This window comes from Balaenoptera ricei, chromosome 15, assembly GCF_028023285.1.
Source record: "Balaenoptera ricei isolate mBalRic1 chromosome 15, mBalRic1.hap2, whole genome shotgun sequence".
NCBI lineage: Eukaryota > Metazoa > Chordata > Mammalia > Artiodactyla > Balaenopteridae > Balaenoptera > Balaenoptera ricei.
The window spans coordinates 36,147,299-36,209,494 of record NC_082653.1 but is presented as its reverse complement, the minus strand read 5'-3'; the positions used below and the strand labels follow the sequence as shown (position 1 = coordinate 36,209,494).

Genomic DNA, 62,196 nt, shown 5'->3' with positions numbered 1-62,196 from the left:
TAACCCATAGAATAAAAGAAATATGCATGCATTCATGGTGATAGGACAAATAGCTGAACAAATAAATTAGTGGGAGAAAATGGAAAGCTCTACCTAGAGAAGGATTCTACTTAATAAATGTAGAAAGAATGAGGAAATAGAAGATCGTGACAAGGCAAACACCAGAGAAACAATTGTTGCAGGCAAGATCCACTAATAAATGCTGAAAGAAGTGGGCAGAGTTTGAGAAGCAAGATTTGTGCATAGTCTGAAAATGTTTTCACTTTGAGGTATTAATTAAGTATAAAAAGGAAAAATGGTAACTTTATGGAGCAGAAATCTGGCAGACACCACCTTAACCAAGAGAACAGGGGTAAGTCATTGATAGTAAGACACATTTTCATCTCAACTCCCTGATAGGATGCCCTGAGAAGGGTACAGCATCACTTGTGTGGTGTTCTTGCTACAGATGCAGAACCTCAAGTTAATCCTGAGAAAATATCATATCAACCCAAATCAAGGAGTATTCTGCCAGCCAAGGTCATGAAAAACAAGGAAAGACAAAAAATTCCAACTTCAGCAAAGCAAAAACAAACAAACAGGGAAAGACTGTGGAATGATTACAGACTGGAGGAGAACAAGCAAACTTGGCAGCTAAATATGATGTAGGATTTTGAATTAGATCTTGGAACAGAAAAATGAACATTAGTGGGAAAAGTGGTGAACTTCAAATAAGGAAGCTTAGCTAATAATATTGTACCAATGTTCATATCCTGGTTTTGATAACTGTAAGATGTTAACATCAGGGAAATCTGGGTGAGGGGTGAATGGGAACTGTATTCTTTTTATAATTTTTCTGTAAATCTAAAAATCATTTCAAAATTAAAAGATATATTTTGATGTACTATACATATGTATGTGTCTGTATTAAACATTAGTTTTCTCTTTCTTGGAGTCACATTCTGTGCTTGTGTCAGCTCATATTATTTTTACTTAACAAAGAAGAAAAGGCTCCTTGGTTTTCCATGTACCTTACGCTGAACTCCACATTTGTACCTTAAAAAGAACAACAGCAGTAAAACACTGAGACTTTCTAAATATCTTATATATTATCCATAAATGTGCAGCATGTTTTCTTGCCCACACCAGAGAACTAAGAGAAGAGGGAGGTTAGAGTTTAGAATTTTTATGGCTGCCTTGATGTTTTATTTCTCAGAAACTGATAAGGAAAGAAATGATAAACATCACCCGTCTCTCCCTAAGCGGGGCAAACTGCATCCTTTTCCCAGGGTGATTTATTCTGTGATGGTGGTACTTTTGTGTTGGTGGCTATGTTGGGAGAGGGTGTGACTAAGAAAGTGAAACTAGAGCTGCAGAGAGGACAGAACCCTCCAGGGAGGTGGGAAAGTCTTCCCCTAATCACCCTATTCGGTGGCTCCATTTGGTTGCTCCAAAGGCCCCTGTGCTATCAGGCATCCTGGTATCTACTGCTGCACTTAGAATAACTCCCTTGCTCCCCAGTAGTGAAGCATCTCTCCTTAGCATCTCTCAAAGGCAATAGTCCAATTAGGTGACAATTAGACCACTATTTTGAATCCTATTTATCTTTATTATAAATGAGTTAAGATGTAAACACCTGTATATACAGCAGGGGTTCTCAACCAGGGGCAATTTTCACCCCCAGGGAACATTTGGCAAATTTGGAAATATTGATGATTGTCAGAACTGGGGAGGTGGTACCAGCATCTAGTGGGTAGAGGCCAGGGGTGCTGATAAACGTCCTACAATGCACCAGACAACCCCCCACAAAAAGAACTATCTGGTCCAAAATGTCTATACTGTTGTATATACTAATAACACCATTTTTCTAGGAACTACTTTAGGTATCGAATCAGAGTTCTCTAGTCCTAAAACCAGCTAGAATCATACATATAAAAAAAAAAAAAAAACACACTGCTAACTTCCTTCTTAACATGTTTGTACTAATGATGCAAGCTGATGCACTACTCAGCCTGATTGTATCATAACAATAATAATAACAATAAATAATATTTATACAGAACTTTAAACTATCTCAAGATTTTCTCACATGTTACACCATACGAACCTTGGCTTAGGGATGTTATCATATGAGGTCATTCCAGGGTAGAGTTCCTTAATCTTTGCTGGTAATATCCAAATTCATGCGTCTAGGGGTCTTAGCAACAATCCATGTTCCCAGAGAAGGCACAGGGGCATCTAAGTAAGTTAATTCTCAGAACTAGCTTTCCAAAGCCCATGGTTCCCTAGAATAAATAGACAAATTATTAATGATCATGGATTATGTATCTAATTAAATTTTTGGCAGTAACTAAAAGAAAATCAAATTAGGTTGTTGCTATGAAGTAGCACAACAACGTTAACTCTTTGACTTTTTCCATTTTGAGAACAGTCAAGAAAAGAATTATCTCCACCATTAAGAAGGAAGCTATTTTCTGTTAGGTTTTTTTCCAGTATAATGTAATCATATTTATTAGACTGGAAGAGGAGCTTAAATTTTCCTAAAATTGTCTCAAGTTTTAATTATCATTATGCTATTTTTTTCAGCTACCACTAAATGCTAATGATTTTCAAATATTGATTTCGCCACTGTCTGGAATCAAATTACCAGTACCCTGTAACCATCTCAAATTTAACATAATCAAAACCCAAGAAACAATTTCCTCTCATTCTCATAATCCCATCCCCCTTCTTCCTACATGCTCAGTTTTGATAGCATGAATAGCCTCACAGCCCATGAAATCTTAGGGTGCCCACCAATTCCTTCCCTTTGTTCACTTCCTAAAAACCAATTTTAAAAACTCAGTAGTATTAGCACTTTTTTATATTTATTTTTTAAATTATGATAAAATATATATAACAAAATTTCCCATTTTAATCATTTTAAAGTGTACAATTCTATGCCTTTTATTACACCCACGATGTTGTATAACCATTACCATTATCTATTTCCAAAACTTTTTCATCATCCCAAACAGAAGCTTTATCCATTAAACAGTAACTCCCATTCCTCCCTCCTCAGCTCCTGGTAACTTCTCATCTAGTTTCTGTCCTTACGAATTTGCCTATTGCAGGTATTTCATAAAAGTGAAATCCTATAATATTTGTCCTTTTGTGTCTGGCTTATTTCACTTAGGTTATTGCTCTTAAGTTTCATCTATTTTGTACTATGTATCAGAACTTCATTCCTTTTACAGCTGAATAATATTCCATTGTATGTATATATCACTTTTTGCTTATCCATTCATCTGTTGATGGACAGTTGGGTTGTTTCCATCTTTTGACTATTTGAATAATGTTTTGTGAGCATTTGCATAAATATCTATTTTAGTCCCTGTGAGTCATCTTATAATTTTATATTTAACTTAATGAGGAACCTCCAAACTGTTTCCAACAGCAGCTGCATGATTTTACATTCCCACCAGCAATGTACAAGCATTCCAATTTCTTAGAAATTGCATTCATCTTTATTTCTTATTTTTATTTAAATTGTGATAAAATATATATGACATAAACTTTATCATCGTAATCATTTTTGTGTGCAGTTCAGTGGCATTAAGTACAGAACTCTTTTCATCTTGCAAAACTGAAGCTATGTACCCTTAAACTATAAACTTCCTTTTCCTTCTCCCCCTAGTACGGGCAATCATCATTCTACTTTCTGTCTCTATGAATTTTTCAGCTCTAGGTACCTCGTATAAGTGGAATCATACTGTATTTGCCTTTTTGTGACGAGTTTATTTCACTTAGCATAATGTCCTCAAGCTTTATCCATGTTGCAGCGTGTGTCAGAATTTCCTTCCTATTTAAGGTTGAATAATATTGCATTATACACCATATTACACTTATCTATTTATCCAGTTGATGGACACTTGGGCTGTTGCCACCTCTTGGCTATTGTGAATAATGCTGCTATGAACATGGGTGTGAAAATATTTTTCAAGACCCTGCTTTCAATTATTTTGGATATAGAACCAGAAGTGGAATTGCTGGATCATATGGTAATTCTATTTTTAATCTTTTGAGGGACTGTCATACTTTTTTCCACAGTGGCTCCATTTACATTCCCACAAATAATGCATAAGGGTTCCCATTTTTCCACCTCTTTGCCAACACTTGTTATTTTCTGTTTTTTTGATAGTAGCTCATCCTATAGGTACGAGGTGGTATCTCCTTGTGGTTTTGATTTGTATTTCCCTGATGATAAATGATGTTAAGCATCTTTTCTGTGCTTATTGGTTATTTGTATATCTTCAATGCACAAATGTCTATTAAAGTCCATTTTGCAATTGGGTTGTTTTTGTTGTTAAGCTATAGGGATTATTTATATATATTTTTATATTAACCCCTTACCAGATATATGGTTGGTAAATATTTTTCTCCCATCCCATGGGTTATCTTTTCATTCTGTTGATTGCACCCTTTGTGCACAGTTTTAAATTTTGATGTAGCCCAATTTATCTATTTTTTCTTTTGTTGACTATGCTTTTGGTGTCACGTTCAAGAAACCATTTTTCCTGTGTTCTTTTAAGACTTTAATAGTTTTAGCTCTACGTTTAGGTTTTTGATTCACTTTGAATTAATTTTTGTAAATGGTGTAAGGTAAGGGTCCAACTTCATTCTTCTGCATATAGATATCCAATTTTCCCAGTATCATTTGTTGAAAAGATTGTCTTTTCCCTATTGAATGGGCTTGGCCTTAGTATTGCATTCAAACTTTTTTTCAAAAATCATTTCCTTTTCATCTTTTCTCACTGTTCTTGTGCTGATTTAGTCTTGAAATATAGCTAGCTTGTTTGGACTATCTCATATGTTTAGAAAGAAATGCTATGTGTATTCTATGTTATATATATATATATATAGAGAGAGAGAGAGAGAGAGAGAGAGAGAGAGAGGGATTGAATTTTTCAACATTCTAGATCCTTGGCCAGTGCTGATCCCTGGACAGAACATAGCAGGATGTCTGGGGAGAAGCATCAGCTATCTTGTGCTAGCCCAAGAAATTCCCCCCGGCCCTCCCCTCAGAGATAATTAAGTTAATGGATAGACAAAAATTTGAAAGAATTACATCAAAGGCTTATAGAAAAATTTGAAAGAGATTTTCATTTTCATTATTAATTTGATCACTTACTTTTATAGAACACAGCTATGATGGGAAAATGTATAGATATTGAGCATAATTATGATGGTAAAACTGTAGGGTTTTTAAATACAATCACATAATATTTCTCACACAAAACATGGAATTCCATGTCTTACCTGATTTGATGTGACGGAATTGAGACTAGATATCTCCAATAAAAATAATCTGTGATAAAAAAATATGTAGCTCATATGATTGTGACTCTATTCATTCAAAGATCTTGATGGCCCCGTTACAAGGAAGTAGTGGAAAGTCAAGCTCAGAGTCACAATATATTTATAAAGTAGCTGAAATCTGATGGATTGTTTACCAAGATTTGTTGGGTGTCTACCAAAGTACCAGGCACTATTACAGGAACTTTACATACATTAACTAGTTTAGTGTTTGTTAGGTCATCTTACAGATCAGGGAACTGCTCTACCGTGAAGCCGGACAATTGTACCAGGGTCTCCTAGTTCATAAGAGGCAGTGTTGGTTGGGGTTTGAAGCTGGAAGTCTGGCCACAAAGTGCATAATCTTGACCCGTACACTCATAAAGATCATTTCACTATAGTGCTCACTGAGGAAAGATAGATAGTGCACTCCCAACAAGAGTGCATGTTAAGGAAACTCCTTTGCTAGTGATTTCTGGGATGGACCATGAAAAATTTAGACAGAGTTGGTCCAGGAATCCTTCTACTTTAATTCTATATTCATTCTCATTGACCAAATATTCTGATGCATTCCTCCAGGGCTTGGTTGAGTCTAGTTTTTAACTTCTAAATTGTTCTTTGATGATGCCTTAAGGTATTTACCATATAGGAGTATTTTAATTTTAATTTGAGAACCTCAAAACCAAAACCTCTTTAAGACCAAAGAAAAGAGTACCTAATGCTAGAATTTTAGGCATTACAATAGGTTAAAACACCTTGTTTAACATCCCTAAATTGTATAAGTCATTGCTTTTTTTGTGGAGGAACAAAAACAGTCCTACTGTCAGCACAGTATTGGGGTGATCATGAGTGAGGCTCATCTCCAGGAACCTCAGTCACCTTCCACGTCTTACCAGCTCTACTCTGGCTCATGCCTACCTCCTGGGGCTGACAGTCACTTGTTGCGTGAATGCTGGAACCTTCCTCATGGCCACCCCAAAGCAGCCAGGCAGGCCATCCAGAGTTCTGACTCCTCCAGACACTTGAGGATTTCAATAAAACATTACACCTCAGGGCTTGGGTTACAGCATCCCAAGAGGCAGCTGAAAGGGCCAAATGATGCCACTTGGCAGTGCAGGGCATTGAATCCCATTTTATGAGAACTTTGGCCAGTGGGAAAGAGGGGATGCATGAAGCCTAGCCAATAGATTCCTTCTTTTTCCTCCCTCTGATGGACTGGTCTGGCGCATGGATTCTCTTTTCTGTTATCCAGGATATCCTGTGCCAGGTGGATATATCTGCTGATGACCATGGCTCTGTACCTCCTGGTGTCTCACTTTCCTTCTTTCCCTCACTATTACTGCTCCAGACTTTTACACACCCCACACATTAAGCATCATTGCTGTCAACCTGGCCTCAGGCTCTGTTTTCCAGAGAATCTGGGCTGAAACAGTTGGCACTGACATCCCCATTTTACAGATAGGAAGAATATTAGTGAAACTCAGAGAAGTTGAGTGATTTTGAAGTCACATAAATAACAAGTGGCAGGCCAAATCGAGCCCAACTTCTAGGTCTGTAACATATTACCTCTGCTCCTAAGACAAAAAAGTTGTCTTGCTAAGGCAATAAACTGACAAGGACAGGGCTAGTATAATGTCCTGAAGCCTAGCCATTACTTCAGAAAGCATAATAAAATACAATGGTCAAACCTAAAAATGGAAATGCTATTAATTCATTCAGAAATCCCATAAAATCCACTAATATATTTCAGGAAGAAAAAAATAGGCTGTTATTAGGCAAAGCTCCAAAACCAAACACAAGGATCTGTACTGTTCTTAGCCAAAGGACTTTAATCTTGTTACACTCTCTTCCTCACTCTCAGTTTTCTCTGTGCCAAATATTCCATTACCAAAATTAAATTGGCAATATTTAGCTATAGCATAGAAGCATATAGCATTTTTCCATGAATGTGCACAAAATAAGGATTCAGAAATATCATGTTCTACTGGTTATAAACTGCATGTTTCTAATTTACTAATTTTGCTATTTGTATTTATATAATCATTTTAATAGGTAATACATTCACATGGACAAAAAAGATATGCAGTTTAAAATCTCTATCTTACCCCATTCCCAGCTATCCAACTTCCCTAAGACACTGTAGTGTATCCTTCTGGGAGGAAGGAGTTAAATCAGCTGGCTGAGACCTACTTGTTCCTTTACAGAGAATATGCCCCCAAGGGAAAGGCATCTGGACCTCTAGGTAAATAGACTTACTGATGTCTGTTAGGAGGCAGAGACACTGTTTCTAAAAGGTCCCTGGGGGGCGGTCCTGGCTAAGGGTAACCTATAGTAAATAGAACCCAGTATCACTGAGGTGGGCATCCTGGGAGAATGGTCAGGTAGGCTATACCTGGGTATAAAATGAAGATGCTTCCTAATTAAATGCTCCCACTGTGGCAGGTTATCCTGTAGACCTCACATAGAGAGTGCAGCTCTAGCTGATGTGGGGTGGAAGGGGAGGAGCTCCATAACTTCACAGACCTCTCTGTGCTTCATCTGAGCATTTTGGTTGTGTAGGCCCTTGCCACATTTAATAAAGCTCAGGACTGGGAAATATCTCTCTGATTCATGGGAATCTATGTGTTATTTCAACTTGTAAAGAACTTCTCTGCACATACATAAATACATACTTCTATTCTTTTTCTAACACTTTTTACACCCCTAGTAGTATATTATACATACTGTTCTGTAGCGTGATTTTTTTCTGTTAATTTGAAAATCTAAAAAAAAAATCAAAGCCAGAAAAAGGAGCGGGGGAGAGGGGATCACTTTTAATACCATCCAAAATATTTGTTTGTTGTATAGTTTTTACATTTTCTGCATTAAGCAAGTTTGCGGGGAGTGGAAATGGAGTAGATACAAATTGCATTGACACAGAAGTACTTTCATACATTGTGGGATGTGGAAACAGGTACTTTCATACATTGCTTATAGGAGCATAAAACTGAGATAATCTCTTTGAAGGACCATTGGGCCATGGCTGTCAAAGGTACAAATGCATGTTTCCTTAAGTCAGCAATTCTACTTCTAGGAAACTCTTCTATATATAGACTTGCACTTAGGCAATTCATTGTGTGTAAAAGATTATTCGTTGCAACACTGTTTAGGAGGGTAAAGCTTAGAAATAAACTAAATGTCATCAACAGAAAATGGATTAAATTATACATAAATACTGAAGCTGTAAAAAAATGAGGAAGCTCTTTATATACCTACATAGCATTATCTATAACTAGACTAGTTATAGCTACACACTACAACACTTTTTCATTCGCCCCTGGGAAATTGTTGGTGTATATATTTCAAGATTTTTGTGTGCATGAACATACTTGTGAATTTTTCCAATATGATATTATACTACTTGTGCTATTTTATAACCTACCTAATTTATTGATTTTTCCAATATGATCAACATTATCTTATGTTAAACAAACTGCAAGAATATGAAATTTTCCAATACTTTAGGTAAAGTAACACATACATGTAGAAAAGCACACAAAACACAAATGTATAGTTCAATGAATTATCATAAAATGAATAAACCCACTTCACAACACCATGGCAATCTCTACATCCTCTCTCCTGACTTGTTTATGAATTCATAATCAGTCCTTTATGGAATAAAATCCCATTTTAACAAATGGAAGTGTTTATATATATTACAAATTTTGTATTTTAAATATTGCAAAATAGTTTTCATCTGCAATATAGGGCCAATGATAACTTCACTTTCTGATAACAAGTTAACTGAAACTTATTTCACAGTGTCCTTCTTACTAAAACAGCAACTGCTCATTTACGAATCTGAGCTTGTGAAGGGTCTATAATGTGATGATACGGGTGACGTGAAACTATTCATATAAACTCACTTGGCTAAACACGATGAAGGTTTCTAATGAATTAAGACCACAAATCATTTCGGAGTCTCTTTTCTGTGGTTGACACTAGGCTACATGCCACACCTACCAATTTTAGTATCTAGTACACTTTCGACAAGGACTTATGTAAGTCACCTTAAAGATGGTGATTTGAAAAAAAATGATTAAGAAAGACATTTAAATACTAAATGATGCTTTAAAAAACCAGTAAATTTTGTGAAAATTGTGTTTCTTGCACACCTAGTATTCCATAGAAAACTGATAGATGTACCATTGGAAGAAAAGAAACAAAACATAGGAAAATTTTTTCTTAGAAAATCTTACAAATATAAGTGAAAATTACCACATATGTACATATAATTGTTCTTATTAGTACGTGGCTTTTACAAATGGCGGGGTCTCTCAATGTGTATCAGGAAGCCCCCAGACCCCACAGTTTATCAGTGACTTTCCAGTTTTCTCCTTTTTTGCTGTTGTGAAGTTGGCCTTGTCTCCTCCAGTCTCACTATCTCTCATCCTTGAGTGAATCTGTAAATTTAGGGGCCCCTGTTGAAGGAAGAGAGGAACAGGAGGCCAAGATATAAGAAAGCTCTCCCTCAGAATGAAAGGTTGCTTTAATATAAGAATGTCAGTTAATATAATACAACACATGAATCTTCTGAAGGAAGAAAACTCTATGATATTTTTGAAAATTGCACAAAATGTATTTGATAAAATTCAACCTCTATTCTTTAAAAAATGTCTTAGCAAACTAGGGATCAACAGGAGTTATTTAAGCTGATAGTGTCTACAAGTTTGTGTGACAAATTACCAAAACATAATGGCTTAAAAAACACATATTTATTATCTCATTGTTTCTGTGGGCCACGAGCCCAGGTAGACATACTAGAGCTCTCTGGTCACAGTCTCCCATGTCTGAAATCAACATGTTGACCCCAGTGTTCTCATCAGGAGAGCAGGGCCCTTTTCCAAGCTCATTCAGGTAATTGATAGAATTCAGTTTCTTATAGTTGTGGAACTGAGGCTCTCAGCTTCTCGAGGCCAGGCCTCTCCGCAGCCAGCTCACCATATGGGGGCCTCCTTCTCCAAGGCCAGAGGGAGAGTGTCCTTCCTTAGGAAGGGCTAAGACTTTTAAGCCCTTAGCCCTTAGTAGCTTAAAGCCCTTAGTAAGGGCTTTAAGAGCTTTCGAATGATTGGAGAATTTAATGACATCTGCAGAATCCCTTCACCTATGCCATATAGCTTGACCTAATCGTGGGGTGATATCTCATTATATTTACAGGATCTGCCCACACGCAAGAGGAGAGGCTTATACAGGGTATGTACACCAGAGGCCACCTTAAATTTTTTTCTGCCACAAAACTTCAGACAATTTTTTTCCAGAACTGAGTTTAACAATTAAGTGTATACTAAATCTATATTTAAAATCGTTTGCAGCCATATGTCCCAGAAACAAGTCTTAGAGAGGGAAAAATAAGAGAGACCAATTAAAACAGCACTTTAAAATAGAGTAATTAGGGACTTTCCTGGTGGCCCAGTGGTTAGGATTCCTGGCTTCCACTGCAGGGGGCACAGGTTCAATCCTTGCTGGGGGAAATAAGATCCCGCCTGCCACGCGGTGCCGCCAAAAAAAAAAAAAAAAAAAGTAATTAGTAGTATACATGACAAAAAACTGTGTTATCTCTATGGAGAAAATCATAAAACTTTAGCCAAAAACATTAAATAAGATGTATTTAATGCTATACCTTACTGATAGATTAGAAAATTCCATATTGTTAAAATGTTAGTTCTTGTAAATTGATTTATATATCCAGTAAAATCACAATTTAAAAAATCTCAGCAGTTTTAGTTCGTTTGTTTTTAGGATTGGCCCAAATCAAATGATTCTAAAATATATATGGAAAAATAGAGAAATAAGACTATCCAAGGAAATTATGAAAGGCATACAATTTTCTCTACCAGATATCAAGGTGTGTTATAAGATACACTAATCAAAACAGTATGGGATTAATGCAGCAACATGGATGGACCTAGAGATTATCATACTAAGTGAAGTCAGACAGAGAAAGACAAATATCATATGATAGCACGTATATATGGAATCTTAAAAAGATGATACAGATGAACTCATTTACAAAACAGAAATAGATTCACAGGCATATAAAACAAACTTACAGTTACCAAATGGGAAAGGGTGGGGGAGGGATAAATTGGGAATTTGGGTTTAACAGATACACACTATTATATACAAAATAGATAAACAAGGACCTACTGTATAGCACAGGTAACTATATTCAATATCTTGTAATAACCAATAATGTAAAAAAATCTGAAAAAGAATACATATATCTATGTATGTATAACTGAATCACTTTGCTGTACACCTGAAACATTGTAAATCAACTATACTTCAAAGAAAACATTCAATGATGTGTGTGTGTGTGTGTGGGGGTGCATTCGCAGCAACAGATGCAAACAGTAACTCAACACCAGGTACATCTTTATGTGAGGACTCACTTGAAAACATACGTGTTCTTTGGTTATGTTTAAAAAAATTTTTTTTAAAGAAATTTAGTAAGTGCCCAAAAGCATGGAATTGAACCAAGGGTAGTATTTTAAGTTCATAAATTTGCAAAACACATACACACAGTTATATCCATATATTTTTAAAGTATTTTAAAGTTTTTAAACCCCTATCTTTAGTATTTAGAACAATAAAGGGTAAGCAATTGTATTGAGTGGTAGTAGAGTATTATCAGTGTTTGCAGTGGGACGCTGGAGTCATCTTGCACCAGCTTGTAAGAGCCAACTGGCAAATTTTCAGAAATGCTTCTAGCTGGTGAACATCAAGTTGGTAGTTTGAAATCAGTCACGTGGGAGTACTTAGCACACAAAAATTGGCAAACTCAACAAATCTGGGCTTCTCAGCCTCAGGGATGTGGGTTGTTGATCATTTACCAGCAAGTCACTGGCAGTTGGGCAAAATGGTGTTACACAGAATCTATCCTACTATGTTTATAATCTTTAAGTGTTATGTTTATGCTTTAATAGTAAATTGTACTACTGATTTATGTGAAATATGGACTTTTGTTTTAGTTACATTTTAGTCATATTTTCTCTTGTAAGACAAGCAAAATTGTTTTCTCAGCTTCTATCAGGAACGTATAAGTTACTGCCTAGTGATTATCACAAAGTATTTTATTAGGTAAAATGAGAAATGTTCAATTCTTGGCCTGTACTATCTAATATTTTAATGCCTGTGTCTAATTTTGGATTTCAAATATGATGACAAAGTGAGAGGAACTTGAAATATGGACAAAAATTATAGTTAGGAATATAAACTTAAATTTATTAAATGGCAAACTGTTGTTCTTTACCTTCACTGAAATGTAAATAAGACAAAAGGAAAAATTTTTTAATGCATGATTTAAGTACCTTGGGAAATATTTGGTTCAAATATCAAGAAATATTTACTAAAATGAGATTTGTAAAATGAATTCTTGTATAAATAACAAGAACTGATGATTTAGTTAACATGTTGTATTGCCTTGGAGCAGAGCAATAAACTCAATGGACATCTTTGTTCCTTCCCAGTTTCTTCTCTACGATAAAAGTAAATCTTGACTAACTGTGTTAAGTACATGAATACAGTTAGCCTGATTTCCCAACCTTCAAATGCCAAGACAACAGATATTTGTTCATAATAAACATGGTTTAGATTTTTTTTTAAGGTTGAGAGTTAAATTTGGGGGTTCTTATGCTTTCTTGTTATCAGGGCATCTTCTCCATCTGGAGTTTTCTCTGCTTCTTTTCTTTGTCTGTTCTATTCCTATCAGAGTAGCTCTAAAGCTCAATATCTTCTGTGGCATATTCTCAACCTTCCTATTCTGAAATGCTCTAGACCATTGAATGCTTAGTGTTTTCTGAACATCATTTAACTTTTATTATGCCTCCTCATTAAGAATGGAGACTCATGCCTCTCTTGATCTCACAGAATCTAGCATAAGGCCTGCACATAATATATGCTCCATAAAATTTGCTGAATGAAATGAAGAAACCGCCTGGTATACTCCAATATCCAGGGCCTGGTGATTATTAGAGATTACCAAACATTACACATAATATTTATACTTGGATTCCTTGACGGTTTTGTTTTTCCCCTTCATGTACAATTTGCCAGACTTGTAGTACACAATTGCTTTGAATAAAATTTGTGCCTCTCTCTTTTCCAGTTCCCATTTAATCCTACTTTAAAATTGACACTTACTTGCCAGGTTCCCAAATATCATGTAATCAGACAATATAATCAGAAAGTGAGGGGGCAAGTAGTTACAGAAAGGGAGCTATTGTAATTAGAGTCCAATGAAGACTTTATAATATTGGGGTGGCTGGTCCTAATCGCAGTTGACTGGACTCCAAGGGGAGTCCAAGGGGAATCACAGGGAATTATCAAATAAACTGTATTTGCAACAGTAAAATGTCCTGTTTCTGATCTGCAGTACGCAGGCACAGCTTTTCATATTCATCTGGCATTTGGATTTCTTCTTCTGTGGGTATTTATTTTCTTTTCTATTTTCCTTATTGGGCGGTATATCTTTTTCTTAATTATTTGTAGAACTTCTTGAATTTAAACCTTTATGTGTTGTGTGTATTTCAGGTCATTCTGCTCAGTTTGGCTTTACTTAAAAATTGTTTTTATTGCGTGGCAAATTTACCAGAATCCTTTTATGGCTTCACTGTTCCTTGTGTTACTCAGGAAGGCTTTGCCCATCAGATGATTATAAAAGTATTCCCCCAAAAACTTTCCAAGAACATTTGTTATAGTATACTTTTTCACTAGTGGATCTGAAAATTATTTTGATATATAGATTGAGGTAGAGAGATTTTTTTCTCAATGAGGAGGAAATTGCCCTAACACTACTATGCATCAGTCCAATTGCTCCCACCTATTTGAAATGCCATTTTTGGACATTATTAGTATGCATCAATATTCATTTCCCATGGATGACCACCCTTCCTATAAGTGATGCAGTCTTATGATTAGTTCTGGCCAGTGGACCATGAGCTGAATTGGGATGTGCTACTTCTGGCCTAAGGAAGCCAAAAGCTCCTTGCGGCCTTTTACTTTTCCCTTTCCCTGCTATGATCATGGGGAAGGTCTCGTGTTGAGGTGGCAGAGCCATAAGACTGAAGCAGCATGTATTACATAGACCCTGCCTAGTGTTCAGCTTCCCCAGAGTCTCTTAGGCCGAAGAGGATTTTGCATGACAGAGAAAGGAACTTTATGAGTCAAGCCTCTGAAATTTGGGGGGTTATTTGTTACTGTAATCTAAGTCTACTTTATCCTGTCAACTACACCACCTTTAACATATATAAATATCCATATACATATAGTTTTGTTTCTTGAGTCTTTACTCTGATCCATTTTTCTATTTGCTTCTTCTTATACCAATACCTCCCTGTTTTATTTTACCTTTATAGCAGATTTAATACCTGAGAGAGCAAGACCTACATCATTGGTCTTTTTCAAAATGCTATTGGCTATACTTAAGCATTAACTTTTTAAGATAGATTTTTAGAATTCTAAATGAAAGAACTTGGTTGGATTTTGAATCCTATTGCATTAGATTTACAGATTAATTTGGAGAAATTGACATCTCCACAAAGTCCTCTAGCTTTTTTCATATGTCTTGCATGTTTCTTTCTTTCTTTGGGTAGTTTTTGTTGCTCTTGAATGTGATGTTTGTCTATATTTTAAAATTAATTCTTACTGGTATATAGGAAGAGGATTGATCTGTGTATATATCTCTTGTATGCAGCTTTTCCTGAGCTCACTTATTAGTTTTGAAAAAAAAATTAGTTGATTCTCTTTCCCCAGGAGGTGGTCCTGGGGTTGCTGTTTCTTAGAGGCTTATCACGGCTCCTTTTGGATTCATTTCTAGTCACTAGCCTGGAACAATTCAGTTTATTTCAATCATTTATGGTTTCTTCTACCATCTGTTCTAGGAAGTGTCCTATTTAATAATTCTCCCTCCACCTCTTGTTCCTGTAAGGCATTTAGCAAATCTGTTTGTGTAATTAAATTCCTGTACTATTATTACTTTATGGACTAATTTTACAGCATTGTGTAGCTTATTTAATGTTTCCATACCAGTTTCTCCATCCTCAATAGGAAAATCAGTGCATATTACTTCTATACCCTATTACTATGGAGTTTTTAATCTGAATACAGTCTCCTTATCCCTCATTGATTATCTTAGTAATATTAAGTCCCACATTGCCAATTTTATCAAGGTCTTTGCTTGTTACTATGTTTTTAAAGTTTCTACCATTGGAATATTCGTTGTTATCTTGCTTCCTTTTCCTACTAGGAACCATGTGTTTTTGTGTAACCATAGCTGCCCACAGTGCCACCATTGGAAACTGCTCTAGGGACAAAAGTTCTTTCTCCCAGTGCCAAGTACCAATCTTCTATAAACTGTGATTCCATGCTTTAAACATGAAAAGGATGGAGCCCTGACGTAATTATCTAGGCATTATATTTATCTCATTTAATCTTTGTAGTCACCTTATGCAGTAGGTTCTATTATTACCTGCATTTAAAAAGAAAATTTGGTGTTAACTGGTTTTAGCCCCAAGTCACATAGGTAGAAAGTGTCAGGCCAATGCCATAGCCTAGTCTGTGCCACCCCACCACACACTTGCCCACACATTCTTGCTATACTCCTTCCTAGTGACCCTAGTCTGAAGGCCAAGAAATGCAATCCTTGAACACTCATTTTGTGTTAGAAGTAAGGAAGAGCTTCAGCAATGATACTCTCCTAACTTTTCATTTTGCAAATTTTCCAGCCTACACAAAAGTAGAGAGAATAGCAAAAATGAACTTAGCTTCAGCGTTGATTGATGTTGTGCTACTTTTGTTTCATCCATTTTCCTTCCACCCCCCAAATTTTATTTTTGGAGTAAAGAGAATTCTAGACATCATATTATTTCACCCATAAATATTTCACTATCTGTAACCAATAAAGCCTTCTAAAATATAATCATAACACCATTATCACACCCAACAAAATTAACAGTAATTCCTTAATATCAGATCCTATTTTAAGGATTTTTTTTACCAATCATATATCATATACTGAAAAGAATGATAGAATTTCTGTGTATGTCATTTCTTTCTAAAAGCAAAATAAAATATTTCCCACTGAGTTTATAGGACTGATCTGTATAAAATAACTGACTTTTGGTAACATTTATTGCAAGGCCACTTTCCAAGTTTACAGTGTCATCTGTGCAGTCAAAATTCATCTTTCTCACCTGTAAGTACTGACTGGAGATTGATCTCATGTGCCCTGCAATACTCTTAGTTGCATAGCTGTCTTTGTTGATTTGATTTCTGCCCAGGACAGAAATCACACTTTTTCATGATATATTGACCACACTACCCAGTTTTATGCTTTGCACATCTAATGAATTCTTGTAAAGCAACACTTTGAAAAAGCACACCCGACCTCTGATTTTAATTCAGTCTTACATACTAAGGGTGTAGTGATCTCAAGGTACAGATGCATCGAATGGGTATCTGGAAAGAGATCTGGAAATCATTTAAGGCCATTCTCATTTTAGATCTGACAAAAGTGTAGCCAAGAGAAGCGAGAAGTCCATTTAATCGCAACTGGCACTATTCTTATTAACTGACTCATTTTATCTGTTAGTACCCATGTTGTAAACGTTTTTTTGTGAAATTAACATTTTTGTAAAAAATACAATTGCATGATCTAGTTTCATTATCTCCAATTAGGCAGTGCTACTTCATTATACACAGGCAAAGAGTGCTTAAAATTTCCTCTCCCATTCAGTGAGATGCCCAACACGTCCTTTTGTTTTTCCATTCAACAGTTTACTTGTAGTCCATTGCTGTTATTTTTGCTACCATTGAATAGGTGATGCATTTTTTTATTACTGGCGACGTTTCTCTTTAGAAAAAGCCACACGCACCAACCTGCCCCCCACCTTACTGGAGCCCAGGCACACACCGTACAGGTTCTAAGTTAAGCAACAACGGCTCATCTGTTTATTTTCAACACAGCGGTCAGGAGGGGGAGGGCGGCCGTTGCCAAGGCAACCGACGCCCCGGGCAACAGCGAGTCGAGGCGGGAGGGGGCGTGGCCTCCGCGGCTCGGGCCGATAAGAGGCGGCGACTGCCACCCCAGTCTCGAGCTGGGCTAGTCGGCGCGGCAGGGCGGCGGCGGGGCGACCCGGTCTTTCCTAGCACTACGTGGGAAGGCCCGGTCCGCAGGCCGGCCGTACCCTCTGCCCCAGCCCCTGCCGAGGAGCCTCGTTCCGCGTAGCGACATGGCGGGCGGGCGCCGCGGCCCGCTGCTCACGGCGCTCCTGGTCGCCTGGGTCGCGGCGGCGGCAGCTGCGGAGGCGGAGGCCGGCCCGGAGCAGGCCGCGCTGCCGCAGGAGCGGAGCCTGGTGCGGCCCATGACCGCCTCCAACTGGACGCTGGTGTTGGAGGGCGAGTGGATGCTGAAATTGTGAGTGTGCCCGCCCGCCCCGCTCGCCACACTATCCTCGCGGCTGCAGCCCTCCAGGAGCCGCGCCTCCCTCTCCCGCTACCGCAGTGCCTACTGGGCTAGACCTCGGGCCGGGACCCGCCCAGCCAGCTAGCTACCTGCAGAGCCGGGCCGGGCCCCCGACGCTGCGCATGCGCGCCCAGCCCTCCGCGGTGAGGGTTGCGGGTGTAGCGCATCCTCCCCTCCCTGGCTAGTTCCCTATTTTGGGAGGAAGTGTTTTAGGGATGTGGTGGATGGGCGGTTTACCAAGGGGAGGAAGGGGAACAGAGAAATCTGCAAGAAAATCTCGAGCTTTTGATAAAAGTGTATGTAGAGGGGAAAGGGCTGTCATCCAGAGACGCTTCTGTACAGAACAAATAACGTAGCACTGACTAGGCAAGATACTTGTTGAATGAATAATTGCAGCATGGTGAAGGGCAGACCAGTCCGTACAAAGTATCTCAGTCTTCATTTTGAAGACCCGGAGAAAAAAGATTTCAAATAAATGTTGATATTTGTTATAATTTTTAGAGGTAGAGATTTCTGGGTAGGTATCATAACTTAATTGTGCTAGTGTCATAAAGAAAAGGATATTAATAAATTGCCCCTTTTGAACAATAGAAGGTAAATATTGGATAGTGCCTTGGCTTGAGGAGAGGTGGGAAAATGCTGTTTTGAGTTAGGAGCAGGGAAGATTTATTCATTATAGTTTAAAATTTAGGAAGGAAGTAACCATTTGAAAGATGGCTTGAAATAGGCAGTGGGCAGATGTCTCAATAGGCTAGAGAGACCATCGTGGGGGGCTTGTAAGGAAAATGGAGAATGGCTGAAGAAATAATCACCGAGACCACATCTCCTTAGCCTGTGGTTTTCAGATGATACACATACTTGATTGCTAATATCTGTTAACTAATTTTGCGTTGAGGACACAGACTCTCACAGAATTGAAATTTTCCTTCATTTGTCTTAAGACTAAATTTTGATTCTTTGAATTTAGATTGTAAACAGATTATTCTATAGACTGAAAACCTCAGTTTGACTCAGGCCCAAAAGTTGTAAGTCACCTAGTAGATTACATTGTTCAAAGAACATAATGCACAGTACTGCTTCAAACAAGTATTTACCTTTTGGTCACAAAGCAGGGGATATTTTAGACCTCAAAGTACAATGCCTTTGGTATCATAATAAATCAATGAAATTATTAAAGAGATCTGTAGACATGAAGCACTGATTAAAATTAACTACTTTGAATAGAGATGAGGTCATTTTCTATTTAAGAGAGAAAATTTTAAAGTAAGCATGACAGGACTGTCATGTTTGTAATTGCAAGAGTTTTAGAGAGACTGTTTTATCAGCTAGTACTACAGAAAGTTGTTTTTTTAGTAGGTGCTTGTACAATGGAGGTTTTCTAGATGTCAGTTTTCTGATTAAAACTGAGTTTCTGTATGTGCATGACGAAGGTCAAAGCAGAAAAGACTTGTTATGTTTAATGGCCTCAACTCCTTTATATTCCTTTTTGGAGTAGCTATGTTCTTTTTTTTTACTTTTTTTAAGTAAAAACTAAGAACACTAAAGCTCCAGTAAGTGTAAGCCAAGTTAGGATTATAAACAAGCAACAGCCAACAACTCATGGCTATGTTGATGGTTCAAATTTTACTTCATAAATGTACAAGCTGAGGTGTAGTAATCAATTGTTGTAAGCTTGCTATGTGTCCATTGTATGGAGTTATGTTTGGGCTCTTGTTCAAGATGATACTTGTAACCAAAAGTAAGCTGTGTAGATACTTGAGATCTTAGAAGTTCTTTTCATTGAGTACACTTCAGAATAGGTTGATATGAAGTGCGGCTAGAAAGGAAAGAACCATTACCTCCAAATTCCAGAAGCTAAGTGCTCGTCCTGAAGAAAATTGTGGCTCTTTATTTGTGATATTCCTCCTCCCTTTGACAAAATCCAACACTTTAAAAAAATAAAATTTATATCTTCAGTACTACTATAAGCCTATAAATTTCTAGGAATTCTTTCAAACATCCAATAAGTTATCAGATTTTTTTTTTTTCTGGTGTCTATAACAGGAAAACAAAATGTCTTAATACTTTCTCCCATGTTAGTACTTTGTTCAGATGAACTGGTCATAATAAATGGAGATTGTTAGGGATCCACAGGTGATGATATATTTAACTTCTCAAAAGAAGCAAGTTAGGAGGCTTTCTGATAATATTAAAATTTTAACATTACTTTGAATGACAGTTCTTTTCTTGTTCATTTGTTTATATGCTACCTCTCCTCTGGGGACTTTTTCTTTTTGATCCCACTTCGTACAAAGTTCCTATAATACAATTCCTGGTTAGATTGGTATCAATAATTTATTTTGAAGGACATAGCAGTGTTTCTCTGCTCTGAGACATGAAAAGTCCTTAATGTAAAATTTAATTTGTTATGTTTTCTTTGTTTTTCAAACAATTTTTTGTATTCTTGCAATTGAATTTTCAATTTTTAAAAAAACACTTCTCTGTTAAGGAGAAATATCAGCTAAAACTATATTTGCAGTAATTCACCATTTTTATTCTGAAACCTTTTAAAACCTGAAAAATTCTCCCATTACTATTAACATTTTCTTTAATTCAGTGGATTTTTTGTACACTCAGTTTTTCTCTTCTTATTTGCTTTCATACATTCTTTTATACTTTTTACCCCTGTTTCTGCCATGTCTCTATAATTGGTTTGCTGTGCTTTCTTCCTCTTAACCTCTGTTGAAAAGTTTGTCCTTTCTTGGGTTAGGGAAGATTATCTAATCTTTAAAAGGCCTTCTGATGTTTTCTTTTCTCTCTTTCCATTGTTTCATGCTATTCTTCCTTCAGTTGCTTTGTAAACTTTTGCTGTTTTAAACATTTGCTTGGTTCCCATCATATCAGTGCTTGAGAATACTACTTTTGTTCTTTTGAAACACAAAAATATACAATATAATGCTGTTCTGGTGGCTTTTTTACCCCAAAGACATAAGTAGATATCTACAAAGCTTAATTTTGACCCACATACTTTAAACTGTTACCTAGAGGAAAAATATGTCTTTGGGTTAAAATAGTTTATCTCTAAGGCATAGAAATCTTTATAAAGCAATACTTTTTCTGACTTTGTTCTTGGGATGATCATGTTTCAAAATTGAAACTAGTCATCTGGTGATGGAGAAAGGCCTCATTTATTTCCCTAGGATCTCTTGGTTTTAGCGTTGTGTTTCTAGTATCCTTCTTATACTTGCAGAGAACATCATTGCCTTAACTTGCCCATATCAAATAGTTATAATTTCTTGCAGTTTCATCGATAGTGGTGATTTGTTGATTGAATGTATAAGAGATAGTCATTAAATGCTTGTTATGTGTCAGGTTCAGGGTTGGGGACTTGGGAAGATGAAGGTGAATAAATTACATTTCTTGATTTCAAGGGACTGGCAGTCTGCTGTGCTGTGAAGGAAATAAGTAGCATAGGTAGCATTTGTTTATTTAGCAAATGTTTGTTGAATGCTTCCTCTCTCTTGAGCATTCCTCAGTGGTTCTCACCAGGGTACTATTAGCATTTTGAGTTGGACAGTTCTTTGATATGTGGGGATGGCTCACACATTGCAGAACCTTTGGCATCCCTGGCCCCTGCCCATAACATTCTAGTAGTCATGTGACATCAAAAATATTTAAACCTCCATCCCCTATACACACTTCAAAATGCCTCTGATTGGAAACCACTGCCTTAGGTACTGTTATGGGTATTTAAAAGCATGCAAAAGAGGAGCTTATGGGCTAACATAGAAGTATTTGATTTCAGATTGTTTCCACAAAGGGTAATCATCCACATCTTCTCCATCGTCGTCATCATCACTTCAATCACAGTAAATCGTTACATTGCTTATGTCAGTGTAAGCAATTCAGAATGCCCTCTTTCAGAATTTGAGCATCCCAGAAATCTGGTGCAGAATTATTATTCTCATTCTCATTAACTAAAGGAGACGAAAACTTGGAAGGTTAAAGCTTTAAACCATATCCTTAGTAAGTGGTGGGCAAGACCAGAACTAGAATGCTGGCCTGAGCTTTGCAATCCCCAGTGCAAGCTGAGGAGAGTAGTTGTATAGTGGGGGAGCCTGGAGGAAGGCACAGAGCCTGGCTGACTCATGCTTACGCTCTCAGCTGGCCTGCACACTGACCCATATAAGGGGAAGCCTTTTCCCTATGGGATTCAGAGGTCCACCCATGACTTAGCATCTCTGTAATTTCTGCAAACGAAGAACATCGCTTTGAGTTCATTCCTGACACTCCTTACCATTCATACAGGTGCCCTGCCTTCTCTGTACCCCAACCACCCAGGAAAATTCTTTCTTGTTTGTATCTAGCATGGCCTTATCACAACTTATAATTATAAATTAATTTATATGTTTTTGTACTTGGTTTTTGTCTTACTCCTCCTCTAGATGATAAGCTTTTAAGTAGAGGAACAAAGTTTTTCCTCCTCCTGTTTAGCTACAGAACCTTAATAACTGTCAAGTTCTAGGTGTTCAATAAATGCTTTTTGACTCAGTGAATGAATGAATAATAGACTTTAATTGTTCTTTAATCAAGAGCTAGTATATCACTGAAGGAAACAGCTGTATATATTTTCTTAGGTACTAAGGATAATCACTATCACCTCCCCTTTGTTCATTGATGTAATAAATATTTACTGTGACCTAGAACGTTCCAGGCTCTCTTCTAGGTACAAGCAATGCACCAGTCACTGCCTTCATGGAGTGTTCATTCTAGTGAAATTTCTCTAGCAGGTGTCATAGTAGATTCTAAATGACTATCTTTTAGATACAAAAGAATACTAATAGTTTAAAAAGTTGCAACAACAATGGACCAATTCCCACTTCTGAAGACTCAGGGCTGTTTTATCTCCATCACCAAAAGAACACACTAGGTTAATGGATGACCTTGGTACATTCCAACACAATAAACTCTGATTAAATCTTAGAAATAATGGCATTAACAGTGCCACAGACCAGTGGGTAACAGCTACAAAGAAAATGGAGTATCTAAAATTATCTCAGTGGCATTTGTATATTTTAAGGGTCAATTTCACCAAATTCCCAATTTATATAATAGTCTGTCTAGAGATTAGGGACTAGGATTTTTTAAAATGATGAAATTTGCATGATTTAATCATTACTGATATAGCAAATGTGTTGTATGCAGAAACAGTTCTAGGGAAACAAAGCAAAGAGGATCTGAAGTTCATTAAACTGTACCTCAAAATTTCTTCCTTGTTTTTGGTAATGTATTTCTTATTCCTACTGTCTGTCTTTCTGTCTGTCTTTCTCTGTTGGATCTTATTTTCCTTGGACATTTTTATCACACAAATACCTCCATCTGTGTTCCTGCTCTGTGTGGTCTGAAGTGACGGTCAGCAAGTCTCTCTGAATCTGCCTTGTTGCCTTACAACAGTGAGGCCATAAGGTTCAGATGAGCTAATGCATCATAAAAATGTCTCTGAAACCAGGCGTATATTACAAATGTCATTTACATTAATGATTTTCTTAATATGTGCCTGCTTTACATGTGTCATCTAATCTCTCAATAACCTTCTAAGGTAACTGCTGTTATTATCGCATTTTACAGTTGAGAAAGCTGAGGCATGGAAGGATTATTAACTTGCTCAAAGACACATGGTTAATTTGTAATTGGTCTCTCTGATGCCTCCAGCAGAACTCTTATCCAATATATTGAAATGCCTATTGAAATGTACTTAATAATAAAATGTTCCTTTTTTCCCTAGAGTTTACCAACTGCTTGCCCCAGTCTCATCTGCCATTTGGATATTTAGAAAATATGTAGAAAATAACTATTTTCTCAGATGAAGAATATAATTTTCTTTCAAGTTTGTTCATTATGTATTCTGCAAACATTTATTGGGCACTTATTGTATACCAGGATGTACTTTGCCTTGGAAATGTAGGGATATGAGTGTTTATAGAAAAATCCACATTCAAAGATGTCATGTCAGCAGATTGTTCTCGGACCATGTTCTCTGGTCCATGTCTCCTGGACCTCAGGGATTGGACAGTGAGCTATAATGGGAAGATTAATGACCTTTTAGAATGATCTTGGAATTGGCTATACTAGTCTTTTTTAAAGATAGAGCTAGAGAGGGCCAGCCTTCCACCTCTTCTCTTTGCTTCCATCGTATTCTTCCCTGATCCATTATCCACAGAACTGCTGGGTGAGTTTTACAAAATGTGAATCTGATCATAATTCTCTTACCTCTTTAGGGCTAACCCTGGAGCTTCAAATAGAGTGCTAACTCTTTATACAACTTTATTTAAATGCTCAGTACTCTGCACCTTCACACATATAGTTCTCTCTGCTTAGATTAGAACATTCCTTGATCCCTCTCTGACTGTTTCTTCTCCTTTAGATCTTAGTACAGTTGCTCCTTTCTCTTTGGGCCCTTCTGAGATCACCCAGCGTCTGTGTCTCTATAGCATCTTTTCTATACTCACATTTGCCACCTGGTTTGTAATTACCTCTTTGGACTCTATACTCCCTAAGGAGAGGAGGCACATTTGTCTTGTTCACAGCTGTAGCCTCAGCTTCTTGGTTGGTGCTCAGTTCATGTTTATTGAATGAAAAAAATTAATGTAAAAAGCAGAGTTCTGATTGAAGACACAGGTTCTTCTAATTCTTAAGTGTCAAGTAGAGTTGGTTTAGCCTATAGCTTCTGCTTTCTTTCTCGAAATGTTTCAGAACTGCCACAGATCTTTGGAAATGACTCATTCTTGGGGACCCACTAGCAGATCTTGTGGTCTTTGCTCATCAGATTTGTAGCTTTGATGGATTTGAAACTGGTTTGGCTAGTTTAGGGGCACCCTTGTGAAAATTGTTCTCCTTTAGTAGCACTTTCAAAACAGTGTTCACCCTCAAATATCAAAAACTATCTGGAAGGTGATAAAATTTGGGTTGATTGTAGCAATAACATTGAAATAAAATACTTTTAAGTATTACAGTAATTTGTGAAAAATCTTAAACTTTGGCTAATTTTTTCCCAGGGAATTGATATTCATAATATTTATATTAAATTCTAGGAGGGAAATGTGCTTCTGTTTTTCTTTGTCTAATGACTTTGGGAAAACTTGCATTTGTGTCTCCCTTTAGTTAAGAATTTATTTTGTCAATTTAAATACTCTATTTCTCTATTTTGTTTTACAGATATTTTTCATGTATGTATATTGATTAGCTATTATTCTTTTATAGTTATGCCCCTTGGTGTCCATCCTGTCAGCAGACTGATTCAGAATGGGAGACTTTTGCAAAGAATGGTGAAATACTTCAGATCAGTGTGGGGAAGGTGGATGTCATTCAAGAACCAGGTACTGTAAATGTAGAACATTAAATGCAAAAGTTAGTTGCTTTTAATTTTAATTTTTTCAAGCATGCAGAAAAGTTGGAAGACTAGAATATTGATTACCCATGAACTAACCACCTAAAATCAAGATAATATTTTAGCATATCTGCATCTGTCTGTGTTTGTATTTACACATACATATGTGTATATATTTTTTTTTTTGCTAAGTCATTTGAAAATAAGTTGCAGACATCATGAGACTTCACTCTTCAATACTTCAGCATATGAAAATCTCCCTAATTATTTCCCACATGACTTTTTATAGTTTTTTAAACCAGGATCCAATCATGGTTCACCAATTACATTTGGTTGTTATGTGTTTTTCATCTCTGTCAATCTAGAATAGTCCTCCATTTTTTCTATGCCATTGTTATTCTGAAGAGAACAGGCCAAGGATTTGCCTAGATGTTTCCTTATGGTGACATTTAACTTGTTCTTACATTTTCTGTAAACTTGAACTTCAGTGTAAAGGCATGATTTGGATTAGACATTCATGGAAAGGTGATGCTGTGACTTTATATTGTATCCCATCATAAGACATGTACTGTCACTATTAGTAATGTTGAATTTGATCATTTGGTTAAGGTGATGACACTAAACATCTCAATTATAAAGAAAAGACCCCACTTTGTAGCTAGAAAGTAATCTGTGGGGTGATACTTTGGGCTTTTAAGATCTGTGATGATCTTACCTGAATCAAATATTTTATTAAGAGCTCCAGAATGGTAAATTTCTAATTCTGTCACCATCTACATTTATTAGTTGTTAATGATACAATTTTTCAAAAGAGGGAGATAAAGGAGACTTTAATTCTGAAAAGATACACACAATAAATTTGTATTTATAGTTTAAAAATAACTTTGTGTAACTTTGTGTATTATATATAAATTGAGAAAAGTTGGGCTTTTATGATTTAAATCTCAAATTTTACTATTTTGAAACTTTATAAGTAATTGTTTTCCTATCTACATTTAATTTCTACCTATTGCATCCTTTCACAAGGGGGTAAAAGATGGTAGGTGTGGAAATGTAGCTATTCCTTCTCTGTAATAACTGTGAGTTCAATAAACACAAAATAACGAATTACCAGTTACCGGGACAACAAAATGAATGGTGTCCGTTAAGATCTATGTGTTGACAAACCCATGGAGAGAGATTTCTATTACAAGCCATGAGTACTCAAGCCTCCACCTTTTTAAGCATTTAAAACAAAACCACTTCTGCCTATCTGCTATTTAGAGATGGACAATTATAGTTATTAGTTCATGATTTGGGCTATTATAATTAGTTTTCCTGCTTGGAGGTCAAATCATTGCAATGACATATCTGTGGTAAACTTGTTTTTGTGTTTTTAATAGTTTGAGTCCAATGAAATCAGGCACCAGACACATTTTATGATGAGTTTCTTAGAAATGCAGCTGGCCTATTCCCATTTCAGCTTTTTGGCATACCTGCCGTGAATTCACAGCATGATTTGAATTAAACGAATTAAACAGTTAGCTTTGTGATGGATTCACAGATCTAAAGTCTAACTGAATACTGTCTTTCCTCCTAAAATGTAGACTTATAAACTATTTTTCCATTGTGAATGGATGAAATGCTTTTTCGATAATGAAGTAGGAGAAATTGATTATGACAAAATATTTTAAAAGCAAATTTATCATTGACTCGTAGTATTTATATAAGTATAAAACCTAAGAAGAAGAAAAAAAGTCTTTGGTCTGATGTCCTATGAAAATAGTGAAGAAACAAAGTCCAAAAAACAAAATGTGGTTGTTTTGTGTCTCAGTTTTTTTAAAGTAGAGGCTCTAGAATTCTTTTAAATGATAACAACTGAAAACCTGTAACTGATAAGTAAAAATTAGGAGCCAAAATTCTATACACATGACTGAGTGGCCTAGAGAATATTTCACTTTAGATTATACTATTTTATGTTTATAATTTTACTTTAAATTACAAACGTAATGCTTTCAAATAATATTTTAATAGCATTTAGAAATAATATGTTTATGCAGCCAATTTTTGAGTTGATACCATGCACCAGACCCTGTTCTGGATAGCAGTGATACAGACGAATGATGCAGGTAAATAATGGTGCAGGTGAATAAGGAAGAAAAGACCTGGCTCCTCATTGAGCTTACATTCTAGTGAAGGGGATAAACAATCACAAAAGAAAAATGGGAAATAATGTCTGGTGGTAGTAAGGGCTATGATGAAAAAGAAAGCAGGGTAAAAATGTAGAAAATGGTGGGAGCCACTATTTTAATAGGATGTCCAGGGAAGGGCTGTTTGACTGTAGGTCTTGACAAATTAAGGAAATGAATTTCAACAAGGTGTAGGGGAGGAGCATTCCAGGCAGAGCAAACAGCATGTGCAGGTAGGAATACTTGGCTTATTTGAGAAACAATATGATAGCCAGTGGGGTCCTTGAGACAAATGGGGCTGGAGAACGAGCTAGGGACCAGACCATTTAGGCTGTTGTTGGCCATGGCAAGGAGTTTAGGTTTTATACCAAGTATGATAGAAAGGAAGCTACTGGAAGGTTTTGAGCACGGGAGTGACATGATTTGATTCATGTTTTAAAAGTATTCATTTGGCTGTGTGAAAAATTGTCTGTAGGAGGTTGGAAGTGTAAGCAAGAAGAGAAGTTCAGAGGTTAATGCAGTAGCCCAGAGTGGAGAGGATGGTGGCTTGGACTAGTTGCAGCAGTGGTAAGTGGCTGGATTGGAGATACGGCATTTGGGTGGAATATCCTAAAGGATTTCCCAGTAGATTGGTTGTAGCACTTGGTGAAAAGAAAGAAGATGGAGGAGACTGAAGGAGGATCAGGTTTGGGACAGGGTTTAAGTTCGAGATGTTTGATAGAAATCCAAATAGAGGTGAGCTAGAGATAGGCATTTAAGGATCATCAGTGTAGATGGTATTTGAAGCAAAGGGACAAATTGAGATTACCTAGGGAGTGTGTGCAGAGACGTGTTCTGAGGATTGAGAACTGGGGCATTCCAACATTTAGAAGAAAAGAAGTTCCAGCAGCAGAAAAGGAGAAGCCAGTAAAGCAGGAAGGAGATGGAGAAGTAGGGGGTCCTGAAAGCTGAATGAAGAGAACATGTCTTATGTGGCAAACCTCTGGGGCAGCTTGTCCCTATTCTTGGAAGCTATTTAAGTATTTACTTCATTTTTGCAAAATCTTACCTACTGAATGAGTGGGAAACCATCGAAATGATATTATTTTCCCCATGGCTGAGCTCTTTACTAGATATTTCTGTATACAGATTGATATTTGGATACAGATCTGCATTACTGTATCTTTCATCAGGGCTGCTGTGCACAGGAATGCTAGTAAGGGATAATTTCATTCCTTTTTTAAGAAGAAGGGAAAGCAAGAATTTTTGAGGTGTTCATGCATACTCTTTAGTTATGCCTGTAACTATTCCATTGGTATATCTAATAAGAGATTTTTTTAGGTATTTGAAATAGAAAATAAGATTTCAGGATTATAAAGACACTGCATTTTTACAGCTGAGATGTAGAAGTCAAGGAGAGCACAGACCTTAGATTAGATTGCATTATATTGCCTGTTTAATACTGCATAGGCCAGATGATGTTTCAGTTGAGTTGACTTTGGAAAATTAAATTTAATGAGTATATACTTGAACCTTCTGTTCCATGCGGATGAGCTTAGTTGTCCAAGACAGGAAAAGAGCAGCTGCTCAGAGAACACCCATGGCTGTTGCACTAGATGAGAGGTAAACCAGACCCCTACCATGGCCAAGAATAACTGTTGTCTTTAAAGCCACTAATTTATTATAGAAGACAATTTAGTTTACTGTACTTTAGTTAGTGTTGATATTTTAATTTTATAAGTGTAAAACTTAGTCTTTGTATTCTATTATACTGACAACTTTATTTCAATTTCAAAGGTAAGATTAGTTCTACTTTTTTTTTTTGATTGTTTTTCTTCTACTTCTCTCTTTGGTGATAATAACTAACATTGCAGAATATTACTCAGCCATAAAAAAGAATGAAATTGGGTCATTTGTAGAGACGTGGATGGACCTAGAGAGTGTTATACAGAGTTAAGTAAGTCAGAAAGAGAAAAGCAAGTATCGTATAGTAACTCATATATGTGGAATCCAGAAAAATGGTATAGATGATCTTATTTGCAAGGCAGAAATAGAGACACAGACGTAGAGAACAAATGTATGGATACCAAGGGGGAAAGGGGTGGGGAGAGAGGAATTGGGAGACTGGGATTGACACATATACGTTATTGATACTATGTATAAAACAGACAACTGCTGGGAACATACTGTAAAGCACAGGGAACTCTGCCTAATGCACGGTGGTAACCTAAATGGGAGGGAAGTATGAAAGGGAGGGGGTATCGGTATGTGTATGGCTGATTCATTTTTTCTGCAGTGTAGGCTAACACAACATTTTAAAGCAACCATACTCTAATAAAAATTAATTTAAAAAATAATAACTAACCTTTAGTAAGCATTTACTTCAGCCTGTAATTGTGTTAAGCACTTACATACATTTTAGCTTCATTACAATCCTAGGAAGAGCAAACTATTTATATATTATTACTCATAAAACTGAGGCTCAGAGAGGTTAAGTAACATTCCTAAAATAGCACAGCTAATAAGTGATAGAACAAAAGCTGGTAGCTGTCCCCATTTTCTTAATATTAAATTTAAATAATTTCTGTTGTGCTTTTGCATATGAAATTAGTTCCCTGCCATAAATTTTATTTCTCTAATCTTCAATTCTTCTTTTTCTTTTGCTATATGTGTTTAAGATAAGCTTGCTAATAAGAAATTAAAAGTTTTTCTGCATTTTGGATTAATGCCATTTTATGCTGCAGTGCAGTCTTCATTTTAAAGTGGATGTTACCCTTAAAGTATAAAAGGTACCATAGAAATTTTGGGAGACCTTGCAGTCAAACTTTGTCTCTTTAAGTATTTGAGGTGTGCTTGTTTCTTCCATACTTTCTGAAGTTTGTGTCAGTGAACCATTATGCAAACCTTGAAATGAGCTGCTGCCCTGTTATAATTCTTTAAGATCCATACTTGTTTTTAAATCGTAAAGCCACAACCTCACATGGTGCTTCTCTGTTCCAGGGTGGTCATGGTTTAACTTTTCAGATGATGAAAGTCTCCCTTAACATTTCATAGTATCAGTATTAAAAGTTAGAAGACATTCATATCAAAAACTAGAAATTTCTTATACCCTTTAATGTAGCCATTTGGGGAACAAGTGTGCTGTTGTACCGTCTAGCCTGAATGAGAAAGATGCAGAAATCTCAGAGACCATCCATCACTGTGTTTCTTTTTTATTTTCGCATTGATTTTCATGGGTACATTTATTTATAAAATTTTAAGTTATGTTATCCAAAATAAGGCACAATTTCCAAAGCACTTAAGACTAAATTAGTGTTTGTTACATCCTCTTATTTTATTCTAACTTTGAATCAGAGATTTAAATAAATTAATAGCATTTATTTAGTGCTTATATATCAGACCCTGTTTTCTATGTGCTACATAAATATAAAATCACTTAATACTACAATACTGCAAGATAGAAATTGTGATGCCCGTTTATAATAAGAAAACTAAAGCCCAGAGAGTTTAAATTAACTGTCTCATATTAAAAACTAATAAGAGACAGAAGTGGAGTTTAACCCCAGGTAAGCTGGCTCATGAATCTGGAAATTCATGTTGTATAATTTAATGTGTTTTATGAACTACTTTTTTTTTTTTTTATACAGCAGGTTTTTATTAGTTATCTATTTTATACGTATTAGTGTATATATGTCAATCCTGATCTCCCAATTCATCCCACCACCACCCCCGCCCCCCAGTTTCCCTCCTTGGTGTCCATACATTTGTTCTCTACATCTGTGTCTCTATTTCTGCCTTGCAAATGGTTCATCTGTACCATTTTTCTAGATTCCACATATATGCATTAATATACGATATTATTCTCTTTCTGACTTACTTCTCTCTGTATGACAGTCTCTAGGTCCATCCATGTCTCTACAAATGACCCAATTTCGTTCCTTTTTATGGCTGAGTAATATTCCATTGTATATATATACCACATCTTCTTTGTCCCTTCGTGTGTCGATGGGCATTTAGGTTGCTTCCATGAGCTGGCTATTGTAAATAGTGCTGCAGTGAACACTGGGGTACATGTGTCTTTTTGAATTATGGTTTTCTCTGGGTATATGCCCAGTAGTGGGATTGCTGGGTCATATGGTAATTCTATTTTTAGTTTTTTAAGGAACCTCCATACTGTTCTCCATAGTGGCTGTATCAATTTACATTCTTACCAACAGTGCAAGAGGGTTCCCTTCTCTCCACACTCTCTCCAGCATTTGTTGTTTGTAGATTTTCCGATGATTCCCATTCTAACTGGTGTGAGGTGATACCTCATTGTAGTTTTGGTTTGCATTTCTCTAATAATTAGTGATGTTGAGCAGCTTTTCATGTGCCTCTTGGTCATCTGTATGTCTTCTTCGGAGAAATGTCTATTTAGGTCTCCTGCCCATTTTTGGATTGGGTTGTTTGTTTTTTTAATATTGAGCTGCATGAGCTGCTTGTATATTTTGGAGATTAATCCTTTGTCCGTTGATTCGTTTGCAAATATTTTCTCCCATTCTGAGGGTTGTCTTTTCGTTTTATGAACTACTTTTAAGATTTTGTATAATTTAATGTTTTATGAACGACTTTTAAGATTTATTTATTTTTTATTTATTGCCATGGCCAATGATGACCAAGATCACATGAAGGATTTTGAAGAACAAGTTAAAAATACTGCTTTCAGTGATACCTAACATTTATTAGGAATCCTATTTATTCTGATAAAAATAAAATCTAAATAGAAACTTGAGGTAGTGATGGGATGCTATTTGTCTGTTCATTCTACTTTAAAAGGCCATATAAACAAAGCATAATTCCTTAATACTGTAACTCCTTAGATAAAATTTTTGAATGGTCACAAGAATCTCTAGCTAGGAGAGAAATGAGATGAAACTGTTTGCAATAATTATTTTAAGCTTAAAGCATATAATAGTTTAGGATTACCAATGCTTTTTCCCCTAGTAATTTAGCATTGGAAATTTATTAAAAAATACCCTTGGGGGGCTTCCCTGGTGGCGCAGTGGTTGAGAGTCTGCCTGCCAATGCAGAGCACACGGGTTCAAGCCCCGGTCCGGGAAGATCCCACATGCCGCGGAGCAACTGGGCCCGTGAGCCACAATTGCTGAGCCTGCGCGTCTGGAGCCTGTGCTCCGCAACAAGAGAGGCTGCCATAGTGAGAGGCCCGCGCGCTGTGATGAAGAGTGGCCCCCACTTGCCGCAACTGGAGAAAGCCCTCGCGCAGAAACGAAGACCCAACACAGCCATAAATAAATTAAATAAATAAATAAATAATAATTAAAAAAAAAATACCCTTGTTCCCCTGCTGGGCTGTATTTCCAAACAACGTTAGAGGTGAACATGCTTGTTAAACCCTCAGTGGACTTCTCAGGTCACATGTGTTTTTGTAACTGCCAGTACAACCTTTTTTTGTTTTTCCCCCGGATGTACAATGATAAGTGTATGTAGTAAATGTTTCTTTTTGTAAATTGATTTTTATTACCTTCAGAATACTATCTTTTCTTTTAAGTGCCATAGGGATGTTTTAGAGTCTACTTTGTTTGATATCAGAAAAAAATAGTAATTGTTTTTTGGGAAGACTCATCATTAATTAATAAATTATTATACTGAATATAGATTTAACTTATAGAATGGGTATAAGCAAATTTCCCGTGTTATTAAAAGTAAAGCGTCAGTGTTTCAAATTGCAAGCGAGACAGGAGAGATGTAAAATTTGAGCCACTTTATTTGAATAGCTATTTGATTTTGTCCAGATTGTTCTTCAATGGGAAAAGCAGAAGTGCTGAGAAAGGTGAAAATAATGTCTCATTTTTCCACGCTGGCCAGAGAGGGCCTTCAGCTTTGCTTCTCTTTGCCAGAACCAGGCTTACTCACTTTTGGTGCCCACATAAATGTTATTTATTTGTAAACATTTATAGAGCATTATGCTCATTACTCCTATATCATTCAGGTTTTTGTTGCATGCCCCTTTTCTTAATATCATCAATCTCTGTTTGTAGTCATGGTTGTGATTATTTTGATTAAGTTTTTCCCTCTGCCACTAGACTGTACGTGTTTTTGTTTATTTATATCTTGAATAGTTATCACAGTCCCTGGAACAAAGAAGGCGCTTAGTAAATATTTGCTGAGTGACTAAGGGTTTTCTTTATCTTTGTCTTCACGTGTACCTGGCATAACAATTGATATGTAGTTAGTGTTCAGTAAAGGTTTGCCAAGACAAATTGAAAAAAATCTATTTAATGTACATAGAATCCCTTGACAGTACTTGCAATTTTATAAATGTGCAAAGATTATACATAACTTATTATTTCGTATTCCTTATTATTTTTTAAATGTATGACTGATGTAATAATACCTATTATTATTTATTGAGTCCTTTACTATGTGCTACACACTTGATATAATGATCTAATATAACTTCAGAACAATTCAGTTAGGCTTTTATATCCCCATTTTACAGATGAGGTAACCAAGACTCAGAAAGGTTAAGTAATGTATCTAAGGACACAAAGCTAGTAAGTGGAGAATTTAGTTGTTTAACCCAGATTGCATGTCTCTAAAACCTATCCTTTCAGCCACCATATAATTCTAAGTATTACACAAGCCAGAAAACTCCAGTTTAAAACATCGAAGATAAGCAAGTTGTATGTCAGTTACTAGAAAGTATTAGGTAAATAAAAATGGGTAAAAATTTATTTTAAAAAAATATTAAATGTGATTCAGTAATGGGAAAGATTTTACTAATGTGGTTGTAAAAACAAGCTCAAGGCTGCTTGTTCTTGCACCTTAAGTTAGATGCTTGGTTTAGTCTGAGTTTGACTTGTAACTTTTTTGTCTATGCTTCTTGTAGGTTTGAGTGGCCGCTTCTTTGTCACTACCCTCCCAGCATTTTTTCAGTAAGTTCAAATAATTTTCTGGTTTTGCAAAGATTAGAAATAAGTAGATGTGTACCAGTATTCTAAGTTGTTTTCCATAACTGTCACTCATTCAGCTTAGCATTTGAAGGGAGAAAGACTGGTCTGCACTGAATGATAGTGATTAGAAGAGAGGGATGCTCGGGGTGCTGCAGAGAAAGGAACCTAATTTCAGGCAGCAGATAGGTGAGGAGGTCAAAGAAGATTTTTCTGATGATGTAAAAGATGGGATGATTTTTAATAGATAGGAAGGAATAGGTTAAGCAGGCAAGGTAGAGAAGGCCTTTCCAGATAGAGGATGTATCATGGAAAAGCCCAGTAGAAAAGGAGATACCTTCAGAGAACTGTAACTAGTTCTCTGTGGCTGGCCCGTGGGATACAGCTGGATCATCCTGGGTGATGGGGCTAGAGAGGCTTAGGTAGTGGGGGCGCGGGGGAAGGAGAAAGACAGGGATGGATTCCGGAGATACTTAGGAGATGGGATCATTGGAACTGGTGATTGATTAGCCATAAGGAAGAAGGTGCCTGTGATGACTTACCAACGGGCCATTCTTAACTAGTGAAAGCTTTTGAGGAGCCGTTAGAATAAGGTGAAGTTTGGAAGATAGAGGCCAGAATAGAGAAGATAATGTGAAGGGTTTATGCTAATTCCAAATGGGGAAGTTTAGGTGATAGTTTGATGTCAGGATCTAAAGCTCTTAAGAAAGATCTAGGCTAGAGATACATACTGGGGTTTAGATAACAGTAGAAATATAGACAATGAGAAATAGATACAATGGGAAGAGAAGCAGGTCAAGGATAGAACCTGAGTTGACCACCATTAGGACATCTGCAAAGGAAAACAGGGAGTGTGGAACTGAGAAGGGATGGACAGAGTAGTAAGAAGAAGTCCAGAGAGCTCATGTCATAAAAGCCAAGGGAAGGGAGGAAGGAAGGGGGGCTCAGTAGTGGACAGTGCCAATGACACACCCTGGAAAAATGGCAGAAAAGTGCTCCGTGGATATGGTGCTTAAGAGTCATTGGAGACCTCCAATATGAGCAGTTTCCATGGAGTCATGAAAGCAGGACCCCCGAGTGCAGGAGTATTGAATGAGTAATGTAAGAGGAGAAGATGGCAAGTGTAGACTCCTCCTCTAGGAAGCTTGACTGGCAAGAAAGGGAGAGGGAGGGAAGACCAAAGGCGTATGTGAGACTAAGAGACGTTTTGTTAATTTTCAGAGGAGGGACTTGGATGACATAGATTTGGAAATGTGGATACAATATTTTTAAAACTTGATAACAATTGCTGTTTTGCTGCTATTAGAGAAAAATCGGAATAATTGGTAGCAAAAATAATAAAAAGTAACTTGGCAGATTAGACGGTGCCAAGGACTTTGCTTATAGTCTTTGCAGTTTATTACTGCACAAATTGTGCAGTAATAAAATAGAATATTTAATACTCTCTGTTTTCGAATTCCTTATTTGTACTAGATAAGTATTTATGCATGCTTTCTGACTTGTGCCTAACTATAATGTTTCTTTTTCTTCATTTGAGCCAAGTTAAAATTCAGAGTGGAGTTCACATGTAAAACCAATAGTTATTTTGATTTTCATTGTCTGTAATACTTGATATTTTAATGGATTTATTTTCTATTTGTTTTTATAATTTATAGTGCAAAAGATGGGATATTCCGCCGTTACCGTGGCCCAGGAGTCTACGAAGACCTGCAGAACTATATCTTAGAGAAGAAGTGGCGATCAGTTGAGCCTCTGACTGGCTGGAAATCCCCGGCTTCTCTAACGTAACTTGTTTTTTAATGACAAGGTGTTATTAATAGAACAGAAGGTCTCGACAACAATTAACAACCCATAGACCTTGACAGTCTACATTTTTCTTCATATTCACTTCTGGTTACCCAGACTACACATATCCATGCTTGGCCCATGTTGTGTTTCTGGTTTTGTGACCCACATACATTTCATCTGGTTGTTAGGATACTGGCAATTAAGTACCCAGATTCAGGTAGGTTACACAAATCCTCTCCTCTAACTTTTGCACCATGTCACCTGTTTTCTCTTTACAAAATATGGTATTGAACACCATTTACCATCCTTCCTTCCTTATAAATTATTCATAAGATAGAGGAGCAACTGTTTCTTGAATTATAGTTCATGAAGGAATTGCTCATGTATCTGTGTGGAAAATAAGACTGATGGTGTCTTTGGCTGCCTAGCAGAATACTGCTGGGGTAACTTTTGGCCATAATGGCAAACTGTATAATGCTTGGTGAGACAGATAAGGCCAAGCCGTAATAACTTTTTCACAGTTTTAATTTTGAATGAATTGTCATATTTGTAATTAATTTTATATTAGTATATTATACTAATATAATTATTAGTATAATTATTTTATATATTAGTATATATAAGTGTAAGGACTATCCCTGCTGAAATAGGGTCAAATCATGCCATATTTCAGGAGTAAGTAATCTGGTAGCATTTATAGGAAATACATGGCTTATTCTAAAAGCAGCTCACCTGTGGCATTTCATTCTGCAAATATGTGAGCGCTGATTTTATGCAGATACTGTTCCAGGTGCTAGATGTTCAGCAGTGACCAAGACAGATGTGACCCCTCTGCTCTCCTGGGGTGACTTAAAGTAAGACAGATTAAGAAGAAAACTAAGGATGTAAAGAATCATAGTCTAGACAAGGACTGTTCAGAAAAAAACAAACCTTTACTAAGCCAGGGACTAACTGTGGGAGCGTGGTCCTGCATTAGATGGGGGCTAGGAGAGGTCGCTCTGAGGGGAGGACTGCAAGTGAGATCTAAAGACAGCATGGCCCAGCCAGGTGATGAGCAGGGGAGGAACGTTCCCAGGAACAGGTATAGCATCCGCACAGGCCCCAGATCGGAAAGAGCTTGGTGTGTTGAGGAGCAGAAAGGTGGCCAGTGAAAGGGAGGGAGAGTAGTGTAAACTGAGAAAGCGAGGAGGGCAGGAAGCAGGTCATGCAGGCCTGTGGCCAGTGAGGAGCTGGGATGTCAGCAGCGCACGTGGTGAGCAGAGAGTGGGGAAGGCCGCGTGGAGAGGTGAGACAGGTAGAAGGCTGTCTCAGAGTCTAGCCCAGGGATGGTGGCAGTGCAGATCAGCGTGGTGGCAGTGGGGATGGAGAGAATGGGTGGATCCAAAATATGTTTTAAACATCTGCCCCACGTGCTGGAAGCCAGCTCGCGCCGGTGGCAGCACGCCCGCCACTCCACGTCCCACCGCGCCGGGCCCCTGCGGGGCTCATCGTGAGACAAGCTTGCCAAAATGGCCGCAGCCAGTTAAGGAGACTTTGAGGGAAATTTTGAGTCACTGGACCTTTCAGACCTTGCTAAAAAGAAGCCATGGTGGCGCAAGGTGTTTGGGTAGGAATCTGGGCCTTCAGCCGAGAAGTATAGCGTGGCAACCCAGGTGTTAATTGGAGGTGTCACTGGATGGTGTACGGGTTTCATATTCCAGAAGGTTGGAAAGTGGGCTGGAAAAGGGACTGATCCACAGGATTTTTGAGACTTTATGAGTTCTGAGAATGTAGAAAACTTGGAATTAATTCTTAAACTTGCAGGTGATCCTTTGAAAAATGTATGTTTTTCAGACCTTCCTTTTAAAATGTTTGCCTTTTAACTTATCTTGGGAATGAGGTATTGAATTTGGAAATTGTAGCTACCAGTGGATGTGTGGCATTTTTAGGAATTCATCCATCTGCATTTTTCTCCTTATTATATTCTGGTAGTATTTTAAGGCAACATGTTATTTTGCTTGTAACATGTATAAATCATACACAAATCATAATGGTATGAGCCACTTTGTTCTATATTTTTGTACAAGAACTCAATTTTTTTTTTCACTTTTTATTATGGAAACTTTCAAACATACATAAAAGTACAGAAAATAGTACAATAAGCCCCATGTACCCTTTACCCACCTATAATGATCATCAAATTATAGCTTTTTTTAATCAATTGTTTTGAAACAGATACCAAATGTGTCATTTTATTATATTTTTGTATGTGTCTGTTAAAGGTAAGAACTCTTTTTAAAAATCATAAATACAATGCCCTATTATTATACCCATCTGACCCCACCCAGACCAATGGAATGGGGGCTGCAAAACCTAACTGAAGTGCCTTGTGCCCCTTTGGGCTGCAGGTAGTGGGAGTGGCCTCTCTAGTGGGGTGGGGGTGGCCTTTCTCTCCCTGTGATTATTGGTGATGACAAAAATTAGCAGGTTGCTCTAAGCTGCTTTGGGCGGGTTATAATAGATAATAGACTGAAATAAGATTCTGACTTCCTCCTGTGGGACATGGTTGAGGTCAGCATTGCAGGTTGGCCTCATCCTGTTGCAGTGAGAATGGCCTTGAGTTTTGCCTGCTGAGCGGGGCCACCACTGGTGGCCGTGCAGAGTGGGTGCTGAGGTTGAACAGTGGCGGTGCTGTGGTGCACATCACTGGTGGCATTTAGGAGAGCCCCCTCAGGCACTCAGGGGAGCCTCTAAATGGAGACCCTGTTGCCAGCAGCTTTGCCTCAGGTGGTGAAGTGAGAGAGATTTCCTCCCAAAGAGCAGCTGCCACCGCTTCATGCAAAACTGAGATACCAGGACTAGGCAACTGCACCCACGGGTGCTCTGTTTCCTTCTGATTGGCAAGGCCTCGCTAATGAGGCACGCATTTTTCTCCAGTACCCAGAATCCAATAATGTGCTGGGCCTCCTTAGTAATGGGGGCTGAAGACACAGCAGCTTTTCTTTGACTGACAGAGGGATTAAGCGTTTTCAGTCATCACTTTGACCGTGTTCGGGTTTCAGCTCCCCTTGCTCGGGGCTTCCCTACCTGTAGTTTGGCCTGGCCTGGAGAACCTCTGACAGCTGGTGGCCGGAGTGCCTGTGAGTTTTTTCTCTCTTTTCACTCCTCACCCCAGAGCTCCTTCTGTCCCCTCCTGGCATCCCTGCCACTCTGGGCCACCCTTTGACCCAGCCTCCCTCCTTATGATGGACCAGGTAAGATGGGAGCTGTAATGCAGAGGAGAGGGAGAGGGATCCAGTGGCACTTTCACTTTCCGGCTGCTGCCCCGCTCAGGGCCAACAAATAGATTCTCATGTCTTCAGTCTTGCTAAGGCTCTGTATCCTCATTGTTGACACGGTTTGAGCTTGAGCAGTCCCATTGTCATGAGTGTCACTGTCATTGTTATACAAACAAGACCCCCCCCCCCCCCCCCCCCCCCCCGCTGCCCACCTGGGCCACTTGTCTGCTCCCGCCTCTCAACACTCAGCCTCAGGGACATTCATCAATAGGCACGGGGCCGGGGGTGGGGGTGGGGGAAGGAGGAGCTTGACTGTCACACCTGGCCTACCAGCTGGGTGAGACCCCTCCTTACTGGACCTGGCAGGACACAGGACATGATTAAAAGGTGAATCTTACATAATTCTAGCTAACATGCCCTTGGGTTGGGTGCTTGTGGTTTTGAAGTGTGTAACTGTTGTAAAGATGTTCTCTCCATCATCCTTTTGTGTGACTTTTGCCAGAAAGATGGACATGACTGATGGTTGGGCTCTTATTTGAAACTTTTACTTTTGTGTAGTTTGGGAAATGCAGTAAATTTCTGGTTGAAAAAAAATGGCTTAGGGGTAGATTTGAAATATCTGAGTATCATTAGTATTTCATGCTGATGTCAGTTTCTTCTCTGAGGGAAACTTACTTGAGGCCACTTTTGGACCCCGTAGGCAAAATTAGGCTGCTGCCGTCTCTGCTCCCCCCACCAGATTATCTGCTTCATTTCTTTGTCGTAGATTCCAGGTCTGGGCCCTTCTTAATCACTTATACAATATTAATGTGATCTCTTTGAGAATTGGGCAGAAAACATGCCTTATTCTGGACTCGATTTCCCAAAAATCATGCAGTGTGGCTTAACGTCTGTGATGTTGGATTCTTCTTAAGGAATTACGAGTTTCAAGAGCAATAGTTTTCTAGTGAAAACTGACAGTGTTGCAGTTTCTTCACATTTTCAGAGAACTGTAAAGCCAGCTTATTGACTCGCCAAAACTCTACCTTTCTGAATTTGAAGTGGTAAGAAATGCCATTACTATGATTGAGAGCAGTGGTTCGCATCCTTGCTTGTCCAGGGGAATCACCTGTGGACTTTTGAAAATGACTGCCACCTGGCTGCCATCCTAGAGACTCTGATTACACTGGTACTGGTGGGGCAGCCTCGTGTTCCTGAGGAGCAGCCAAAGTTGGGAACCACTACAGACTTGGAAGCTGGCGCTAATGAAATTATAGTTCTGCTGTTAACAAGTGACTGCTGAACAAGCCTTTAAAGCCTTTTAAATTAAGTGCGGTACAACTTCAGATGCCTTCCGAATACCGAACATAAGTATAATATTACAGTTTATTAAATGTTATAGGAATCGTGTGGAGTGGATGCATGAAAGTAGCATGATGGCCGACCAGGGCCATTGTCATCAATAGATGTAAAACTCTTGGGCAGAAGATTGTGGGGTAATGGCTATTCGTATGGTGCCAACATATCACCCCACAAATGACCTACCCATTACCAAGGGAAAACTGCATTTCCACTGGAGAGGTCTGTCTCAATCACTGGTTAACCAGGTGATTAAACTTAGCATCACTCAGAGCCCACTTACAGCAGGCTTTTTAGTCTCTAAATGGAAGATGAGATCATAGTTTTCACTTTCGCAGCTCTTCCCTGAAGACTGAGATTCAGTGCTAATCTTGGCCCCTAATAAATAAAAAAACACTTGGTAAATGTTAAGCTTCTTTGATGCCTCTTTTGTTTCCCAGTATGTCATAATAATAGCTAAGAAGAATAAGATTGAAATCAATGTCTGCTAATAGATGTTGAATTAAACTGAGACAGGACTGAGTTTAAAGATAGGAAGGAACAATTGTTTGAAGCTTTAGGAGCCCTAAAGAAAGGAGTATACCTGGAGAAAAAAAATAAAGCAGTCTGAAACTTGAGTAGTTAACTCAATAAAAATAACTGTGTAATAAAGCAAAGGAAAGCACTCTCTTTGATCATGTAGTGATTGCTAATGTGAATCCAACACCACTATCAATTGATACTTTTAAATGAAATTTAGATTTGTATATGATGTAAATGTAGTTGTAAAATGTTTTAATAATTGTTTTACTATTAAAAATAAAATATGTTTTAAAGGTAGACTTTGCTCAGGTGAAGGAGAGGGAAGATTCATACACACACACACATACACACACACACACATACACACACACACACACAAAACTCCTTGGTTTCTGGTTTGAGAACTTGATGGTCTTGGTACCAGTTACTGATTTGAGCAAGAGAAAATCAAGGGTTCAGTGTTGGACATGTAAAGTTTGAGATGCAGACTTCCTTGTAGAGCTGTCAAGTTGGATGCATGGAGCTGGGTCTCCATGGAGAATTCAGGAACACAAATACAAGGCATATAGATGGTATTTAAAGTTTTAGAAGGAAGGGGATCACCTAGAGAGAGAGAAAAAGAAAAGGGCTTGGGCCTGAGCCACAAGACACTCCAAAGTTAAGAAGTTGGGTAGAGAAGGAGTCAGCAAAAGGAAATTGAAAATGAGTACCAGTGAGGCAGGAGGACAGGCGAGGGTACACAGTTTCCTAGAAGCCAAGTAAAAGGTGCTCAAGAAGGAGGGAATAGTCACTTGTGTCCCATGTTACCAAGGGGTTAAGGGAGATCAAGTCTGAGACAAAGACATTGAGTGAAGCAATGCGATGTCATTGTGGCCTTGACAAGGAGTGATAGTGCAGTAGTGGGGATGGAAGCCAGATTTGAATGGGTTAAAGATACGGTGAGGAAGAAGCAGCAGCAAGCGTAGGCTTCTCTTTGGAGAAGTTTGTGAAGCTAAGCTGGAGGGCCATCTGAGGTCCAGTGATGCTCTTTTCAAAAGATGAGAGAGGGTAGAACATGTTTTCATGCAGATGAAAATGATCCAGCAGAGAGGGAGAAATTGCTGATGCAGGAAATGGGATGACAGGAAAAACCAAGTCATTAGCAAGACAGAAGGGATGGGGTCCAAGGCACGAGTGGAGGGTTTGGACTGTGGTCAGGCAGGTAGACTTTCTCTGTTGCAATAGGAGAAGGTGGATGCAGTTGTACACCAGGCTCAGATTTGCTGCTGGGAAGATAAGAGAGATCACATAATGGCTTCTGATTTTGCAGTGACAGACAAGGAGTGTTTGTTAGCTGAGAGTGCATGGGGAGGGGAGGGTGTGTAAAGTTTGAAGGGAGAGAAAAGGATATGAGCTATCATCTCAGGTAAGAGCCTAAAAGATTACAGTGGGACTGGGCCGTATTGAGGGCTCGCTGAGGTTTGTGGCTGTGAGGGGAGATCGTGATTTTTCCCCAGAGACATTCAGCTGCTCAGGGTTAGGGATTTCGCCAGGCATGCACCATGCAGGGAGAAAGGATCAGGGACTTGACCGTATTTGCAGCAGAGTAATTCAGATGGTGACCATGGGGTCTAAGCTCTGTAAGGATGGAAGTGAATCCAGGAGAGAGGGCAATGTATTGCAAGAAGTGGAGGAGTAGTCCTTGTGACTTGAATCTTGTGTTTGTTTTTTTTAATACCATACATCACCAGTGGTTCTCCTCTTTATTTTTTTAGGATGTCTGGAATGGCTGGTCTTTTTAGCATCTCTGGCAAGATATGGGTGAGTAAATATGCCCTTTATTATTATATGGGCAGAGGCGTTTTTTAAGAGTGAGAAGGTAGGTTCTAAATAATTGGAATATAACACTTATAAATGGTTTTATAATTTCCGTTTTCTTTTTAAGCCACACAACTACTCTTACATGGGGTCACAGTGGAAATGTGTCTTTGTATCCTTCTAAGGACATAAATTGGACAGGGACCTGTAACTACTGTGTCAAAGTCATATTTTCTTAGATTGGTAATGAATCCTTTTAACAAAGCTGAAAGGGCTTATGTGGTTTCACTTCATCTTATTTTCCCATTGTTGTAATCTCCCTACAGATCAAAGATTTGTCAGGGATCAGCCAACTTGTGGGAGGGCCGGGCCGCCCTTTTTGGTAAATAAAGTTTTGTTGGAACACAGTCACATGCACTTATTACTTGTATTCTGTGACTGCTTTCACACTACAGTGGTAAAGATGAGTAGTTGTGATGGAGATCATATGGCCCACAAGCCTAAAATATTTATGATGTGGCCCTTTAAGGAAGAGAGCCCCTGATATGTGTGATTGTATCATTTCACTGAGTCCTTTCAGTGACTTAGAACTTATTTAGGTTAAAATGTTGAACTGTTACATAATCTTGAATGTATCACATAAGCTTTTGCTCCTCTTTACATGTAGGGTGAACTAATAAATCCTACCATATTTGACAAAATTGCTGTGGAATTAAATATATATCCTTAAAGTATTTCAAAAGATCTTTAGAAGTGAGTCCCTGCCTATATTTGTCTTTTCTAAGCTATGATTATAGGTCATGCATCATATTTGGAACTTAATATTCAGGGAGCTCATGAAGACTCTCTGTTTTTCATGCATATTACTGTATGTTTAGGGAAATTTAAGAACAATTTTTTGTGTCCCAGTTTCTCAGTTGTATTACATTTCCTGCTTTGTGAGATACCTACTTTAGGGTTTTTTTTTTGTTTGTTTTTTAAAATAGAAAATTGGTGACTTAGATTCAGTCTTTTTTGGTTAAAATTTGTTAACTGTTTGTTTTGACATTTGTATATCATATTAAACAATAACTAACGTTTTTCCTCTTTTCAGATAGTTTGAGTTTCATATGGTTTTCTTCTGATATTTTCGTAATATTGTCAAGAAGTTTATTCAAAGGTTGAGAATTACGAATTGCAAACCAGGAACTGAGAGTAAGGGATTCAGCCTATTGCAGTATTTTGACACTAAAGGTCAATGGAGTCATATATTCTGATAGCTATCTGAAAACCTTATAACCATATAACGTCTAATCCAAGAGGATAATTTAATAAGTGTGAGGAATCATCATCAAGATCTTAGCACAGAACCTATTATAACTGCAGGTCAAGAGATGAATTTGTTCTGAGGGTTAAGAAGAGCTTAGATGGAAGCTGATTGTGACCTTCACACATTGTTAAAGAGTAGTTTTATTTTCAAAGATAGTACCAGGGAAAATAATTAATTGCTCAGACCTCTTATAGCTTGGCTGATAAACAAGGAGTTGCAATTTTTCATCATGTCATGCAAATGATTACAATGTGTGGCATTTGGAGCACATCGAGGCCAGGAGTTGATGTTTTATCTTTGTAGGCACAGTGCACAGCCTTGGGCAGCATGGATGGATTCTGTGTGGATGTACTGGACTGCAGAGAAAAGGCCATTTGGAGAATAGAATATGATCCATCTCTGAATAACCAATTAAGATGTTCTTATTAGGACTGAGAAGTAAAGTATATATGATATTTATATATTTTATATATATGTGTATTTAGACTTTCCAGATATTTTTAAAAAGAACAAAAAATACAATTTTATAAGATAAACTATAGAATTTGACACACAGCAATTGCATTTTACCTTCTATTAGGTCATTTTGTCTAATATTAATACCTTATTTTTTCTTTCTGGTTAATGCATACCTGGGATATTTTTTTCTACTTTCAACCTTTTTGTTGTTATGTTTTAAGTGAATCTTTTAAAAAGCATATAGCAAGAAGTAATTCTTTTCACTGATAAACTTAGTCCATTTATATTTATTGGGGTCACTAATACATTTGCCCTGATTGTAGATTGTGTGTGTATGTGTGGTGGGGGACGGGGTGGGGATGTACATGACTAAAAGAATGTAGATGGTAGGTTTGTAGGTTATTTTAGTCTCCTCATATGTGTACACATTACCTTAAATATCTATAATAGAAATCTGGTATTACCCTCTGTATCAGCATCTGGTTTCCCCAAGCCTCTTGACAAACTTTTGTAATTTCTTTTGTTCTTAGAAACCAGTCCCCAGCCTTTCATCAAATCTCTGGGAAGGGCTCTCACCACCTGTGTTTTCAGAATTCAGCCCTTGTCCTCTTATTCAGAGGGTATGATCTCTGGCCTGGTGTGACCCAGTTCTCGGCTATGCATCAGTCTCTGATTCCCACTGCAACCTCTAGGTATAGTTTGCCTTGTCCTTACAGAACTACTGATACTTACTGAGCCCGTTCTCCTAGCTGACCATCTGGCTGCTCAGTTAGCTTATTTAGCTGGTTCTTCTCCCGTGCCCAAGATCCTCACATCAATGTTGAGTATGTAATTGTGGGCAACATAATCTGTTTTTAACTCAAGTCTAGATAATATAAAACTGTAGTGCAAGTGTATTAACAGTGAACAGAAGAAACACAGCACTGGAACTAAAAGAGTGTAAAGACTCTGAGGAAGAAGGTAAAAACAGGGAAGAAAGAAAGACGCAGAGGGGCTAATGCCAGTGAGGCAAGATTGTTGATGCCAATCCACAGTCTCTTTTACCATACTGAGGTTTTTGTGGATGCATAGACAGATAGGAGTCAGTCTTTTCTCAGCAACAGTGTCCCGTGGATGGGTTGCTAGTTAGATGTAGATACTTCCATAGGGAAAATTGCATATTATTAAGTGGGGGAAGAGATGACAAAGCAGTTTGTGTAGTGTTTTGTTTATATGGAGTTTGTGTGTATATAGGAAAATGCCTTAGGGAGAAATTAATCAGATATCAACAATGGTTACCTCTGATATTGAAATAGTGGCTGATTTTTTTAAATCTCTTTTTCTGTATTTCTAAGTTTTCTCTAATGAAAAAGAGAAAACAAAAAAAAGAGCAATATCTAGAAGATCAGAGCCTACTGAACTAGTGATTCCTTAAAGTCTTTGAGTTTCTTCCTTAGGACTGAAGCCAGCTTGCTGGGTCTGGCATCCTGGAGATAAAAGCTGGTCCTCAGGATGCCAGGTCACCTGGTGATGACACCCACACAGCTGAGTTCTGATGAACTCAGGGATTTTGTTGGGTCTGAATTTGGCTTTCTTAACTCTGTATTGATCTCTCATATGTTCTTGCTTGAATAAACCCTTGAGGTGAGGAAGTTCCTTGAACAGCCTTATAAACCAGGTCCTGTGAGTTCCCTGCTGTCACCTAGAATCCTAGGGATCCTTGATAGGTAATTTATACCACAGTGTAGGGCAAGAGTAGATAATCTGGAGGGTTTTTTCTGTCACCAAAATTCCAGTTGTCTTTCAAATCCAGTCATGATGGTATCCACTTATATATTTTAATTTTTAAATAAACTCATAGAAGTCATTGCCACTTTAGCTCTAATTCCTATCCTCATGTATAGTCTTGACATTCTGCCCACCTCACAGGATTCACTGAAGCCTGCAAGATGTACAAGAGAAGTTTCTCAAAGAGTAGACATCTTCTAGGTACAGAATTGATACTGATATTCTGTCTGTAGTAGCAATATAAAATGTCATTAAAATTTTAATCAACTTAAAAGTGACTCAACTTAATGAAAAATGTTAATAGTCTCAAAGATAGTACAGGCAGGGCTAATGCCATGAAAATGATGTGCAGAGACTGAACGTGGGAAGCACCGCTGTTAAGGCTGGTGCCACAGTCATGGTTCGGAATCCTGTGTCTAGAGCACATGTGTGCACAGGCTGCCCAGCCTTCGTGTCTTCTCATCTCTTTTTACAGTTGGCTGCAGAGACTCGAGAGGTAGTGTCTTTCTTCCAGGAAATAAGTCACTGTTCTCCACCCGCTGTATGTTTCCCAACCCATTTGTTTTCCCTGCCATAGACAGTTGTTCTGTGCTTAGCATAGAACCTGGTACCTATCATGTACTTGAGAACTGTTTTTTGTTACTTATATTCATTAATCATTGTTGTCATCATTATTTTACTTTTTCCGCTGATTAGACAACAAGAAATACTTTATCTTTTTTCACTTATTTTTTAACCACGGTTGATAGGATTGAAATAGGGTTTTATGACAGTTGTACAATGTGCACTTTTGTTAACTAGGTTTAGCATTTGAATGTATTTAAGCATGACTTTATTTGTTGAATTTGTGCTGCTTACTGAGCTAATATAGGATGTAAGTTAATACCTCTCCTCAGTGTTACTGTTGTTCTGAAAAGATGCAGGCATATGGCAAATTTTAGTTCCAGTAAGGTGTGCTACAGTCTTGGGAGGACACTCTGTGTGATGGAGAAGATTTAATGCTTTATAAATGTCTCATGATGAGAATTAAAGGCCATGAATGTTTAGACTGGAGAAGAACCAGAGTGAATTATAAAACTCTAAAACATCCCCCTGTGTTTTAGATGGTGGTGTCTCTTCTCTTACTGTTTTTGGATTTTTTGTTCTTTGTAAAAATATCTGGAACCATATTACAGTGAGATGGTGCCCATCCACAAGTCATCTCCCCTCGAGCCTACAAGAGGCTGCAGATTTGTGTCTTGTTGGAGGTATTGAGAGGGTAGAACATAGAAGGGGAAGTGAGCCATTGGCGATCACTGGGAGAAGGCTTTCTGAGCTACTCCCACACAGGGAGGATATTTTGAGGATTCTAATCTGTGTCTGAAAGGGGTTTAAGGATCGTCCCCAAACTCCTCAGGGTATATCCTGTGATGCAGATGGGATTTAAATTCAAAAGGCTCTCTGTCCTTTGGGGCCAGCCCAGCTCTGAATGAGACTGTGCAATGCTGGGCTGGATGGTTGGTGCCCTTGGGCGGGATTTAACCTGACCTGCAGTAGTTCAGATCCCAGAGGGCGTGCTGGTCTCCCTGGGGAGAGGAGGCTCCACCTCTGACCCCTGGACACCTTGGCCTGGCTCCATTCCTTAAATCCATCTGACCACTGGTTGGAATGTTCTTCTCGTTTATTCTTCATTTAGTTCTCGCATTCAAATGTATGTAGCCAAAATGTATGTAGCCAAAAATTAGCTCTAATTCAGTTACCTATTGCAAAAGTATAAGGTATTGGGCCCAGCAGGTGACATCTTCGTGCATAAGTAAACAACAGGATGCTTCCTTGTAATGAGCACATATAATATTGAACTAGGTCAGTATTTTCCACAAGTGAAAACTGTTACTTTGCCTGGCAACGAAAGGAAACACAGAAATCTAAAATTGAACTAGATCAGTTTTAATCAGTTATTACTTGGAAACATATATACAGCAAAACTTCAAGTGCCTGGTACCAGGAACCCTAATACTCTTAAAGGTACTCTGAAACCATCGTGGACTCAGACAAAGTAAACAGGTAAAGATTTGTGGCTGCAGTTGTGAGAACACCACTTGATTAATGAGGCTTTAGTAATAATCACCTTAAAAGACCACAAGATGGCAGAGTTTCTCTAAGAAGCTCAAATAAACCCTTTAAAGAGTAAGTTGATACTAGAAAATTGAAGTGGAACCTATTATAAAGAGGATGTTTTTGAAAGCACTAAGACTGTGGCTCAGAACACAGTGATTCAAAGGCTCACAATTTACTGAATCCTAGAAAATAACTTAGAAAATTTCTTGAGGGTTTCTTAAATCATTTAATTTGCAAAAGGGCACAAGACAGTGTCCAGAAGGACTTATAACTGGATGCTGTTATTCATTCCAACTATATGGACAGATATTACTTGTGAAGCAAGTGCCAGAATTCATACATCCATGGATCAGCACAAAGGAATACTGGCTTTCCATGTCTTCTAATTCTTTGGCACATTACACAGTTTAATCTTTTTTGTTTTTTTTAAAATAATTAATTAATTTATTTATTTTTGGCTGTGTTGGATCTTCGTTTCTGTGTGAGGGCTTTCTCTAGTTGTGGCAAGTGGGGGGCCACTCTTCATCGCGGTGCGCGGGCCTCTCACTATCGCGGCCTCTCTTGTTGCGGAACACAGGCTCCAGACGTGCAGGCTCAGTAGTTGTGGCTCATGGGCCCAGTTGCTCCGCGGCATGTGGGATCTTCCCAGACCAGGGCTCGAACCCGCATCCCCTGCACTGGCAGGCAGATTCTTAACCACTGCGCCACCAGGGAAGCCCCCACAGTTTAATCTTGATGATGACATTGAATAATCAAGAAAAGCATAAATAAACTATGTTCAATATACAAAATTTCCTAAAGTAGAGAACTGTGCAATGCATCTTAAAACTTCCATTGAACAGAGTTTAAATGAAACAACCTTTTGTATCCCAAATACCTCTTTTGCCTAGTTGGGCTGCAGAATACTAGATTATTCTTAATAAATAATTGCCCTGGCTGAAGACAGAGTGACGACCAGTGCCATCAACAGAGGACAGATGACAGTTTTTCAAATCAAGAGTTGTTTGCGTTTCTTATGAATAGTTTAAGGATTTGCTAGTATCTTTTCCTTATTCAATAAATATTTATTGAACACTGATTATGTGTATTTAAAAACTTGGTGAGTCTTTAGATATATCTCTACTGCTGGGTAAAAAATTGGAGAGAAGAGATCTCAGATTATTCTAGATCAGTTAACAAGCTTTTTTGTTTATTATTCTGAATTAAGCCAGAATAAAATATATTATTTAATTGTATTGACAGTTATAAACTGAGAAGCCAATGGGAGATAGTCGAGTAACTTAGGTTTTGAGAAATATTAAATTAAAATAGAATCTTGGCCTCATTTTCATCAACCTTATCAGTTCTAGTCAAGTCATTCAGTCATTATATCTGCTTGCTGGTGTATTTAGCTTGAAGCCATTTCATCCTGTGCTCAGTAATTTTATAGATAAAACTATCTATAGACATAACAAAATCATGAAACTATTGGTTTTTTAGTGAATGTTTTTGAAGCTGTAAGAGCCTAAAATAGATGATCACAAAGCCATCATGAGGCAGCATGGCTCTTGCAAGTCCACATATAAATGTGCTTTGACTCCAGACTAGCAGGATGATATCTGTAATTCCTGTATGATTTAGCATGTAAATAATTTCTAGCTAAGATTGTATCTCCTCACTTAGTTTTTAGTGTTTGGCATCAAATAGAGTCCCAGGGGACAGTAAACAAGAAGGGATGTGCACTCTATTCGAAGACTGATGAAATCTTATTTGTTCATAATGAATTAACTGGAAAATTTCTTCTATTATTACATTCAGGTTTTATGGTGATTAAGAAAGTTGTTAAGGATGGGTGAGGGTAGAGCAATAAGAGTCTGATTAGAAAAAGGAAGCACGGAGACATTTTAAATGGTTGATGTTCCGTAAGTAGTAATTTAGCTCTACTTAAAAATTGGTAAAGGCCCAAGAAGTTTAATTTTTTATGGATGCCATATTATGAGTAAAAATTAAGGTTATAAATTATTAGGGCAGAGCGACCAAAAAAATCTCAGGATGGAAGAAGGGACTAGATAACCAATTCTACCAGAGTTCTATTTGATCACGAACTTCAAGGAAGTATAACTCTTACTAGATATGACCTTGATTATTACTCTCAGATTCTCAATGTTGTAAAATTTGACTTGTTCTTGAAGAATCATATAGATGCATAAACCGCTGGACGACCTTTGTGGGAGCTCATATAAGTAGAAACAATTTGCAGACTTGAGTTATAGGTAAAGAGGGAGATTCAAACATTCTTAGTCCTCATTATAAATATATTTCTTTTTACTTTTTTCTTCTGATTACAGCATCTTCACAACTATTTCACAGTGACCCTTGGAGTTCCTGCTTGGTGTTCTTATGTCTTTTTCATCATAGCCACCTTGATTTTTGGCCTTTTCATGGGTCTGGTAAGAGATACTGCCAATCTTTTTCTTGTCTTTAAAGCCAGTTGGTTTCATGCAAAACTGGAAAGCAGCCAAGAAAGAAAAAGCTCATAAACAAACATCATTTTGTGTGTAATCTAAGCAGTTAAATAACATTTGCTTGTTTGATACTGCTTTCAATGGAAATTTGAGAAATACTGGAAAATTCATTAAATTATTATTGCCTAATCCTCTTCCTTAAATATTCTGAAGTCATGTGCTACCCAAAATATAGGCAGTGATGAAGAAAGAAATAGAGACTTACTTGAATTCATAGTCAGTTTCCAAGACAACTGAGTCAGCTGTGAATTCACAAATTGCCTACTTGATTAGAACACTGTGGTGATAAGGCAAAAGCTGTGAATTTGTTCCTTGGGTGAACAAGATGATTTTTCCTGTTCGTATACTCAAATTGAACCTCTAAACTCACCAGCTGCTTATACATACACTGCAGTTTTCCCATGGTGAAGTGTGTAAGATAATGTGGATAAAAAACACAGTCATTATTATGTGAAAAAATAAGATGCAAACCACATCACTATGTCTTCTTTGGATATGAAAATTACTGTCCATTAGGTATGTGTGTATTTTCTCCCTAGAGTTTTAGGTAAGTGTTGGAATAATACATTTATTTACTTAACTATATAGGCAACTATAAATGTTTGGGCATGTTTTACTCTTGGTTGTATATATTTTTGAAATCTTTCTCTTTACCTACACTTGATCAGTTTGAGCTTTAAAGTCTAAGAAGTTCGTAAAAGTTACTATACTATATACTAGTCACATAACCCTTAAACACTGTATGATAGGAATAATTGATGATCACTAAAAATTTGTATAAAAAGGACAGCCCTTTAGGTAAGATTGTCTTAAAGTCTATCCTTACATTTTGTAATGTATTTCAGCTCTTTTGCAAGGTCTTTTAAAAAATAAGCTTAAAATGTTAGCATTTTATAGCAAGTCACAACTTGGTACTACAAAGTCATATTCCAAGGAGCCAAGGAAGCTCGATTTTATTTTGCTATGAACATGCTTACTTCATATTATAGTTTATATTTGTCATTTGATTGCTGATGTTAACTTCATGGGTGAAGATAGAACTTAGATATGTCATTCATTAGGTCCTAGGTATGTTCCATTCTGCCGCATTAATCTTACTGCTAATTAACATTTCCCTAATGCTCTGGCCTAAAATGATTTGACTTTGGATATAACTTGAACTTTGGATATAACTTTGACTTTGGATATAAATGTGCTTCTCCCATCTACCGTCTACTCTGGAGCTGCATGAGTGTGAGGCTTCTGTAAGGGGAACAGTATGAGATCCTGGGCGATTCTGAGATGGAGTTATGGAGAATGTAGTTTGAGTGTGGGCCTATTGGAAGATCATTGAAAACTCTTCTTACATAAAGAGTTTTAGAATTTTACTTTTGAGGTTGACCTTAAGTCCAAGAAGTCAGGCCTGCCTAAGCCCTAAGTTATTTGGAAACTTAGAGTCAAATAATCAGTGTAGGAAGGTTATTAGAGGCTTGACCTGAAGAAAGAAGAGAGTTGATTCTAGACTATTCAAGTGACTAAGTGACAGAGATTACTGTTCCTTCATAAGAAGTTGGGAAGAGAACGTTATTTAAGGAAATAATAATTTCAAAGCAGTAATAGACTCATACGTTTTCTGTTAATACATTTCCATAAAATAGCAAACACATGTCTCTGCTCAAAATGCCTTTTCTACAACTGTAACATGTTAAAAGAAACACAACAGCTAGAATTTTTGCCTTCAATGAGGTCTCCAGGTGAGCAGTTCATTGCTCTGTGTCACCTTTGCCATTAACTGGGGGCTGAAAGCAAGGCCCAGTGTGCAGTTATGTGAAACTTGGTCTTGGTGACCTTGGAGGGTCTCCTTCCCTCTCTGAGTCTTTATGGAGTTTAACTTATGCAGTGGCCAGGAGGGGCAGGATGTTTTCCATAGTGAAGTGATTTCCTGATCAAGTCATTGTTTCCCATAAGCCTGACTATTACATTTCCTATTTTTCCTTAATTTTAAAAGATGGGAAGTCAAAACAAGGCTGCTAGTTTGATTTTTGTTTGCTGTTTTGATTGAGCCTAGTAATGGTTGAAATATTTTACTAAATGTTATTTTTCTCATGTAAACAAAGGGCTCAGTTTTAGAAATCAAGTATATATTTTGCATTTTAAACCAATATGGGAAAGATCCTTAAGTGCATAGTCTGTGTATCAAATCACTCAGGCCACATCATTTTCTGACATCAGCAACTCTCCTTTGAAGGATGGAAGAGAGCAAAGCTGTAGACAGGCAGAAAAGCAATGGAAAACACAGGTAGCAATCTTCTGCCTCTATTATCTGGTCTCCATTTCGGCTGGTATGTATAGACACTGTCTGGATTTTGCAGCTTGGGTGGACTATTTTTCTACATGCTGCTGACCAGTTCCTAGTGGAAGGAGGTTTCATCTTTCCTCTGAAAGATGGCAAATCCGTCTACTCTCCTCTTTTAGATGCCTGGCTGTCTGCTAAGCTGAAACCTGAAAATCTAACCATGGAAGGGAAGATGAAGATGAGGACACCAATCCTATATAGACCCTGTTTTTAAACAGTGCCATTCTTAGTGGCTCAGAAAGTGACTCATCCCAAGAGAGTGGTCCTTGAGACTGGAAAATAGATCCTGAACTGATAGAATGAGAGGGTTTTCCTCCCAATTTCTGGGAAGGAAGACAGTATAATGGAATTATGTACTCTTAGAGACATAAAACAGCCCTTAGTGATAGATTAGTCCCAAGCCTGTCCTTTCAAGAGAAAGTGCAAGTGAGAGAACAGTTAAGTGACTTGCCCAGGGTCACACAGCTGACAAGGTTGAGGCTGGTGTCCCATAAGTCTTTGCTAGGCCCCCTTACCTAGCACTCTAGATGGCCCAGGTATCTCGCAGGTGGGACTTACTCCCTCCCAGGCTTTGTTGTAAATGCCAATTATTTGTCACTGGCAGGTGTTTCTTCTTTCCCTTGCAATGTGTAAGGACCAAAAATTTCCCCTCCAGTTGGTATTAAGAAAGCCAAAAGGAAAAAAAAAAGTCACAAAGAACATTATGTCCAGTGAATAGCTACTATAAGCAAGTGACTGTCATATTACAAATAGGTTTTCAACCTCAGTCTTTTCAGATGGAAATGTTTTCCTCTTTGCTGTTCAAATCAATTTGATGGCTTGGAGCTTGTTCCTTCCCAGGGAGGAACACTGCCCAGCACATGGGTCTCCTCAGCCTGGCATTTAGGCCTTTCTCTGGATCCAAGAGCCCCTGTGGTCCAGTTTGGTGTTGCTTACAAGAGCCAGATAGCTGCTGCTGCCCATCCGCTCCTGACCATGCCCAGGACCCTAAATGCCACCTTTCAAGTGGTCATTCTAGAGGCTTCCCCACCCCCATAACTGGCTGTAATCTCTGTATCTCTTAAGTATCTATCAAAGAGCTTTCTTCATTTTTTATGAGACTGCTGTTCCATATTGCTTTATAATTAAACTGCCATTTTTTTTCTCTTTTTGAACCCTTCCCCTCAGAAGTTAACATGGTATCTTGAACCTAATGAGCCAAATATTAAGTAAAGTAATAAGTGAATATACAGATGGTAATAATCAAAGTGAGGTTCTCATTTGATGTTTATAAAATTGAATCAAAAGGATGATGACTTTGGGTTTTTAAAATTTTAGAGCCCCTTAAAAACACATTTATGAAGTACTATTCCTATTTTAAAGACTGGGCAGTTGTTCAAAGTGTAGGTGAACTCCAGGAGCTAGCTAGGTACAAGAGGAACTGTGGAGCCCTTCTCAGTGGGCAGCTTCGTCCTGTGCTGGCTTCTCTGTGTTGTGCACTGTGTAGGGGAGAACATGGGGAGGGCGTAGAGAGCGAGGGGCTTCCGCTGACTTGGCCCCGATTCACACGTCGTCCTGTCAGTTTCATCACCACGGCCCACACCATCCAGGCCTGGAACATGGACTAGAATGAACCTGCCTCTTAGGAGCTTGTGTTTTATCAAGGGAAACAGCATGTTTATAGTAAGTAGCAAGTGACTCAATGCTGCATTCAAGGTCAGAGGTGTGAAGCCAGTCAATCACTGTTTAAAATGGGATTTCGTTCACATCACTGAAGTGTTTTCTCACAGTTTGTCCCTGTAGTAATTTCTTATAGGACTCTTAAGAATTCTCCACCCTGAAGTATTCTTCCACGCAGTCGGGGTTACCCACTGGTGAGGGACAACCCATGTACAGACTAGTTTTATTTGTCAGAATATGTTTTCTTCTTTAAAGATCAGTTTAGACTTGGCTGATAGTGTCTGTTTGCTTACACTTGCTTGACTCATCTATTTTTAGTGGGCTGTGTGTATACATTTGACTTTGTGACCCCTGTTCTAAAGTTAATAGTGTTTTCCTACATTATATCACATTTGAAAAATAGAAAATTCTTAATTATACCCTTGTCTTTTTTTGAGGACTTTTGACCAATTGCTATGTATTGATATTTGTCTATGAATGTCTGGTTATAGAAGCAGGACCTAACTTTGAGGTTGTTTGGTAACAAATGTCCTATCCACTCACTGTGAAATCACTTTTTTCCCTCCAGGTCTTGGTGGTCATATCAGAATGTTTCTATCTGCCACTTCCAAGGCATTTATCTGAAGGTTCTGGTAAGTGTGACAGATTCATGAGATAGAGTATTTTTGGAATTCTGTGGTGTGCCCTTTCATGCTCATATAGATAGTGGATTTTTCCCTTGATTTGCTAGGTGACCAAACCATCACCATTACCAAATTCCTTTGAAATATGTTCTCTAGATAGATTTGAGCAAAAAATTTTTTTTTCTCCTCTCTTAAATTAAGGAACATTTCATTTTGGCAGTTGCTTTTTCCCTTGAATTGTTTGCCCTTCATTAATCAGTTGACATCTTTTCCTTCATTGAAACTGGAATGAGCAGGGAGGGAGGGGAACTGTCACTTACTGAGTGTCTACTGTGTGCCACCAGTAACTGTCCTGAGTCCTTTAAAAGCCATCTCCCCAAATCCTTTCACTATTTCACACTGTTCCTGGGACCAAATACCCCTGGATTTCCATGCTTTTATTCCTACTGTTTGCATGAAGACTCTTTTTTTTTTTTCTGGCTGTGTGATGAGGCATGTGGGTTCTTAGTTCCCTGACCAGAGATTGAACCCGTGTCCCCTAGAGTGGAAGTGCAGAGTCTTAACCACTGGACTACCAGGGAAGTCCCCATGAAGACTCTTACGAGATTTCATAATTGTTGAATTTTATGTGGGAGTTCAACTAAACAAGCTTATATTTCTTTTTAGTTCTTGACGTTTTTAAGGCTTTGAGACTTCCATATATAATTATAAAATATGTTCCTTTGAATTCTTAAAAGTAACAGAATCCCATTTTAAAACAACTTAGGGGAAAAAAGAAAATTTTATTAGCTCACAAAACTGAAAAATCCAGGGATGTTCTGGCTTCATGCACAGCCCAAGGGATGATAGGTTTCTATTTCCATGAAGCTGATTCAGTAGCTTTCAACAGCCCCAACTCACATTTTATCAGCTTAGCAGTCCCTGTAGAAAGAGAGAAAGCTTTTGCTCCTGACTCTGGCCAAAAACTCCTGGAAAGTACTCTGATTGGCTTGGCTTAAGTCACAGTTCTGAACCAATCACCATGACCAGTGAGTGGGTCACTGCACATTCTACAAGGTATAAAATACAGAGCACAAAGGAACCTTTGCCCTCCATGCCCCTGGGCTCTGCCAAAGTCAACATGGTTAGTGAAGTCTCCGGAGAGAGGTGGAGAGGCCATGGGTGGGGCTAGGATGCCATCCAGAGATCTGTCCTGTGTGATAACATAGTTCCAAGATGGAGAAGACTGTCATATGCCCCATTGTTTCATTTCACAGCTACTTGTACTCAATTGCTGAATGACCTTTCTTTAATTGAAGTATAGTTGATGTGCAATGTTATATTAGTTTCAGGTGTACAACAGAGAGATTTGATATTTTTATAGATTATACTCCATTTTAAGTTATTATAAAATATTGCTTATATCCCTATGCTATACATTACATCCTTGTGTCTTCTTGATTTTGTACCTAGTAGCTTGTACCTCTTATCCCCTTCCCCTATCTTGCCCCTCCCTGTTGGTAACCACTAGTTTGTTCTCTGTATGAGTCTGTTTCTGTTTTGTTATATTCATTTGTTTTATTTTTTTAGATTTCACATACTAGTGAAAACATACAGTATTTGTGAATGCCCATTGTTTATTCAGAGGATGTTCCCCTCTCTTCCCTCCACAGAGCAGAATCTTAGGTCAGAGGAGGCTCATACAACTGAACAATTGCAGGATGCAGAGGAAGAAAAGGATGATTCAAATGAAGAAGAAAACAAGGACAGCCTTGTAGATGACGAAGAAGAGAAAGAAGACCTTGGTTATGAGGAAGAAGCAGAGGAGGACGAGGAGGACAGCCCGGCTCCTGGCATGGACGAGAAGAGGAGTGATGCCCGGGACCAGGGGCCCCTGAGGGAGGTCCAGGAGGATGAAGGACCTGGTGGGACTGAAGACAATGCCCCAGAGCAGCCCGGTCCAGCTGGCACAGAGGCAGCGGAAGACACAGTGAGACAGCGCAGAAGTCAGCATGCCGACAAGGGACTGTCGGCCTGATGACAGTGTTTCCAAGGATACAGACCAAAAGAATATGTCAGCTTCCTTCTGGTCTGCAGTTTAAACCAAATCCTTATTTTTTTCTTGAATGAGCAAGCTTCTCTTAAAAAATGACCTCTAGCCATGTAGTCTTATGGCATTAAGCCTCATATATGTTAAGGAGAATCTTTCAGGCATGACAGTCAGGATACAGAAAAACAAACATGCTGTTAGGGTCTCTTTGGGACCTGTGATGAGAACAAATTCATTTCCTTGGGGCTCCAGAGTTTTGACCAGAGGAAGCAATCCTCAGCCATCATGAGCACTGTTCATGGGCAGTAGACAAGGCTGCAGGCCCCTAACATGAAAGCAGGGCGAATGAACGTACTCAGGGTGTAGCTGATATCTTGCTTCCTCTTCTTGTATTGAATATTTATTATTGTCAAACTGTAAGAAATATCAGGTACCATAGTACAAGGGTACTTTTTAGAGATAGAAATTGAGAGGGCCTTGGATATTATTGTAGAAAAGAGCTTGGAAATCTTCAACTCTCTAAATCTCCCTTCTTATGTTTTATTTCTTACCTTTAACATTTCCAACTTTCCCACCATGGGCCTGCAGGCTCCTCACACTCTTCACAATACGTCCTTAGTGAGAGGACTCAGACAGCAGTCTGCTTGACATCAGCTGCGTTTATTCCACCTTAAGGGTTTAGATAATCAAGAAGCACAGCCCATGAAGCCATGACTGCCAAGCATCTCAAATGAAATGTTGTAACCTTTGGAGATTCAAAAGGAAGTAGGGGTTTTACAAGAGAGATTTTTCTTGTTGTTTTTAGCCAAAATGTAGTCATTTTTTTTCCCCAAAAAGTTCCTTTAGCAATATTCTTTTTGAAGCCAGAAGTCTCCTAAGTCTTGCCAGTACAAGGTAGTCTTATGAAGAAAACTTGAATACTGTGTTGTTTTGTTTCCATCTCAAGGGGTTCCCTGGCTCTTGAACCACTTTAATAATAACTGAAAAACCATTTCTGGTTTTCCTTCAGTGATGTGCTTTTGGTGAAAGAATTAATGAAAGTGTATATCTGGAAATGAAAGATTTGGTTTCGTTTCCTTCTTCCTTAATCTTGTAAAGAATTTTATCCCTGTAAATCTCTCAATACTCAACCTGCTAAAAGTACCCAGGGGGCCCAATGTCTTTTTAAAAATCCATCCATCTACCTGATTTGCATCTTAGAATAAATTCATAATGTTAGATTCCAAGCTTATGAAAGATGTCTAAAGTTGATCCTACACCCCTTTGGGTCCAGACAGAATAATAAGTAGTGCACGTTTATGAAATTCAAAAAGCTTCTGTCATCTTTAAAAAGAAAAACGCAGTATATGCCTATCTGGCTGTTTCAATAACCCTTACGTTGTACTGACTTTGAACTCGGGCTCACTGGAGGAGGGGGAGGTTCTGAAACTCTACCCTGGTGTGGCTGAAGGAATCTGTTTCAAGCCTCATACAAAGGGAGTTTTTATTCTGATGGAATCCAGTTTTCAGAGTTGGTTGTTTTTCATCTTCCCAACTCAGTGACCTGACAGTCTCATCCCCCAATGCAATAACATTCATTAAGAGTTGCCAATATTTTTTTTCTTCAGACAGCAGCACGACCTCAAGTTTGAGGCTATCACAGAACTGACAGACTGGGAAAACCTTGACTTGTGCTCATTTCTTGCCCCTCCCACCATCTGGGGCTCTGATACCTCCTCACACAAAGCACCATGGTACTGAGGGAGGCAGCTCCATGCCTTTCTGGATCAGAGCTGAGCTGGATCTGCCCTCCTGTCACTGGATTTTCTTTCTTTTCTAATCAGCTGAAACAAAGTTTTCAAAGATCACTGAGTTCAAGTTCAAGGGTATGGAAAAAGAAGGGTTTCATAGTTTGGCTTTTCTGTACAATACCTCCTCCCCCGCAATATTGAAATAATTTTTTTTTTTAAGTGAAGTATTTCACTAAAGGGGAAGGAATGAAGAAGTAAAGTCTACTTTGGCTTTTTATAAATGTAAGGCCAATTCCCAGTTGGACTCCAAATAGTATCTGATTATATAATGTAATGAGATAAATGTATTTTCTTTCTCAGCAATACTTAAAAAAAAAAATGGAGGAAGAGGAATAAAACAGTTTGGAGAACCGGATCCATTAAAAGTTGAAGTATCTGGCTACAGGGACTGTTTTTCCTGTTTTGTTTTTGTTTTTTTTTAATATTCTGATGAAAGATGTATATATCTAATTTAATTTCTTTCCACTTCTAGCCTTTAGGTTCATTTTCAATACTTACTGAATATAAAATTAAAGGAAAAAAGTCAACCCAAAATAATTTAAAATTAGATTAACATTTCAATAGGATTGATAGATTTTTCCTGTAGATAATATATTTAATCCAGAAGTCAAGTGCATGGAAACATGATTTTGATTGAAAAAATAAAAAATAATCATGCCTCCCTATATTACAGGATCATTTAGTTACAGAATAGTATTTTATATATATCAAAATTAGGTAAATTAAACTGTTCATTTGGGAATTGGGGGTGCAGTGCTTTATGTATGAGTAGTGGGAATGGGGTGCCTGTTCACTGATTAGAGGGAAAATCTGAAACTTCTAGCTACATTTTCCTTAGTTTCTTTCTTTTATTATTCATCTCTTGCCAAACCACCCCAACTTGCTTAGAGATCTCATGCTGAAGCAACATATAGGCAATCCCACTTCCTTTCCCTTTGAAATGTAAGCATGAATGGGGCAAGACCCTGCTCATTCAGCTCACAGGGCCTGGCACCACATGGGCACGCACCCCCAGCCTGATCTCGGGAGCACAATCCCTGTTAGCCACGGGCCTCTCTGACTACAAAAAGAAATCCAAAATTACTAATGTGACAAAAAGCAGACAAGCTTTGGTCAGGTTGATATTGATGGTGGAGAAAGCCAAATTTTGACTCTCTTATGGCCCAAATCCTTGTTGATAGCTATGGTGTTCTCCAGGATTTGGTTATGTGTAATTTGAGTTGATGATAAAAGTGTCTTTTAAGGCAAGTACTTGGCATGTGACTTTTTATTACCAAGTCCTTTAAGAGTGGAGCCTGTTTTACAGAATGGGAAACATTAAAGAGTCCAAAAAAGGGTAGAAATGATAGAATGTACCTGAGCTTTTAGCATAAAACCTTAAATTGGCATGAAGTGAGAGAAAGAAGGGGAAGATTGGTGCTTTTGCTAATGTCTCAGTAGTTTCGATATGTCCTTCATCTCAGTGTTAAAGTGTTATTTCTGCCAGTATTCTAAATGTGTGGTTGACCCATTCTTTCAATATAATATTTTGGGAAGTATTCATGTAAATCTTTTGCACTAATAGAAAAGTTCCTTCTTGTTTAGTATCTGTTTACCTCAGTCCTACGTTCTGATCCCTCATAGCTTGTTTTGAAAACCTAACATGGAGTCATCAAATCTGATGAATCCAGATGGGGCAGTTTTTTGAGCATGTTTCCTGAACCAGGAGGTTTGGTTGAAAGGCCTTTGATAGCTTCAGACCAGGACTTGTGGCCTTCAGATGGCTTATTTTCAGTGAAGTTTCGTGTGAACTGTGACATATGTGACTCATACAACTTTAACATGTTTCTGATGTATTTTAATCATATTTGTTACTAAATAGCTTCTTCGTGCAAATGCAGCTTTTATACTAAAAATACTGTTTATTTGTATTGTAATACATTATAAATTCGTTATTTATATTCTTGTAATGGTCTTAATCTTTTAGCCTAGTGATACTTCATTATTTTTTTCTTCATCTCTGTATTTTTTGCTTCTGCAGCAACTGGAGTGGGAAATCAGGATATGAGTCTCAAGCAGGGCATTGCCTGAATTACAAATCACCTTATCACAGAATTGTATATCATCCTTGATGCTATTTGTTTTCATTTTATTGTAAATTTCCACTTGCATCGAAACCTAATGATAGTGATAACTAAGTAAAAACAAAACAGTGTATTGCTTTTCATATAAGAATTTCACAAAAGTCATTTGCCTAGGCAGTGAAAAATATTACTTCCTTAAAAAATAATTTTCGTGTGTCCATCCTCCATCCTGTCTGTGCATTTTCCCTCTTTCTTTCTCCCTCTTTTCCTTGACTTCATGAAACCTGAACCCTTGCCTTTAGCAGCTCTGGAAGGTTCACAAAACCAAGAATGAGTGCAGAGAAACCAGGCTTCCTCCTTGTCACAGTCGTTGTGTTGCCTATAGAAGCTCACTGCCCTCAGGTCTCCTCTGTCCTGAGGTTTGGAGGTGACCAGGGCTGGAGTGGATGGCAAGGGATGTTGCTAACCCTTCAAGACACTGTGAGTCGACCTGGTCTCCTAGGGCGTTCAGAAGACTCTGACCTACACCTGACCCTTCCTATCAGTATAGCAGTGGAAAAGCACAAAGGACATGAGGC

The 62,196-nt window shown here is 38.0% G+C and overlaps 1 protein-coding gene across 1 annotated transcript; it reads left to right on the top strand.

Annotated features, from left to right (window-relative positions):
* The first annotated feature begins 17,399 nt into the window (after window positions 1-17,399).
* On the top strand, window positions 17,400-61,654 carry TMX4 (thioredoxin related transmembrane protein 4). The gene is made up of 8 exons (XM_059896451.1): window positions 17,400-17,770; window positions 25,058-25,173; window positions 34,221-34,266; window positions 35,937-36,065; window positions 42,941-42,986; window positions 50,943-51,044; window positions 55,682-55,745; window positions 57,389-61,654. Exons 1-8 carry the CDS (start codon window positions 17,586-17,588, stop codon window positions 57,751-57,753), a joined length of 1,053 nt encoding a protein of 350 aa, XP_059752434.1. The 5' UTR covers window positions 17,400-17,585; the 3' UTR covers window positions 57,754-61,654.
* Window positions 61,655-62,196: the final 542 nt, after the last annotated feature.

Bases quoted from the DNA above. Each gene is read 5' to 3' on its own strand.
- TMX4 (XM_059896451.1), top strand. From the start codon at position 17,586: ATGGCGGGCGGGCGCCGCGGCCCGCTGCTCACGGCGCTCCTGGTCGCC. The intron at 42,987-50,942 runs GTGAGTAAATAT...TTCTGATTACAG, and splicing joins GCATCTCTGGCAAGATATGG to CATCTTCACAACTATTTCAC. The intron at 51,045-55,681 runs GTAAGAGATACT...TTTTCCCTCCAG, and splicing joins TTGGCCTTTTCATGGGTCTG to GTCTTGGTGGTCATATCAGA.